Genomic DNA, 53,478 nt, shown 5'->3' with positions numbered 1-53,478 from the left:
GTCCTCTGGATTAAGGCATATGCCACATCCTGTAGGACAGCATCCCAACTTCATAGGGTGTTGTCTCCCAGCTGGTACTGTAATTGAGCCTACAGGTAACCATTCCACCTTTCTATCGACCAGCTGCTCCTGGGTGCTGAGTCATGCAATAAGTCCAGTGAATTCTGAGAGTGAATTGCTTCTTTTAAATCTACATAAAGTTTGGAATCAGCTTTTCAAATTTCACATACACAAACCTTGTTGGGATTGCACTACATCTACTTGGGAGGATTGAAGTTTTTACGATAATGAGTTCTAAACATGAGCAAAGTGTACTTTTGTCTATTTAAATCTTAATACCTTTATAAAATTTTGAATAATTTTACCCATAAAGACCTTGCACAAGTTTTATTATATTTAATTCCAGATACCTTACTTTTTATGTTATTGCAAATGGTATCTTAAGATTTGTATATTAATCATACATCAAGCAACTTTATTAAGTTATCTAATTCTGACAAGTTATCTGTAGACTTTTGGTTTTTCCACATAGAAAATCAAACCATCTGGGAATAATAACATTTATTTCTTCTCTTTCAACTATTATAAATTGTATTTCTTTTCCTAGACCTTAACTAATTTTCTAGTATTAAACCAAACTTGCACTTAAACCAACTTTGTCAGAGTATTAATTTTGTATACATGGCTAAATTTAGTATACTCATGTTTTTGCTTGGAACTGTTTATTCATAAATGAGATTGGCCTGTACTGTACTTTTCCTTACTTATATTGCCATTGTCTGGTTTTTCTGTCATGGATAGATTCATTTTTTAAAATAAATTGGGAGGAACGAGGAACAGATGCCAATTAATTGAGGATTAAAGGTACAAGAAACTTGCTAGGGCAAATGGCTGTGAGAGAAAGTGGGGAAGAAGCAGGGAGATCCACCAGACTGTGATACAAGTCTGACCCTGAATAAAGGAGAGAAGGTTGGTTGGGAGCATCTTAGAGTGCAGTGGGATGATTTTTCCTTTTTGTTTGGCTGCACTGTGCACAGGATCTTACTTCTCAACCAGGAATCAAACCTGCAACCCCTACAGTGGAAGCATGGAGTCTTAACCACTGGACACAGGGAAGTCCCGATTTTTCCATCTTTAAACTCCCTCTCTAATATACAATCTACTTCTGTTCTTTAGTGGTTAGTCTAAAAATTTTAACCTGCATTTTTTTTTTGTGTGTGTGTGGCTGTTCTGGGTTTTTGTTGCAGCACACGGGCTTCTCTAGTTGTAGAGCACAGACTCTGTGGTTGCAGCGTGCGGGCTTAGCTGCCTCGTTGCATGTGGGGTCTTAGTTCCCCAACTAGGGATCGAACCTGTGTCTCCTGCATTGGAAAGTGGATTCTTAACCACTGGACGGACTACCAGGAAGTCCCTTTACCTGCATATTGGGCTTCCCTGGTGGCGCAGTGGTTGAGAGTCCACTTGTCGATGCAGGGGACACGGGTTCGTGCCCCGGTCCGCGAAGATCCCACATGCCGCGGAGCGGCTGGGCCCGTGAGCCATGGTGGCTGAGCCTGCGCGTCCGGAGCCTGTGCTCCGCAACAGGAGGGGCCACAGCAGTGAGAGGCCCGCGTACCGAAAAAAAAAAAAAAAAACCCTGCATATTTATTTATTTTATTGGCCGTGCCACATGTGGGAGCCTGGGGTCTTAACCACTGGACCACCAGGGAAGTCCCTGCATATTTATTTAACAGCTTTAATCAATATCTTTATTCTTCTTTCAAACAATACATAGAGCTTAGAGTTCTTTAACATTAATCATTCTCTTTGAATTCATATGCTTTTGTAACCCAATATTTTAATTATATTGTTATTTCATTAATTTCACAAATCAGATATTTTGTTATTTTAAATGGTTGATATTTGTATGGATTTACCCATATGTTTAGTATTTTCTTTGCTCACTCTTTCTTGTGTCTCAGATCTTCCACCTGGGATTATTTTCCTTCTACCCTGAAGTACATCCTTTAGAAGTTCCTTTCATGAGGATTTGTGGTAGACAGAATTCTAAGTTGGCTCCCAAGATCCCTACCCACTTGTGAACACATTCTCTATAATCTCCTCCCCCTGGGTGTGAGCAGATCTCATGAACATGATAGAATTTTACTTCTGTGATTATGTTATATATTGGGTTAATGGGATTTGCTGATGTAATTAAAGTCTATAACCATTTGGCTTTGTGTGCATGTGACTGAACAATATTTATTCGTCTACCATACTTTTCTTCACATCTTTAAATTACATCTTTCTACATCTGAGTTCCTCAAAGCTTTCCACAGTCTGTGTCATTCATTAATTTATTCATTAAATGATCTTAAATTTAATGAATTTAATTTATTAAATGAATAAATTAATGGAGTGTCAACGGATCCAGGCATTGTTCTACAGTAATGAGTGAAATAGATAAACATCCATGAATTCAAGAAGTGTATATCCTAGTGGAGTAAGAGAGATAATAAACAAAAATATATGGTAAAATTACATAGCACTCATATGAGTGCTATGGACACAAGTGAAGCAAGAAAGGAAAGAAGGAGTGCCATGATGATGGGCCCAGTTTGAAATTTTAAATAGGTTGGCGAGTTAAAGACTCAAGTAACCAATTGGCTTTGAGATAATCAAAGGGGAGGTTATTTTGGGTGGATCTGGCCTAATCAGGTGTGCCCTTTAAAAGGGTTCAGGCCTTCTTAGAAGTCAGAGAGATTCTCCTGTTGATCATGAAGAAGCAAACTGCCACATTGTGGAGAAGGCCACATGGACTCTAGTAGTTACGGCTTCGGTTCTACGGTTGCAAGGAGCTGAATTTTGCCAATAACCAGTGAGCTTAGAAGAGGACCTGGAGCCCAGATGAGATTGCAGCCCTGGATGACACCTTAATTTCGGCCTGGTGAGATCCTGAGCAAGGGACCCAGCTAACCTGTACCCAGATTCCTTACCCATAGAAACTGTGAGATAATACATGTTTTCTTTTAAGCCAATGAGTTTGTAATAATTTGTTATGCAGCAGTAGACTACTAATACAGGATTTAGTGATAGCAAACTTCTTCGGTGTTATTTGAAATGTCTTTATTGTACCTTCCTTGTTTTTAAACTTCAATAGAAGTACAGTTGATTTAAAATGTTTCAGGTGTAAAGCAAAGTGATTCAGTTACATATATATATATATATAATTTTAAAAATTCTTTACCATTATAGGTTATTATAAGATGTTGAATATAGTTCCCTGTGCTATACAGTAGGTCCTTATTGTTTATCTATTTAATTAAAAAAATTTTTATTTTATATTGGAGTAAAGTTGATTTACAATGTTGTGTTAGTTTCAGGTGTACAACAAAGTGATTCAGCTATACATATACATATATCCATTCTTTTTCAGATTCTTTTCCCATAACGTTTATTACAGAATATTAAGTAGAGTTCCCTGTGCTATACAGTAGGTCTTGGTTGATTATATATTTTATATACAGTAGTGTGTATACATTAATCCCAAACTCCTAATTTATCCCTCCCCCCAACCTTTCCCCTTTGGTAACCATAAATTTGTTTTTGAAGTCTGTGAGTCTGTTTCTGTTCTGTAAATAAGTTCATTTGTATCTTTTTGTTTTAGATTCCACATATAAGTGATATCATATGATATTTGTCTTCCTCTGTCTGACTTACTTCACTTAGTATGATAATCTCTAGATCCATCCATGTTGTTGTGAATGGCATTATTTCATCCTTCTTATGGCTGAGTAATATTCTGTGGTATATATATACCACATTTTCTTTATCTGTTAATCTGTCAATGGACACTTAGGTTGCTTCCATGTCTTGGCTATTGCAAATAGTGCTGCAGTGAACATTGGGGTGTGTGTATCTTTTCAAATTAGAGTTTTCGTCTTTTCCAGATATATGCCCAGGAGTGGGACTGCTGGATCATATGGTAACTCTGTTTTCAGTTCTTTAAGAAACCTCCATACTGTTCTCCATAGTGGCTACACCAGTTTTTATTCCCACCAACAGTGTAGGGGGGTTCCCTTTTCTCCACACCTTCCCCAGCATTTATTTTTTAATTATTTTGGCATGCCGTGTGGCTTGTGGAATCTTAGTTCCCCAGCCAGGGATCGAACCCATGCCCGCTGCAATGGAAGTGTGGAGTCCTAACCACTGGACTGCCAGGGACTTCCCCCCAGCATTTATCATTTGTAGACTTTTATTTTTTAATTTTTGGCTGCTTTGGGTCTTCATTGCTGTGCGTGGGCTTTCTCTAGTTGCAGGGAGTGGGGACTACTCTTTGTTGCAGTGCGCGGGCTTCTCATGGTGGTGGCTTCTCTTGTTGCAGAGCACGGGCTCTAGGCACGCAGGCTCAGTAGTTGTGGCGCACAGGCTTAGTTGTTCCGTGGCATGTGGGATCTTCCAGGGCTTGAACCCATGTCGCCTGCACTGGCAGGTGGATTCTTAACCACTGCGCCACCAGGGAAGCCAAATTATTTGTAGACTTTTTGATGATGGCCATTCTGACTGGTGTGAGGTGATACCTCATTGTAGTCTTGATTTGCATTTCTCTAATAATTAGTGATATTGTGTATCTTTTCATATGTCTGTTGGCTATGTCTTCTTTGGAGAAATGTCTACTTAGGTGTTCTGCCCATTTTTTGATTGGGTTGTTTGGTTTTTTTGATATTGAGCTATATAAGCTGTTTGTATATTTTGGGTATTAATCCATTGTTTGCAAATATTGTCTCCCATTCTGTAGGTTGTCTTTTAGTTTTGTTTATGGTTTCCTTTGCTGTGCAAAAACTTTTAAGTTTAATTAGGTCCCATTTGTTTACTTTTGCTTTTGTTTCCATTACCAGTTACTAGGAGACATATCCAAAAAAATATTGCTTCAATTTATGTGAAAGAGTGTTCTGCCTATGTTTCCCTCTAGGAGTTTTATAGTATCCAGTCTTACACCTAGGGTTTTGTTTTGTTTTGTTTTTGTTTTGCCACACCACTTGCAGGGTCTCAGTTCCTCAACCATGGATCATCGAACCCAGGTCCACGGCAATGAAAGCCCGGAATCCTAACCACTAAGCCACCAGGGAACTCCCTACATTTACGTCTTTAATCCATTTTGAGTTTATTTTGTATATGGTGTTAGAGAATGTTCTAATTTCATTCTTTTACATGTAGCTATCCAGGTTTCCAGCACCATGTATTGAAGAGACTGTCTTTTCTCCTTTGTATATTCTTGCCTCCTTTGTCATAGATTAATTGACCGTAAGTGTGTGGGTTTATTTCTGGGCTTTCTATCCTTTTCCATTTATCTATATTTCTGTTTTTGTGCCAGTGCCATACTGTTTTGATTACTGTATGTATGCAGTATAGTCTGAAGTCAGGGAGTATGATTCCTCCAGTTCCATTCTTTTTTCTCAAGATTGTTTTGGTTATTCAGCATCTTTTGTGTTTCCATACAAATTAAAAAAATTTTTGTTCCAGTTCTGTGAAAAATGCCATTGGTAATTTGGTAGGGATTGCACTGAATCTGTAGATTGACTTGGGTAGTATGGTCATTTTAACAATATTGATTCTTCCAATCCAAGAACATGGTATTTCTCTTCATGTGTTTGTGACATCTTTGATTTCTTTCATCAGTGTCTTATACTTTTTGGAGTACAGGTTTTTATCTCCTTAGGTATGTTTATTCCTAGGTATTTTATTCTTTTTGAAGCAATGGTAAATGGGGTTGTTTCCTTAATTTCTCTTTTTGATATTTTGTTGTTAGTGTATAGAAATGCAACAGATTTCTGTATATTAATTTTGTATGCTGCAACTTTACCGAATTCATTGATGAGCTCTAGTAGTTTTCTGGTGACATCTTGAGGAGTTTCTATGTATAGAATCATGTCATCTGCAAACAGTGACAGTTTAACTTATTTTCCAATTTGGATTCCTTTTATTTCTTTTTCTTCTCTGATTGCTGTGGCTAGGACACCCAAAACTATGTTTAATGAAAGTGGTAAGAGTGGGCATCCTTGTCTTGTTCCTGATCTTAGAGGGAATGCTTTCAGTTTTTCATCATTGAGTATGATGTCAGCTGTGAGTTTGTCATATATGACCTTTATTATGTTCAGGTATGTTCCCTCTGTGTCTATTTTCTGGAGAGATTTTAATCATAAATTGATGTTGAGTTTTGTCAGAAGCTTTTTCTGCATCTATTGAGATGATTATATGGTTTTTATTCTTCAGTTTGTTCATGTGGAGTATCACATTGATTGATCTGTGGGTACTGAAAAATCTTTTCATCCCTGGGATAAATCCCACTTGATCATGGTGTATAATCCTTTTAATGTATTGTTGGATTTGGTTTGCTATTATTTTGCTGATGGTTTTTGCATCTATGTTCATCAGTGATATTGGTCTGTAATTTTCTTTTTTTGTGTATGATATCTTTGTCTGGTTTTGGTATCAGGGTGATGGTGGCCTCATAGAATGAATTTGGAAGTGTTCCTTCCTCTGTAATTTTTTTTGGACTAGTTTCAGAAGGAGAGGTGTTAACTCTTCTCTAAATGTTTAGTAGGATTCGCCTGTGAAGCCATCTGGTCCTGGACTTTTGTTTTTGGGAGTTTTAAAATTACTGATTCAGTTTCAGTAGTGGTAATTGTTCTGTTCATATTTTCTCTTTCTTCCTGGTTCAGTCTTGGGAGAGTGTACCTTTCTAAGAATTTGTGTGTTTCTTCTAGGTTGTCCATTTTATTGGTGTATAGTTGCTCATAGTAGTGTATTATGGTCCTTTGTATTTCTGTGGTGTTGGTTGTAACTTCTCTTTCTTCATTTCTGATTTTATTGATTTGGGCCCTCTCCCTTTTTTTCCCTGATGATCTGGCCAAAGGTCTGTCATTTTTGTTCATCTTTTCAAAGAACCAGGTTTTAGTTTCATTGATCTTTTCTATTTTTTAAGTCTCTATTTCATTTATTTCTGCTCTGATCTTTATGATTTATTTCCTTCTACTAACTTTGGCTTTTGTTTGTTCTTCTCTATCTAGTTGCTTTAGTTGTAAGGTAAGGTCGTTTATTTGAGATTTTTCTTGTTTCCTGAGGTAAGCCTGTAACACTATAAACTTCCCTCTTAGAACTGCTTTTGCTGTATCCCATAGGTTTTGGATAGTTGTATTTTCGTTTTCATTTGTCTCTAGGTATCTTTAAATTTCTTCTTTGATTTCTTCAGTGATCCATTTGTTGTTTAGTAGCATATTGTTTAGCCTCTATGTGTTTGTTGCAGTTTTTTATTGTATCACCTTCATATTTGAAGACAGTTATTTTCTCTTATCCTGTTGAAGATAATATTTTTTGTCTCTGGTTCTCATTGTTGCTTTTGAGAAATAAGATATTAATCTAACAGTTACTTTGTAGGGAATCTGCCTTTTCCCTCTTGCTCCTTTTAAGATTTTATCTTTGTTATTGTTTTTCTACAATTTCACAAGTATAATTCCAGATGTGCATTTCTTTTCAATTATTCTGGAGGGAATCCCTTGGATTTTCTGAATTTAAAAATTAATTAAATAATTTTTGGCTGTGTTGGGACTTCATTGCTGAGCGCAGGCTTTCTCTAGTTGTGGTGAGCAGGGGCTACTCTTTGTCGTGGTGTGCGGGCTTCTCATTGCAGTGGCTTCCCTTGTTGTGGAGCACGGGCTCTAGGTGCACAGGCTTCAGTAGTTGTGGCACACAGCCTCAGTAGTTTTAGCTTGCAGGTTCTAGAGCACAGGCTCAGTAGTTGTGGCGCATGGGCTTAGTTGCTCTGTGGCATGTGGGATCTTCCCAGACCAGGGATCGAACTCGTGTGCCCTGCATTGACAGGAGGATTCTTAACTACTGTGCCACCAGGGAAGTCCCCTTCCCTATATTTTAAATCCCCCTTTATGTTTTTAAAAACAAACTAAAGGGCTTCCCTGGTGGCGCAGTGGTTGAGAGTTCACCTGCCGATGCAGAGGACACGGGTTCATGCCCCGGTCTGGGAAGATCCCACATGCCGCAGAGTGGCTGGGCCTGTGAGCCATGGCTGCTGAGCCTGCGCGTCCGGAGCCTGTGCTTTGCAACCGGAGAGGCCACAACAGTGAGAGGTCCGCGTACCGCAAAAAAAACAAAAAACAACCTTTATTTACATACCTTAAAATTCGTCCATTAAAAAAAAATTAAACATATTCATTTTATATATGGTAACTGAAAATTCCCAAATCAGTAATCTTTGCAGGTTTGAATAGTTTATGGCAGCTTGTCTATTTGTGTGGGGTTTTTTTTGCGGTATGCGGGCCTCTCACTGTTGTGGCCTCTCCCGTTGTGGAGCACAGGCTCCAGACACGCAGGCTCAGCGGCCATGACTCACGGGCCCAGCCGCTCCGCAGCATGTGGGATCTTCCTGGGCCAGGGCACGAACCCGTGTCTCCTGCATTGGCAGGCAGATTCTCAACCACTGCGCCACCAGGGAAGCCCTCTTTGTATGTTTAATGGCTTTGTACCCTCATGGTTCTTGGAACTCTAGCTGTAGGAATTATTTGATGCCTGGGATTAAAGTATATTCCCCAGAGAGGGTTTACATTTCGTTTGGCCAGGTTTCTAGGAGAACTATGCCAATTTGGACCACTTTAAATTAAATTTTTGTCTTGGAATTTTTTTTTGGCCACTCACATGCTATACATTCTGTCCCCAAACTTGTGTGAGTACAAACTTATTGTTCTGAATTATGTGAGAATTTTCCCCCCACTACACCTTGAACCAAGGATGAGATAGATAGGCTTTTGTCCTTCCTGTTTCACTCTGTGGGGCACATTTTTTGTTCTCTTAAGTTTGCTCTCTGGGGGTGTTACTCTTTGACTACCCTGGTTTTATGTGTGTAGGGGATAGTTTTCCATTTCAACGTTCTCTGCTCAACCCCCGATTTTGTCTTCTGTCCCAGTTCATGGCCCTTTAAACCCTGGTTCCAGATGAGGAAATGGCTTAGCAAATGCTGGCTCTAATTATCACCTGTGCCTTGGGATTCATAACTTCACGTCATCTCTAGCTTCTGAGGAATTCCCTTAGTTTCTGACCAATAGGGGTGTGTGTGTGTGTGTGTGTGTGTGTAATGATCCAGCATTTATAGTTGCACTATATCAGGTGGAATTTCTGTGACATTTAGTCCTCTGTAGTGCCAGAAATGTGAGTGTCCAGTTTTTTTCTTCCTTTCTCCTTCCTTCTTTATTTCCTTCTTTTGCATTTGGATAATCAATTGTCCCAGCACCATTTGTTGAATAGTGTCTTTCCCTCACTGATTAATAATATAAATTTTCTCATATCAGAATTTCACGTGTATGTGTTTATTTTAGGTCTGGATTTGTTTCTGTTCTTAGCCAGTTTTTTTTTGCCCGCACGCATGGCTTGCGGGATCTTATTTCCCTGACCAGGGATTGAACCTGGGCCCTTAGCAGTGAAAGTGCAGAGTCCTAACAGCTGGGCTGCCAGGGAATTGGATTTGTTTCTGTTCTAATGGTCTGTTTCACTATCAATACCACATTGCCTTAATTATACAACTTTAAGCACAGCCACCCCCTCAACTGTGTTCTTTTTCTTTAGGAGTTTCTTGGCTATCTTTGGCCCTTTGTGCTTCTCTACAGATTTATTTGTTTTCAAGCTCCTAGAATATCCTGATAGGATATTGATTGGAATTATTTCAAATATATGTATTAATATGGGATAACTAACTTCTTTATGACATTAAATCTTCCTGTTCACGAATGTGCTATACTGCATTTATTTAGGATATCTTTATTGTCTGCAAATATGATTTTATAATTTTGGGTTGTGAACATATTTTGTTAGGTTTATTACTAGATGCATCAGTTTTCTTTAAACTATTGTATTATTTAACTTTTCATTGTTGGTTATAGAAATGAAACAGATTTTTTTATATTGATTTTTTTTTGTATCTAGCCACCTTGCTAAATATTTTAAATCAATTCTAATAATTTTCAGATTCTTTTGGCATTTTCTGTGTATCTCATCATATCATCTGTGAAAAATGACAGTTTAACTTCCTCCTTTCTAATCTTTATGTCTTTTATATCTTTTTCTTACCTTACTGTATTAGCTATGTCCTAAAATACAATGTTGTTTAGAATCAGAGATATTGGGCATCTTTGTATTCCTGATTTTAGACAGCTTAATGAGATCTTATATTTCAAGGGTCTGATCTGTTTTAACAAAAATGTCCCTACTTGTAGATATGTTTCTCTCATGGTTTTTAAAATAGAACTTGCATAGTCCTAAGTCCCCACTGTAAGAGTGATTTTTTTTTTTTTTTTTGCGTTACGCGGGCCTCTCACCGCCGTGGCCTCTCCGGTTGCGGAGCACAGGCTCTGGACGCGCAAGCTCGGCGGCCATGGCTCACGGGCCCACCCGCTCCACGGCATGTGGGATCTTCCCGGACCGGGGCATGAACCCGTGTCCCCTGCATCGGCAGGCGGACTCTCAACCACTGCGCCACCAGGGAAGCCCCAGAGATATTCTTTTTTTTTTTTTTTTTTTTGCGGTATGCGGGCCTCTCACTGTTGTGGCCTCTCCCGTTGCGGAGCACAGGCTCCGGACGCGCAGGCCTAGCGGCCATGGCTCACGGGCTTAGCTGCTCCGCGGCATGCGGGATCCTCCCGGACCAGGGCACGAACCCGTGTCTCCTGCATCGGCAGGCGGACTCCCAACCACTGCGCCACCAGGGAAGCCCTAGATGATTTTTAATACATAATTATTCTTATAGCTTACCTAAAATATCTTATTTCATTTATATTTACTTTAATTTCATCATATCAAGTTATTTTTCTTGCTGACAAATTTTCAACAGATGTAACAAGATTTCATTTAACTTTTATTAAATCTAGGTGCAGTGAAAGTACTATACATAATGCTGATGGCTCTAAAGACATGTCTGTATTAATTAGATCAACAAACTTAAACATTAATACCAGGTATTAATTTCATACTAAATATGTCCCAGTTCACGTGAACCTGAAACTCATTTAGCTTAATTTCTCTTGTATTTAGAATTGTTTGGTTTGTAAGCACTTACTTTTCTTTAAGCCAATTAAATAGGGCTCATTTACAGATTAACCTCAGCAATGTTATCCAAAGACAAAAACACATACAAACACACAAACAAATAGAAAGACATCATAGCTCTCATTTCAAAAGTTCAGCCCTGAGTCAGGTACAGCAATGTAAAACCCATCAGTTTACAAAAGAGGTTGCATTAAAGTTGGGTTTCTGGCAGATGGAACAAATCAAGCTCACTTGTCTAGATGGCTAAACCCTTTCTACTAATATTTATGGAAAACAAGTCAAGTTCTAAATTACTGTACCCTCTTTTTCAAAATTTGCATTTTAAAAAGATGGCAGAGATAAGGGTTTTTGAGAAAACCAGATAGGACATTTGTATCTAGGCAAGATACAAGCAAGTTTCTCCTAGGATGACTTTGTTTCCCCTTTGTTTAATATTTACAAGCCTCTTAAGATCACCCGTATTTATTAGAAAATCTATCAACTTGTTCCCCACTGTCAATGTTACCTGTGGCTCCTGTGGAGAAATCAGAATTGCAAGCCTCCAGTCCAAGGGAGTGTCCTGGCTTCTTACAAGATATTGGGACAAGGGAAATTGTCCTGCTGCAGAAGTGGCTCCCAGTCCAAATTGGGTGCCCTGTCAGGTCTTAGATGGTGATACTAAACCAGGTCCCTGTGCCCTGGGTGTTACCATAGAAACTTCTGTTTGATCCCCTTGGGTAGGGGAAACAGGAGGCAGTGAATATGTTGGTGGCATGGTCGGGGGGGGCAGTTGGAAGAACTGCTGGTGCAGCCTGCTTGGCCACTGGGGGAGCTGGATAGGCTGGACGGGGGTTTAAGTTTTTTTTTTTTTTTTAATTTTTAATTTTTTTTAAACATCTTTATTTGAGTATAACTGTTTTACAATAGTGTGTTAGTTTCTCCTTTACAACAAAGTGAATCAGTTATACATATACATATGTTCCCATATCTCTTCCCTCTTGCATCACCCTCCCTCCCACCCTCCCTATCCCACCCCTCTAGGTGGTCACAAAGCACAGAGGTGAACTCCCTGTGCTATGCGGCAGCTTCCCACTAGCTATCTAATTTACATTTGGTAGTGTGTATATGTCCCTGCCACTCTCTCACTTCATCACCACTTACCCTTCCCCCTCCCCATATCCTCAAGTCCATGCTCTAGTAGGTCTGTGTTTTATTCCCGTCCTACTACTAATCTCTTCATGACTTTTTTTTTTCTTAGATTCCATATATATGTGTTAGCATATGGTATTTGTTTTTCTCCTTCTGACTTACTTCACTCTGTATGACAGACTCCAGGTCTATCCACCTCATTACAAATAACTCAGTTTCATTTCTTTTTATGGCTGAGTAATATTCCATTGTATATATGTGCCACATCTCTTTATCCATTCATCTGTTGATGGACATTTAGGTTGCTTCCATGTCCTGGCTATTGTAAATAGAGCTGCAATAAACATTTTGGTACATGACTCTTTTTGAATTATGGTTTTCTCAGGGTATATGCCTAGTAGTGGGATTGTGGGGTCATATGGTAGTTCTATTTGTAGTTTTTTAAGGAACCTCCATACTGTTCTCCATAGTGGCTGTATCAATTTACATTCCCACCAGCAGTGCAAGAGTGTTCCCTTTTCTCCACACCCTCTCCAGCATTTATTGTTTCTAGAGTTTTTGATGATGGCCAATCTGACCAGTGTGAGATGATATCTCATTGTAGTTTTGATTTGCATTTCTCTAATGATTAATGATGTTGAGCATTCTTTCATGTGTTTGTTGGCAATCTGTATATCTTCTTTGGAGAAATGTCTATCTAGTTCTTCTGCCCATTTTTGGATTGGGTTGTTTGTTTTTTTGTTATTCAGCTGCATGAGTTGCTTATAAATTTTGGATATTAATCCTTTGTCAGTTGCTTCGTTTGCAAATATTTTCTCCCATTCTGAGGGTTGTCTTTTGGTCTTGTTTATGGTATCCTTTGCTGTGCAAAAGCTTTTAAGTTTCATTAGATCCCATTTGTTTATTTTTGTTTTTATTTCCATTTCTCTAGGAGATGGGTCAAAAAGGATCTTGCTGTGATTTATGTCATAGAGTGTTCTGCCCTAGAACAAAAAATTTCACAATTTGTATGGAAACACAAAAGACCCCGAATAGCCAAAGCAATATTGAGAATGAAAAATGGAGCTGGGGGTTTAAGTTTTGAAGTAACATTTCCCCACTCATTTTTTTCTCTTCCCTTGTAGAACCGGTTTCCCCTTGGGTTTTCTTTCAGACTGCTGCACCATAAGGTGGCAGCCCTCTGACTCCTTTTCCTCTTGATGCAATACCATAAATGCTCCTACATATGGAATCTCATCTCTTTTCCCTGCTCTTTTGCAGAACATTTCTAACTGCGAGATTGTATAATAATTGAGTGATCTATTCAGGGGCCATCGTTCTTCTGATCCTAACATATATTGGGTCCACACCCTATTACAATAGTACATCATGTCTTTCTTAGTCATAGGCTCAACGGCTGTTTTCACCATTTATATTCCCCAAAGGGCTCTCCTTTAGGAAAGATGGAGTATTTTCCACTTTTAAAAGTTTGATGACACCAAGACACAGAAGACGCCGACAAATTCCAACACAAAAGGCACAAACTCTAGCATCGATGCACACAAAACCAAGACAAAACCAACGAACTAGCTCCCAGATCGAGTAGACTTACCCTACAAAACCAATGAACTAGTTCCCAGGGAACCAGTTCCCAGAATCGGGCAGAGTCCAACAACAATTCCCCCCTCCAGCAGGGTACACCAACCAGATTGGCTTGTCCCGTAAAGGAAAAGCCCAGATTGAGGGGGGGATATGTTTCTGGCGTGCACGCTGGAGCGACTTACCCTCCAAATTGAATCGAGTCCATTGACTCGTAGCACCAAATTGAAGTTTGTCGGTTCCTTGCTTCAACTGCCAAGTGCTGGGATAGCCAGTGCCGGTTCAGGGAATTTTGAAGGGAAGATCCTCAGGACAAATGGTCCTGGCAGCTGCTAGGGCCTTGCCTCAATATTCCCTGACCGGGTCTAGCTAGACACGAGCAAGGCTCCTGGTTGGCTCGCTAAATTTGTTGCCGAGTCCAAGCTCGCTCTGCTCGCCACACGACAGGCCAATGAATCAGAGACGAGGTGTTGAGGTAAGGAATACGACTTTATTCGGAAAGCCGGCAGACCGAGAAGATGGCAGACTAGTGTCTCCGATAAACCATTTTATCTGGGTCTGGATGCCAGTTTTTAAAAATAGAATCAGAGAAGGAGAGGCGGTGAGGAAGTAAAGTAAAAGGGCCATCGGTCTTGCAAAACATCTCCTGGAATGACCAGCCTCAGTGAGGGGATGTGTTAGTTTCTTTTTTCTTGCAGCCATTCACAGGTGGGCAGGGTTTCCTGAGGCAGGTCATTACCTATGATTATAATAACAAAAGACACGAAAATCAAAGGTTAAAGTCAAAGAAACAGATACAATGTGGGTTCCGATTTAGCTCTTCCCTGTCACACACTTAAAAAATGAGATGAAGTGGGAGTCCCTCCTTTTTTTTTTTTTTTTTTTCTTTTTTTTGTGTGTGTGGTACGCGGGCCTCTCACTGTTGTGGCCTCTCCCGTTGCGGGGCACAGGCTCCGGACGCGCAGGGTCAGCGGCCCCACGGCATGTGGGATCTTCCCGGACCGGGGAACGAACCCGTGTCCCCTGCATCGGCAGGTGGACTCTCAACCACTGCGCCACCAAGGAAGCCCAGGATTCCCTCCGTTTAAAAAATGTTTTTAGAGCTACTAAAAAACTTGCATTTACACAATAGTTGATAAAAATATTCCTCTGGATTGTACAAGAAGGGAGACAGGGACCACTGATAGGACTGGGTGTTTGATATTCATCAGACTTGGCTTCTTTTTTACCTGCTTCATCAGAGGCTGGCCTCTCATTTTTATTTTCAACATTTTCTGCAGGTAAGTCTTCTTTAGTCTCTTGGTGAGCCACTTCAGCCTGTTTTCCCTTTGCTCCCTTTTCCCCTTTGTTTGCACTTTTTTGCCTGAAGATTTATCCCTTCCTTCCACCTTTTTGGCTTCGTTTCCACTTTTGCAGAAGCTGTTTTAGCCAACAACATCGCTGATCGCCTGCTGGGCTCCTTCTTCTCCCCCCCCTCGGCAGGGCTGACTTTCCTCTTGGGCACCTTGGCAGCGGGGCGGGCGCATGCTGGGTGCCTGCGGGGCACAGCATGCCACGAATCTTCGCGAAGCTGGGTTGCCTGGCCGTGATGCCAGAATCTTGGCTTTCTGTGCACCAATGCCTAAAAGAAATACGGAGACGAAGTTTTGGAGGAAGGAGAAAAAGTAGCTTTATTCTTTGCTAGGCAAAAGGGGGAACACAGCAGGCTAGAGTCTCAAGAACTGTGCACCCCCCCCCACCCCCCATAGGGAAAGGTTTTTATAGCTTGGGGCTCGTGGTTTGGGGTAGGTGATAAGGCTCAAAGTAATTAAGGTCTTGCATTTCTTTTCTTCTGAATATTCATGGTCAAAGCTGGCATGAGACAGCTCAGCAACCGGGTCTGGTGTCCCTGAAGTTATCAGCTGTGACCTTTCTGAAATGAAGAGTGCTGCAAGGGTGTGTAGGAGAAGAAATGCCAGGTGCAAAGGGTAATTCATATGGGGTCAGAGAGTAATAAGGACAAGTCTAGCTACACGTATTTATAAGTAGTAACAGCTAAAGAATAACAAAGATTGCTTAACACTTTCAGGCCTGGTTATGCTGTTTCCCCAACCTGTTCATTGCTTACTTATTTTCCTTGTTTATCCAAAAAGTCTCATTTCTGTTTTTACTGCAACAAATACGCCACTGCTAGTTCATTCCCTCCACATCAATGAAGGAAGGGAAATGGGCCTTGCATTCTTGTCTGGATGAGGATAAACTTCAGTTTTGCTCCATTTGACAAGCACCAGCTGTCCAGCCCAGAGGCCCATCTATCTCCTACTTCAGCCGCTGCCACTCCTGCCACCCATGTTTCCTTTTTTTTAAATTAAAACATGCCAAAGTCCATTATGTAAATTTGCATAAGGGCATGAATTCCCATACGATGGATAATACTGAATAGCAGCAAATTTTAATTTTTTCCTCAAGCAACCTGACGAAAGATGGTTTACTAGTATTGTTTTAATTAACAGCTTAGCACTCAAAAGCGTAGCCACCCTCTGGGGGAGCCCTTTGCCCAACGCAAAGGAATCCTCGGGCTCCTCTCGGTGCTGTCTACCCTCTGCCTGCAGAGGTCGCTGGCCACCGCTCGCCTCTCTCCTGTGGTCCTAATCGGCTGCCCGTGTACAGTGCGCACGCGCATATTTCTCTCCAGGTGTCCAGCTTTGTGCCTGATCGAAGTCTTCTCGGCCGCGCTCAGCGCTCAGTATTTAACCCGGACTGGTGTTCGGGGAAGGGTAGCGTGTTCCCCCGACCCAGAGCGCCTCTGGGCCTCAGCGGCTAGAGGGCCTGGGACGGGCCTACAGGGGTCGGGCGGCACGGTGGGCAGCCCATGCGGGCGGGCCCCCGCTAGGGCTTGGGCGTCGGTCTTCGGTGGGCCCCGGAGCCGGGCGCGGAGTCCCTGACCGGACAGGTACGGAGGCGGCGACCCTGGAAACTGCCTCCTCCCCCCACCGTGTTCGCCAGGCTCCTGGCTGTGCTCTGGGGGCTCGGCGCTCGCCTAGGGCGCGGCCGGGAGCTGGGTGTGCGGGACGGGGCGGGGATCGGTAGGGGTGGGCCGCGGCGGGGGTGGGCGCCCCCTGGGTCTGGGCTGGTCCGACCCACCAGAGCTCTTCAGCCTGCCCGTGTGGTGTTCTCCCGGGGTCGAGTGATTTCGTCTCCGAATTCCTACAGAACTGCAAGGATTCCCCTCCTTTCCTGGGAGCATCCAAGGCACCCCTGAACCCATTCCAAGCTACAGGTTTCCTGTGGGGCACACGGTTGAGAAGTTGTGTCAAACAGAAAAACAAACAAAAAACAAAGCGGACTCAAGCTGGGGGCCTGGATATGCGTTTGGTGTGTCAGTTTCCCATTCCTGGCGTCCGCCTTAACTGGCAGGCTCACCCTTGAGCAGTCATCTTGCGCATCCCCACAACTAAATCACACAGATGACGAACTCCACTATTTTTAAGAGGCGGTGATTTAGAAACTTACCCTCACTTATTACAAGTGTGGAGAGCAACAAGCCCATCTTGACCACTTACTTGGTCCAGTATGCTTAAGATACTGAGAGTCAAGGAGCTATGAGGCGGAGATTGAAGATCTTTAGCTAATGTACGGGCGAAGCCCAAGGCCCGGGGAAGTTAGCGATAGTAGTTAAGTATAACTTTTTTTTTCAAAGACATTTTGTGCTCAAATATGTTCAGAAACTTCATGGTTAAAGTTTTCTCTACTACAGAATATTTTGGAACTTTCAGTATGCTACTGATATTGTTATCACGAATTTCCCACTGGAAGTATAGTATGGAGAGTTTCCCAAATTTGAACGGAAAAATACTGTTTTTCTTGGGTGTTACCTCTGTTTAACATATGGAACAGCTTGGGAAATGGAGTTCCAGAATTAGAAACTCAAGGTTTGGAAGGGGCAGTGTAGGTCAGTGCTTTTTGAACTTTAATGCTGCATACACAAAATCTGTTAAAGTACAGATTTTGGTTAGTTCTGTATTTTTAACAAGTTCCCGGGTGATGCTGATGCTGCTGGTCCATGGACCACACACACTTCGAGTAGCAAGGATTTTCACTGGATTGATAGAGACCATGTTCTGTTCCCTGCTCTCCAGAGCAAGCTGTGCTGCCTTGAATGATCACTTCCCCTGTCCAGACCTATAAAATAGACTGGACTAGAAGATCTCTCAGGTTTCCTTCAGACCTAAAATGTGATTCTAGTCCAGTTACCCTTGTGACAGTTGAATTACATCTAAAATAGCCTTGCCCTATGGCCAGTTTGGGCTTGAACAGTTCTAGTAATGGGGAATTTACTGCATGTAAGACATCCCATTTCATCGTGGGATAGCTCAATAAGGAAATTTTTCATATTGCTAAAATACATCTCTGTAACTTCCATCCTGTTGGTCCTAGGTTATCTCTTAGAATCAAACAGAAAAAAAAGTATAACCCCTCTTTAAAAGGTGACTCTTGGGGGCCTGTGCTCCGCAGCGGGAGAGGCCACAGCAGTAAGAGGCCCACGTACCGCAAAAAAAGATGACTCTTGGGAATTCCCTGGCGGTCCAGTGGTTAGGACTTGGTGCTTTCACTGCCAGGCCCTGGGTTCAATCCCAGGTCAGGGAACTAAGATCCCACAAGCTGCGTGGCATGGCGGAAAAAAAAAAAAAAGACTCTTAAAAGTGTGAGATGACAGTGTTTCTACCAAGTTTTCCCCAAACTGAATTATCCTTTATGTTTCCATGACGTTGCTTCAAATCCCTGTCTCTTAAATTTAGTCCTTCTGTGTGGAGTGTGGTGGGGCTGTAGCTGGACTTTGAAGGATGGGTGGGGCTTGCAAAACCCGGGAAAGCATCCTAAGCAGCTGACAGTGGTCCAGAGATGACACTGCATATGTCAGATCCAGAATTGTTTGATTCAAGTAAAAAAATGGTATGTCAGTGAAAGATTTTGGGCAAAGCAATGTTTTAGAGTGTGTAGTTGCCTTACTGTGGTGTATAATGTGGTTGGAAATGGGGAAGGAGAGAGGCAGAGAGCCAGATATGCTTAACATATCAGTAAAGAGGGCTTAGGTTGATGATAATAGTAATGCCTTCTATTTATGTATAACATTTTACAGATTACAGAACCTTTCACAGACAACCTTTCCTGTGAGGTAGGCAGAGCAGCTGTTACCCAGTTTTATAGATGAGTCACCAAAGAGTAAATGATTTGCCTTGATTCTCAAAGCTGTTACATGGCAGACCAAAGTGATGACAGTGGTAATGGAGGAGAAGGGAAGAATGCAGGAGGCAATACTGAGGAAGAATTGATAAGTTGGGCCTGAATCAACATAAGGGTACAAAGGAAAAGAAGTTGTTAGGGAGGAGTCAAAATAGTTGGGAAAATCATAATACATGATCGACAACTGCCATAGGTTGTACTTGCTCAGATCTGTCATTCTTAGTGGCTGTTTGGAGTTATAGGTTGGGAGGGATTGTGGCAGAGGATTCCTAGGTTGTTCAGCCTGTCTATTGGTACTGGGTGGTGTGTGGGCCTTGGGTTAGCTGTCCCATACCAAGGGAATTGAGGACTGGATCCTCAGTGTCCCCTGAGAAGGTAAATGCTGAGCAATTGAGTGATTCAAATCTATCTTAGGGTCCTTGCCATCCTGGAGTTTCTGAATTTGGTTTTATATAATTTTTCTTTTGAAGTTCCAGCTAGTATTAGTTGTACTTGGCTGATGGACAAATTGGCTATCCAATCTGACCTCCCCAAGCTCCCACATATCCACTGAGGGTTTCACTGAAGCAGAGACTGGACCCTTGTCACTACCGAAGCCACGCTAAAGCTATTTTCCCAGAAGATCTGCACTTCCCCTAGAGCCTAGAGGTCTCAGTCTCTCTCTCCCTCTCTCTCCCTCTCCCTCTCTCTCCCTCTCCCTCTCTTTATTTCTGTCTCTCTCTGGTCCTTTTACCCTGGAAGCATATGAGGTTGAGATTTATTGTTACTACCAAATTCCATAGGACCTGGAGCTGTCCCTGCACTTCTGGTTTCTTAGGCTCTTATCTGGTGAGCAAAGAGCTACATCTCTTGGGGTGTATGTGTGCCTGACTGTTGTACTTCCCCCATGGTGTCTCTGGGAAACCTGTCAGAACCAACTTATATCCCTAGAGCCTGGTGTTGGTATGGGCTTCTATTCAGCATTGAAAGTCTTCTGTGTTCAGTGCTTAGGATACTGAGATGAATTAAAATTCTGTGCCCTGGAGGAATTCACGATGGGATAAGGGAGACTATATTGTGAGTAAAATGCGATCTTGTAATAGAGATATTTCCAAAGTGTTGTGTGAGGGCAGAGGAGGGAATGACTAGCTCCCCATGGAGACATCAGGGGAGTATTCAGGAAAGAGGTGATAAGTAAGTTGAGCCTTGAAGACGAAGAGAGAGACTTGGTGACGTTTGCAGCATTTGCAGAGGCATAAGATAGATAGATCCAAGTGGCTGGAATCTAAGAGAACTTTGGGATCAAAGGAGAGGTGATTGATGAGATTAGATTCATAATGAGGCCAGGTTTTTAATGGCCTGAAGGTCTAAGATTCAATTTTGTGGGAGGAAAGCCACTGGAGGTTTTTAGGCAGGGAGGTGATGTGGTTATATTTTGGAAAGCTAATTGTGGAAATAGACTGAAAGGGGAGAATCTGGATCCAGGACATCAGGAGACTCTTGTAGTAACCTGGGCTTGGCTTCAGGTTGAATTAAGGATTAGTGGGGATGGGAAGGAGGGGATAAATTGGAGATTGTAGAGACAGAGTTCACCTGACGTAATGACTAATTAATTGGTTGTTGAGAACAAGAGAGAGGGAGTTGTTGAGGATGACTCAGTTTTCTATTTTGGATTGATGGTGGTACCAGTAGTAAAGGGGGAATATAGACGAGGAACATTTGCTGGGGGAAGCTTCCGTGTGTTTTGGGTCCTGTTGAGTTGGGGCGTCTGTGGCGCTTAGCAGGTAGGTGGAAATGTGGGTTTGGAGTTGAGAAGAGAGTCTGTGTCTAGGGGTGGTAGATGTAAGTGGTAGTTGGTGCTGTTGGAATGGATGAGCTTGGCCATGCTTATAGAATGCTGAAGATAACAGAGGAGATGACAAGGATTGGTGGGCAAGGTGAGAGACAACGTTGTCCAGGGAGCTACAGAGGAAAAAGTTGCAGGAAGAGAATCAGCAGCCTCTTGCTACAGTGAGGTCAAGTAGTTTGAGCTTGGAAAATGTACTTTGAGATTGGGCAGTTAGGAGATTGTGGTCACCAAGGCTCTTTTATTTTTTTAGTGTGAGCAGCTGGATTGAAGAGTGGATGGGAAGTGAGGATAGGGAGGATGTACTCACTCTGAGTAGTTTGGGAAGGAAGGAAGGAAGGAAGGAAGATGGTGGCAGCTTGTGGAGGAGTAGCAGACACTAGAGACATTTTCCTAGAATGGAAGTCTTGAGCATGGGTTATCTGATGATGTGTAAGAGCCAGTAGAGAGGTTGCATTTGAAGGCACAAAGGAAATGATGATTGCAGAAGAGGGTGGAGGGTTGTCTCTGAAAAGGAGACATCATTTCTTTTGAAGAGGAGTGACAGAAGAAAGGAAAAGAATGTAGGAAGGAAGAGGCAATGATGGATACACCTGAATTTGCAAAGGAATTCTTATCTAATAGGTTCAACTTCCAAGTTTATCTGCTGAGGGGTGGGGGTCCTGGTGTGGGCTTGGATAGGAACAGGGACTTGAAAATGGTAAGGGAAACTTGAAACTGTCCAGAGAGGAAAGGGAAAGAGAGCAGAGTTGAGATATGTTCCAAGAACATTGAGTACCCTCTGAATTTGAATCCTGCACTGTAGGCCTCTCCTCTTCTTCATAATAATTATGGCTGACTTTTACTGAGTGCTTCATACCAGGCACTCTTCTAAGTGCTTTTCAGGCATTCTCTCGTGGTTCTGACAACAACCCTGTTAGAAAGGTATTGTTAGTATCTGTGTTTTACAGAAGGAGAAACTGAGGCATGGAGTATTACTTACACTTAGTAGAACTTATGTCTGATGAATCTCTTACCTCTGCAGAAATGGCATTCCTTCCTTGAGGCATCAGAGAAAGGCAGAAATTTAATCCCAACTCCCAGTTTCTGGTCCTTGAGGGGCTGGAGTTTAGGGCTGCTAAGGAGAGCCAGTCTGTGGGTATGATAGTGGCCTGGGTGAGCAGGGTGGTGGGGTCACTGTTGCTGCTGTATTTTTACAACTACGTACAGAATTCTGAAATCCTTGTGTGATTTCCCGGCAACCTGCCTAGAAAGACAGGTGACTGATAATGATTTGTTAGGTACTGCAGGCTGAGACCATGTCAATTGAGATGGTGAATAAGAAAAGAGATCTTTTCTCAGTCAACCAGAAAAAGAATTTTTACTGCCAGTTATGGGACTAGGCAGACCTATGACCTTACGTAATAGCATAGATTATTAACACTCACCTTTGGTGTTTTCCCTGTTGGTGTGATAGATAGAATTTGTAGGTAAGGTGCACACCTGACTTGAGTGAAAGGGGAGAATGATGAGGTGGCATGGGTGGAAGAGAAATGGACTTACCTTTTCCTGCTGCAGCCACTGGAGCATCATTTCTGTGTCCTTCCTCTTGATGTTGCCATGGATACGCCTTTGCGTGGTGACTTGAGGAGATTGATTTCCATTATGATCAGATGATGACGTGGATTTTAAAAGAGAAAGGGCAGAATGCTCTGCTTTTGGGGAGTGGCTGGTGAGCTGCCCAAAAGGCAGAGCCCAGCACAGCCGAGGTGGCTGTGGCTTTGTTGGCTGCTTTGGCTTTTGCTGAAGTTGTGAAATGGTGCATCTCTCTCTTTAGAGCGCAGGCTCAGGGTTCCCTGTCTGCAGGGTCCTAGTGCCAGGTACTTGCTGGTTGATCATGGGGAGAAAGCAACAGGAACTTCGAGTAGGCTATTAAGTAGGACCGCTGCTAGCTCTGGGAGGGTTGCAATTCTTTCTATTTTCAAAGAACATTTATTTATTTATTGGCTGCTTTGGGTCTTTGTTGCTGCCCGTGGGCTATCTCTAGTTGCAGTGAGTGGGGGCTACTGTTCGTTGTGCGAGCTTCTCATTGCGGTGGTTTCTCTTGTTGCGGAGCACAGGCTCTAGGTGTGCAGGCTTCAGTAGTTGTGGCACCGGGCTTAGTTGCTCCACGGCATGTGGGATCTTCCCAGACCAGGGATCAAACCTGTGTCCCCAGCGTTGGCAGGCAGATTCTTAACCACTGCGCCACCAGGGAAGTCCCGGCTTGCAATTCTTGAGTACCAGGCTGCAATCAAGTGCTTGTTACCTTCCTGCAGAAGCGTGTTCATTTAGGATGTGAGGCATATTGTGTAGCTTTCCTTCCTGGCTCTTGGAGGTCTGGGCCCTTTGGAGGTGGGCCTGGTAGTCACTGGGTATTCCAAGGGGAGGGGGATATCCTGGGAGGGCGTAGACCTGTATTCAGTTTGAGAGTAGGCTACAGAAATTTCTGGGGATAATGAAGAGCTAGAGAGGTAAAAAAAAAAAAAAAAAAAGTCTATTTAGGGTCTAGGTCCTATCTGTGTGAGATCTGCAAGGCAGATACTGGAGTAGGACCTAGGAACAAAAGGCTCTGTTTATCTTCTTTATGGGTTCCTGTGCATATCTGGCCTTCCAAGCTTCCAGTACCTGAGCTTCTATTCCCTTCTCCTTTCCTGACTCCCGAGGGACTTATATCCACACATATCCCTCCCCTACTAGTGCTTTTAGAGATGTACAACTTCACCGTAGTTATAAGAAAATCTGTATCTTGCTGATTACCTTTATGTTTCATTTTATCTCTTTGCAACCAAATCGAAATACCCTGTGCCTAATGCAGTTCAGTTCAATGTGTGGACCCTGCTGTCAGACTGCCTGGATTTCAAACCTCTACAAGTGGGATCGGAGAAAGCAAACAGTTGGGTTAGCCCAGGATCAAGGTTTGGTAAGGTGAGACAAGAGGAGATCAGGGGCGTAAAGGATGCTGGGGTACCAGTAAAAGCAAGGTAGATATGGTGCAGGCTGGGTGCCAAAGAGACTTTTCCTCCTTACTAGTTCCTCCTCAATTCCTAATAATCCACTTCTTTTCCTGTCATCTCTGAAATGTTCTCCGAGACCACTGGTAATCTATTTATCAGACACAGATTTCTTTCCCTCCTCTCTTTCCATTTTCCTAGACTTTTTATTAGTATTTAATATCATTGGGGAGGAAAATGGATTAGAAATCCAGGGAGTATCTGTCTTCTGGCTGAGGTAGCATGTAACTCCGAGTTGTCCTGTGTGACATGGGGTGGGGCCCAATGGTGCTGTTGAAGGATCTTCTACCTGTACAGCTAGTCAAATGTGCCCCCCTTCCTACTCACGTGTGCCCCGCTGGCTATGAGACTTAGGTGAGTTGTTTGACTTCTGAGACTCAATTCCGTCACCCGTAGAATGGAAATAGTGGAATCCGTGTTGCCTGCATCACAGGTTCGTTTTGGAAGGAGATCGTGAAATACACGTGTTAGTGGTCACAGTTAAATTTGCCTCTGAGAAGGCCCTATGACTTATTTTCTCTCTCTTAACATACTCAGTTTCCCGTCCCAATTCTGTTGTTATCAATCATCACTCTGCCATTATTCCTGCTTGAAAACTCCCAAGTTTATTCATTCCTTTTCTTATCCATGCATTCATTCATCCATCCATTTATTCATGCAAGGTTTGAGTTCCTACTGTATGCAGTTGTCATTGATGTACCCTCTCGGTAATGATGAAGACAATATCTACAATTTGTTGAACACACATTCTGTGCTCAGCACTGTACTAAATGCTTTACCTCAGTCTTATTTAATCCTCACAACATCCCTGTGAGGTAGGCATTATTTCCCCCTTTTTTCAGTTGAGGTAACCAGGGCTCTGAAAATATCTTACCCAGAGTCATACACATGAGGAAATAGGAGAACCAAAGCTGTACCCAGGTCTGTCCATCTCCAGAGCCCATACAGGCCTGCCTGCTGCTTCTTTCCCCATGTCTGATCTATCATAGGTCCTTCTCGGGGCTTTTTTGTACTGTCTCTGAATTGGTCCGTTTCCTCTTCCCTCTCTTTTTCTCTCATGAGCCTGACTCAGACCCCCTCACCCCTTGCTCATTACTGCCATAGCCTCCTTGCTGTTTTCCCTGTCTTTATCAAGTTGCTCTTGCCTCCACTCCATTCTGCTCTCTGCCACCTGTTTGATCTTCCTAAAATAGTTTTCATTATGCCCGTCTCCTGCTCAGGAAGAGACTGGCTTCCTGTTGTTATTGGATCCAGTTCATCTGTCTCTACGTGATGTTAAATTCCCTGACTATCCATATTTACCTTCTAATACATCTCAATGTTAGTGTTAATTCATTCAATAAATATTTGACTTCATGAGCTAAGAGTGATGGGATCATAAAGAGGAAAAGTTGAGGAGTCTGCTTTAAAAGGCTTATAGTTTGATAGGAGAACTCATCAGAATTCACTAATTCAGCCAAGCTAGTCATCTTTAACTTTCCCCAGTCAAGCAGAATTATTTGTGTCTCTACTCATACTGTACTCACAAATTACAATGTTTGTAGGCTTTTCCTCTCCACATATCCAAACAAAAACCTCATGATTCAAGGGATAATCAAGTATCCCTTTTCTTTTTAGCTTACTTTTTCCCTCTCTGTAATTCCTTATAATATTTATCATCTAGACATTTTATTTTAATACCTATACAGCTTCTGCTGTATAGGTATTATATATAGGTATTATTAGGTATTATATATAGGTATTATGTATAGGTATTGTATTTTTTACAGAGCACTTTTATGTGCTTTATCTTATTTGAGCATTAATGTAGATATGGTAGGTGATAGTCCCATTTTATAGAAGAAACAGCATCTAAGAAGTTAGGTGACTATATACACTGTAGTCACCATATATATATACACTATATACATATATATACACTATATATGTGTGGCTAGTGAGCTGTGATGTTGTTCTTGGATGTGCGCTCTTTTGAATGTTTGAAGGTAGTGTGGTCCAGAGGAAGAGCATGGCTTTGGAAGCCTAGAAATATGTGTGGTATCAATGAGGAGAGAATCCACAGGGCCCCCTTCTGATGCCCCCACTTGGCTTCATAAGAGAGCTCTGCCAGTGCAGAGGGTTCTGGTTCAGGCTTTGGTTCCAGTTACGGCTCCACTCCTTGTCTCCTCTGTGACTTCGGGAAGTTGCTCAGTTCTCTAAGCCCTGTTTCCTTGTCAGCATTGTTGCTGGCTTGCCTCTTATGGGGTTATTTTGATGTCCAAATATGGATAACTAACTAATTAGCTAACTTTGCTGAGTACTTACTAAATACCAGGCAATGTCCTAAGTGTTTTACATGGTTTATCTCAGCTAATCCTCACAACAGCTCTCAGAGATGTTCTTTGTTCCTAATTGACAGATGAGGAAGTTGAGGCACAGAGATGTTAAGTAACTGGACCAAGTTTATGTAGCTACCAAGTGGTGAAGCCAGGGATTGAATGTAAGCAGCCTGAGTCTAGAACCGGTATTCTTAACCATGGTACTATACAATTGTTTTTTAAGGTGTTCTGTAGACTGTAAAGTGTTCTGAACATACAGAAGTCCAGGCTGCAAGGAGCTGCATGGCCCTGCCCACCTGTGTAATGGTGAATAGGGAAAGGAGGGGGCAACATGGAGATTTTGCAGAGGAGGAGAGAAATGGTTTCCTAGGGAGTCTGGCCAGGATTGGAGATGTGGAGAGGTGTTTGGGGGCCATATATCTGGCTGTTGGCTATCATTCTCCTGTTAGGCTATCTGGCCTGCCTTAGAAAGAGGGAGGAATGGAGGAAGACCCTGTTCAGCCAGTGAAGCCCAGTGCAGACAAGACAGGTATCCCTCGGCCCAGGGGATGTACATCCACACTGTACCCGGTAGAGCCATAGATCAGACCCCAGGACAACCTTGTTAGCTACTTAGGGGCGGGGACTGTTGGTTTCTAGCCCATTAGATGGATAAATGAATGAAGTGGTTACATAACCCTCTTGAGACCTCTCACTAGAATGCATAATCTTATTAAATTAAACATTTAAAATTATAAAAGTAATATGGTTATTAAAGAAATATTGTGAAAAATAGAAAACAAACCATCTCATTGTTTCTCTTAAGGAGATGCCTAGGAGGCAAGGCCAAGAGTACAGGGGACAGGTGGCTGAGGTGAACTGGGAACTGCCCCCACTTGTAGGGGGCAAGTGGGACTCTCTTTTTCAGACCACCACCCTTACTAATCCGTTTGAACCTGATACTCTTAGGGTTCAGAGCCTGGCCCTTTATAACAACTAGAAGGGAGGAAGAATGACCATGGCAACCTTTGCCAGTGTTGTGGGAGCTGGGGTACTTGCTTTGCTGTGTGTGTGTGTGTGTGTGTGTATGTGTGTGTGTGTGTGTGAAGTTGCCTCCATTGCTGCCCTTCCTTTGCTGTGTATTGGGCAGGGGGCCTGGCTGCTCTGGCCCAGGGTGAGATTGAAATTCAGACCCTAATCACGTGGGTTTGGACCTGACTCCAGAGTTTAGAAAGGGGAGGGAGGAGGAAGAGCACCAGAAAGGGGTCGAGAGACCCTTATTTTGGCTGTGTGAATGTGTCACTTGATGCTTGTGGGTGTGCTGAGGCCTCACATCCTGGGGGTGGGAAGGGTGGCAGTGACGGTGAGGGGGTGCAGATTAGGAGGATCAGCAGGGCTGATCCCAACCGTAGGACAGCAGGGCTGTCCCAGCAGTAGGACAGTGTACTCTAGAGGTGAGTGTTGAGGGTCTTTGGCGTGGGTCTAGTCCCTTATATGCTGTCCCTCTTGACTGGCCCAGGTGAAGCAAGGGGGCACTAGGACCCAGAGGCTAGCTCGATTCCTGACAAGTCTAGAGCAGCACTAGCGCAGAGTGAGACTCATCAGCTGGCAAGCAGGATTCGGTGTCTCTGGGTTCAGGAATCCTCCAGCAGCAGAGGGGACTTGCTCCTCAGCCCCCATCTCTGTCCCCACCCCTACCCCAGGGAGGTCCATGGACTGGGGAGGGCCACGCTTGCTGGCTTCTGTGTTTGTCCATGAGGGCCTGGAGCCCTGACCCTCCTGCCTAGGTTTCTGCCTTTTCTCTCTGTCTTTGGCCAGCTGGGGGAGGGGGTAGAGGCCGGGTGAGCAACATGGCCCAGAGCAAGAGGCACGTGTACAGCCGGGTAAGTGGCCCTGATCTGGGATGGCCACGGGAGGGCTTCTGGAGAAGGCCTTGGGTGGCTGTGGACATTGCTGTGGGGGGTGGGGAGACAGGCGGGAGCTAGGCTGGGGCCACTCGCGGCCCTGACCGTGTGGGACTGCACAGGCTTCCCTTTCCAGAGTTGGGCCCTCTCTGGGTACTGGTGAGGCCTGACCTTTGACTCCAAGTGGACCTCAGGCCAGAGGTTCCTGAGGGGGCCAGACTATCTTGGGGATTACGAATGGGGTTGGTGGGTTGGAATGGCCTTTCAGTGAAGTCTTTCCTTAGAGCTGCTTTGTTGTTTGTCACTCGCTTTCTTGCTCTTCTGACTGAGATTGAATTTGTAGCCACTGTTGTGTCCACCTGATTCTGAGAGGCTTTATTAGGGTTAGGAGGTTGGAGAGCGTCTCTGAGTTTGGGGCCAGCCCTGATGTTACTGTCAGTTCCTTTTATTGTCAGGTTCGTGAGAGCCACTCGGCTGTCCCAGGTATGATTTGGCCTCTCGGAGCCCCTGGGAACGGTATCCTCACCTTCTTGGATGAGCTGTTTGGGGAAGAGAGTTAGGGAGTCACTGGCTCTGGCAGAGCTCTCTTATGAAGCCAAGTGGGGGCATCAGAAGGGGGCCCTGTGGATTCTTCAAGGCCATCCTGTCACTTCTTCATGCTTCCTTCTATGTTTGTTGCAAGGCCCCTGGTTCATAGAGCTGCTATTGCTAAAAATGGCTTAGGTGTGATTTTTTTCTAAGCCATGGGCCTGTTTGGAACCTAATTTCATGTTGTCCGGTCATCACGGTTATGTCAGAAGATGAAAGCTTCCCAAGGACAATGTTTAGTCTATCCCCTTGCCTTGTCCATTATCACCATGGATAGGGTGAAAAGCCATCCATTTGAACCACTGGGCAGAGTCTGGGGGACAGATGCGGGACAGATCTGAGGTACCCGATTTACCTGGCCTTTATTTTTCTTTTTATAGCGACATAACATGAGTGAGGGATCTCCAGAACTTGTGGGTAGAGAGTTGATAGGACAGGGCTCAGGCCAGGAAGAAGGGAGTAAATCGTTGGGTGGGCTTGGTGAGGCATCTAGGAGTGTGCTGGTGGGGGCGGGGGAAGTCAGGTCAGGATGGAGTGGTAGTGACTTAAGGGCTGGAAGGAGGCACAGTTGTGTGCCCTCAGGGAGGACAGGCAGCAGTAGGGAGGGAACAGGATTCTGTGGGGTCACTCACTGACTCACCTGTCTTCCCAGCTCAGGCTTTTGAGTCAGGCACTGAGTTATGGGGTGCCTGGTCTAAACTGAGTTATTTGTTTGTGCTTCATTCCCCTCCTAGGGGGCAGTGCTCCTTGAGAAAGCAGCCATGTGGGGTGACATTCACAGATCTAGCAATGAATTCTGATTTATTAAATTTAAATATAATTTCTTGAAAATTCTGGCAGATTCCAAAGGTGTTTGGAGAAGTTTTAGAACACAGCACTGACATTTTTCAAAAGAGAATTTGGTGGTGGTGGTGGGGGGGGGACACTTTACCTTGAGAATGGGGTTCAGGGAAGTGACTTTTGATCCTTTTTCAGGCCAGGATCCTGATTGGGGCCATTCTTATATATTAGGATGACACCGTTGACCTGAGGCTTTTAACTATGTATGTTTGCATGTGTCTTTCAGACTCCCAGCGGCAGCAGAATGAGTGCGGAGGCAAGTGCCCGGCCTCTGCGAGTGGGCTCCCGTGTGGAGGTGATTGGAAAAGGCTACCGTGGCACTGTGGCCTATGTTGGAGCCACGCTATTTGCCACTGGCAAATGGGTAGGTGTGATTCTGGATGAAGCAAAAGGCAAGAATGATGGAACTGTCCAAGGCAGGAAGTACTTCACTTGTGAGGAAGGGCATGGCATCTTTGTGCGCCAATCCCAGGTACTCATCTCCTGCTTCTGTGTGTGTGTGTGTGTGTGTGTGTGTGTGTGTGTGTACGTACATGCTCTGTTGCATGTGCGGCTGGTGTGTTGGTGCTCCCTTTTCCTGGGCATGAGCATAAGTCTCTGGTTGGTAGAGTAGGAGGTAATGGGGGAGGGAAGATTAAGAGCTATCCTTAAGGAAGCTGCCCTGTACCCCAGGTTTGCTTAAGGCCTGGGGAGGGGCCCATATTACATCCAGCCTTGATCTAGCTATATTGAGTCTATTCTGTGGCCTCAGATCCAGGTATTTGAAGATGGAGCAGATACTACTTCCCCAGAGACACCTGATTCTTCTGCCTCAAAGGTCCTCAGAAGAGGTAACAACCACCCACTTAAGTTGCTTCCTCACATCCAGGAGTCCCCAGGACTTCTCCCTAGAACAAGGGGCCACGGTGGACCCTGAGAGTTTCCATCACCACCATATTCCCTTGTTATATCTTGCCTAACCTGCCATGATGTTCTCTGCCTCTACCCCTCTACACAAACACACGCTTTGTTTCTGTTTGCATTCTACAGAGGGAACTGACTCAAATGCAAAGACCAGCAAACTGGTAAGTGGTTACGGGTGGGGATGGGAGTAGTGGAGGGAAGAGGGAAAGGAGAAAGAGAGGAGGGAGACTCAATACCAGGCAGGTAGAAGCAATAGATGAGTAAACTGAGTTAGCCTTCCAGTCTCCATCCTCCCTGAGAAGGAAGCTTTCTGGGTATGAGTTGCTGCTTTAGGTGTAAGGGTGGTATCAGGGAAAAAGCTATTAAGGCCCAGAAGTTCTGGATCAATTGGAACAGAGGCTGGGGGTGAAAGGGAGGACAGGTCTGACCCCAGTAGTGTTGTTGCCAACATCCTACCTTTTGGTATCCAAGACTGCCAACGTCTGATGGGTGTAGGGAAGGGGTAAGGTAAGAACTGGAGAAAGAAGGTGCTTTCTTTTTCACAAGTGAATGGAGAGGAGCTGGACCCTCTGCCACCTGTTTTAGGCTGTATGCCAGAGGGCCTGCTGGAGTCTCCCTCCGCTGCTCTGCGCAGGGTGTGTGAGGTGGGGCTTCATACTCTCCAGCTGCTCTGGGTCAGGGTGTGGACCTCTTGGAAGCTGATCCGTAAGGGAGCCCTCATCTCACTTACCCTGGATTTGACAGTGACCTGGCTCCCCCCATACCTGGGTATGCCTGAGTTGGTCTTAATACCTACACCCAAGATATCTGGCCAGCTAGCACAGTGTGATGTTTTACTCTGTTCTCTAACTCTTCCCTTTCCTACTCCTCATGCAGCGGGGCCTGAAGCCTAAGAAGGTGGTGTGTTTACTATTCGTGCCTGGGTGGGTGAGGGCCATGAGCCCCCTCCCCAGCTGTCCTGCATGTCCTTGGGCTGCATGCATGTGTGTGACCTTGGGGCTGGGATGGCCAGAGGAAATGGCAGCCTTGGCTTTCAGAGTTCCTTTGAGGGGTGCAAGGACATCGGGCTCAGGTAGTACTCATTAAGGATGATCCTCATTCCTTCCCACACTCCTGCCCATTGCCTCAGGACGTCTAGTCAGAAACTCCAGGCATTTGACTGTAAACAGTAGCACCATGGAATAGAGCATTTACTGGGTTACAGTGGATTCTCACTTAGCCTCAGCTTGGGGGCAGTGGGAGGAGAGACTGGGGGTCTGGAGGTGAGGAAAGTACCAAGTGAGGTGGTTAGGTAAGGAGGTGGGAGGTCAGGGAACAGAGCACAGGAAGAACAGTCCTGAGTTGAAAAGCCTGTGTTGTTCCTGTCTCTGGTGGGTGCTGCCATGAATGCCCACCCTCACTGTGCTCTGTCAGTCTTTCACTGCCTCTTCCTTCCTCTGCTGGTGTGCCTGAGGCCCACCTCCCACACCTCCCACACCCCTGAAACTCTTTTAGTCCTAAGTTGCTGCCATGACCACTTCCTCACACCAGCCCTTGCCTTTGGGCGATGCCCAAGCTGTCTCTGACCTGCATGTGCCTGTCAGACCTGTATGTGCTGTGTTGTGTGTATGATTCTGTGATTTCCTTGTCACCAGCCTGTTTCAGGCCCTTCTGACCTTGCATGGAGAGCTACTAGATTGGGGCAGTGGAGGGGAGAGTAAAACATCTTTTTTTTGACTTCTGGTTGTTGGTGGGTCCTCACTTTGGAGTTTTGCCTTGGAAGAGACAACATGATGGTACTTGCTTTGGGGTCCTGGCTTGGGAGGGAATGGGGATATAAAAAGGAAAATAATTCTCAGAAGGATGCTGGACCCATTCCAGACACTTGGCTTCTTCCCTTGATTATTGGCTCCAGGTTGGGGTTCCCATCTCACATCAGACCCCTGAATAGAGAAGAGGATGGACCTGCAGTCTGATATCTGTGGAGGAGTTCTGGCTGCACGCTGACTTGACCCTGAGAAGGGACCTGAGCTGTGCCCAAATCTTGGGGTTTTGGCGGCTGCCTAGGGAAATGTGGCAAAGCCTAGCCTAGGCTGCCTGTGCTGGGATATAGCACCTTCTTGGCTCAGGATGCAGAGTGTCAGTCAAGTAGTCAAGTCCTCCCCTAGGTCTTCCTCTCCGGTGCTTCTCTCACAGCACATCACTTAGCCCAGGGAACAGGGAGCTAGCACCAGAACAAAAGAAGAAACTTTGAGGAGGAGGGTGGAAGAGAGAACCCAGATGTCTCTGCAAGGTGCCCAGTCCTTTCTGGGAGCCCTTTAGAGACAGGTTTTAACCTGACTACAACAAGGGTAGAGTTGGGAGAGGAGCCAAACACTGTCATTAGAGCTGCTGCAGCCCAGATGGAATGTTCCCCAGGTTTCTTAGTGTGCCCTGCAGAGCTGATGCAGCAGGAGTGCTGTGGGTACATGTGCCTGATGAGCCACCATAAGGGTATTGTCCATGTGTATGAGACAGAAGTAGAGTTGATGGGGTTGTGGACAGAGGGGAGTGTGAGTATGAGAGAGGCCTGATGAAGCAGTGAGGCCCTGTGTCCCTGTGCAGTGATACCCTGGTCCCAGAGAGGTCATCCCAGAAATGGGAAGGCCCCTAGCCCAATTTTTTGGAGCAAATTCTTGGGGCTGGGGGAGAGGGCAGGAGAGGGAGGAGCCAGAACCTGTTCTTTGGAGGAGGAAGCAGGGCGGGTTCAGCAGAGGACTTTGTCCAATCATGAGGAGGAGGAGGAGCCATCAGAGCCTGGTGGTTGCTAGGTGACTGAGGAGCAGTGTCTCCACCCCTAGTGGAGCAGAGGAGGGTGGGTGCATGACGTCAGGTGGAGCTGCTGCTGCGGCCACTGAGGCTGCCATCAGCCTAAGCTGGCGAACTAGGCCGGGTACCTCTCCGGTGCCTGCCGGAGCCTGGCTGTCCCCACTGCGCACCTGTGGGGGCTTCTGCATCTGAGTTGCAGCCATTTGCCAGCTGGACAGCTGCTGGTCTGGGAAGCTGAGGCTGCATTGTTGGGATTTGATGCACTAATCTCCTGTCTCCGCCGCCTTTCCCTCTGTTCGGTCTCTTCCCCCCCTCCCTCCCTCCCTCCCTCCGTCTGTCCTTCCTCTGTGTTTGTCCATCTTCCTCTGTCCTTCCTTCTCTCCTCTCCTGGCTTTCTTTGGTTTTCTGCAATGATGAGACAGGCACCGACAGCCCGAAAGGTACTCTTGCTTGCTCTGGTCCTGCTGCTGGGTTGCCAGCGTGATGGTGGCAGCAGGCTGCTGGGGTGGGGGTGGGGGCTGATTGACTTTCTCTGTCTACCTGGTTGGGGGAAGAGGATGGTGATGAAGGTGGGGGGCAGGGAGGGGTGTGTGTCACTGCCATGCCCCACACCCTGGGCATTTGCTCCCTGACCTGCCTGCTTTTGGCTTTGAATCTGTGTTCTGGGCCTTGTACCCAGTGGCCTCACAGGCTTGGGCTTCAGGCAGATTTTGCTGCAAACTGGCTCTGGATGCATTTCCTATGCTGGGATAGAATGGCAGAATCTTGGGAAGCAGGTCCAGATGTCTTTGTGCCTCTAGCAGGCGTACCTCACCCAACCTTTGCTAGAATGACTCTTGGTTGTAATACCAGCATCCCTGCCCCACTGGGGTTTGTGTCAGGGGTCTTTCCCTAGAATAATTTTTTATACACAGCTATGGAGGCTTAGCCCAGGGTAGTAGAGGAGGGCGTTGGTCTCCTTGGGAGACCTAGAAGCAGGGCCCAGGCCAAATCTTGCCTTTGCCAGAACTATGAGACACTGGGTATCAGGAACATTATTTGGGAGTTGGAGTTAATCATCTGTATCACTTTGCAGTAATCTGAGGGGTTTCTGGATTTGGTTTAGGGCAATAGTTTCCCTATGCTGCTGTCCACCCTCCCCCTCTTTCCTTGCAGCTGGGTGGGGTTACTTTGCTGAGCTCTGGGCTTCTGGCTCATGCAGTATTCATGGTCCTGACACCTGAGCCCTCTGCCCTGGGGAAGGGAATTGCTACCGGAACTGGTCCCGGGAAAGGGGGTGGGGGTGGGGTATACAGTAGCGCTGTTCTGCCTTGGGGGCCTGATCTCCCTCTGCTGGGTTCCTATCGCTCACTTTGGGCCCATATCTTCATTCTTGTCACATGGTATTTCTAGGGAATCCTCTGTGGAGTCTAGCACTTGAAGGAAGGGGCTGACCTGGGAAAGTCCTTGGGAGTGGTGGGTGGGCGGGGCTCTGGGCTAGAGTGGGAGAGGTTGTTGCAGAATGACTGGTCTTCTCTACCAGCTGCTGTGTTTGGTCTCCTGTGGTTCAGCCTAGGAGACAGGGACTTCCAGGATTTCCAGGGTGTCTGAAAGGGTGAGGTCTTCAAGGGTAGGACAAAAGTGGGAGAAGGAACTAACAGGAAATAGGAGTTCTGAGTTCCTGGAGTAGGAACGAGGTGATTCACTGGATGAAGGGGATGGGATGGGGATGGGGGAGGAGTGGTGGGGCCGCTAACCGTAGCCTCATTTCTGTTGCTTCTGCTCTCATTGCTGTCCCTTTTGCTGTCTTTCTGCCATTATCCTTTCTTTCCTGACTACTTCTCCTCTGGCTCCTGTTGCCTGTCCAGACTACAACCCGGCGGCCCAAGGTGAGGAAAAACAGGCCTCTGTACAAGCTACTGCTGAGTGTACACACACTCATTTTAGGCATGTGCATGTGTGTGGGCATGTGTATGAGCAAGTATAAGTTGGTCACAGAGTATCCTGGGTTCTCTTAAGGGGAGTGAGGGGACTGAGGGTAATGACAGGCCCCTCCGGGGAAAGTGACTTCCGGCTCTTAGGAGGGTGTCTGAGCCGGTAGCTTGAGTGCAGAAGAGAAACGAGAGTGGTTGTGGTTAATGAAGGTATGCTTTCTTGAAGGGCATTTAGACCAGCTTTTTTTGTGTGTGTGTGTGTGTGTGTGTGTGTGTGTGTGTGTGTGTGTGTGTGTGTGTGTGTGTGTTGGGGGGGCGGGGATTGGAAGAAAGGTGAAAAAGAACTTGGCAGTGTAAATGTCAGGAGATAAGGAGGTGGGTGTATCTGTGAAAGAAAGGCTTTGGGCTTGTGGTCTCTGAGTGTCAGCCCATCAGGAGAGCTTCAGGGCTCAGTACTGCAGGGAGGAACACTGGGCAGGTCTCTCTGCTCCAGGGCCTCAGCTCCACAGGGGCCTGGGTAGCATCATCTGATTAGAGCCCCTCTGTCTTGGAGGGAGGGAGGTGACAGATGGGTTGGCTGTACTGACCTTGTTTCAGAGGGGAGCCAAGGATTACAACTTTCACCCTGGCTCTTTTACCTGCAGGGTCCCCTGAAGTAGATCAAGGGAAGGAGAATCAGCTTGATTTAAAGAGCTGGGGGGCCTAGTACCCCCACTTTTAGCCCAGCCTTCTCTGGGAACATGAAAGTTAGAGATCAATCTGTTCTTTTTCTCTGGGAATGACACTGAGGCACTTTTTCCCTCTGGGGGAGGAGGGCACAGGCCCAGAGCAACAATGGGATTGGGAGTATTAAGAAATTTCTAGAATGATCACAAGTGGGTCACAAAAGGAATGGTCTGGGGAGTAAGGGATTCTGCTCTAAGGGGTTGGTGCCAGAGCTTGGAGGAATGTGGGGTCAGTGCCAAGGGAGGAGCATTGTAATCTTATGTCTTTTTCTGTCCCTTTCTCTCCTGCCATCCTCTCACCCCCACCCTGCCCCGGTCCTTTGTCACTATCTCTGACTGTGTCATTTTCGTTCTGCCCATCACTGTTTCTCTGTTCTCATTGTGCTTTGATACTCTCTGCCTTTTTCCTTTTCTGTCACTTCCCTCACCATATTCTCATATTCGGTCTTACTCTCTTTCACCACCCCTGTCCCCTACACTTTTTCTTGTCTGCCCCTACCCTGTCTGAATAGCCCACCCGCCCAGCCAGCACTGGGGTAGCTGGGGCCAGTAGTTCCCTGGGCCCCTCTGGCTCAGCATCAGCAGGTGAGCTGAGCAGCAGTGAGCCCAGCACCCCAGCTCAGACTCCTCTGGCGGCACCCATGATCCCCACGCCAGCCCTCACCTCTCCTGGAGCAGCCGCACCGCTTCCTTCCCCGTCTAAGGTAAGGTCTGGGGTTGGAGTGAAGAAGAACCAAGACACGAAAGGGCCTATGACCCCTGGCAGGGTCTTCGAAGTTTCCCAGGGTTGGGGGAGACCCAGAACTTGGGTTAGAAGAGTGGGGGACACAGCATATCGGTATCCCATCACTGACTAAGCTGCCTTATACTCTCTGCCCTTCCACACTTTCCCCTTATGTATCAGGCTCTTCTCAGATGTTTGTATGCCACTTGCTTTGGCCCTGGGCCTGGAATGATGTCTGCACACATTCCTGTCCTTTCCATTCCAGCTCAGTCTTGATGGGGAACACGGGGGAGGCTGTGCATAGACTGAAGGATCTCTCCTTTGCAGGAGGAGGAGGGGCTGAGAGCCCAAGTGCGGGACCTGGAGGAGAAACTGGAGACCCTGCGACTGAAACGTGCAGAAGACAAGGCAAAGCTAAAAGAGCTGGAGAAACACAAGATTCAGCTGGAGCAGGTGCAGGAATGGAAAAGCAAAATGCAAGAGCAGCAGGCAGACCTGCAGCGGCGCCTCAAGGAGGCTCGGAAGGTGGGACCTGGGATGAAGAGGGTGTTTGGGGAGGCACGGGGCCCAAGGAAGTGTACTGGAAGCTGAAAGTGGAGCCTGGAGTATCCTGTGAGAAAGGGTGCATGAGGCAGCAGCTCTGTGCTTGTACCCCAACCAACCTCCACTCCTCTTCAGGAAGCCAAGGAGGCCCTAGAGGCAAAGGAACGCTACATGGAGGAGATGGCTGACACTGCCGATGCCATCGAGATGGCCACTCTGGATAAGGAGATGGCCGAAGAGCGGGCTGAGTCCCTACAGCAAGAGGTGGAGGCACTGAAGGAGCGTGTGGACGAGCTCACCACTGACTTGGAGATCCTCAAGGCTGAGATTGAAGAGAAGGGTAAGGGGCCAGGAGCTGCTGGGGGCCACATGGTGGGGTTGGAACTTTGTCTGAAAGTATTAATGGTTTTCCCCAGGCTCAGATGGCGCTGCGTCTAGTTATCAGCTCAAGCAGCTTGAGGAGCAGAACGCCCGACTAAAGGATGCCCTAGTGAGGTAGAGTCCTCTCGCTGTGCGGGTCGCTCTCCTGTGAGCGCCCATGGGATGTGTTAGAGCGCCCACCACCCGGTGACACTGACACACGCCCTCTCCCCATTTTCCCACAGAATGCGGGACCTTTCTTCCTCCGAGAAACAGGAGCACGTGAAACTCCAGAAGCTCATGGAAAAGAAGAACCAAGAGCTGGAAGTTGTGAGGCAACAGCGGGAGCGTCTGCAGGAGGAACTGAGCCAGGCAGAGAGCACCATCGATGAGCTCAAGGAGCAGGTCTGGGGAGCCCAGTGCCTTGCCCAGAGCATCTCCACTGACTCGCTTTTTGGTGCCTTCTGTTTCTAGGCACCTTTCAGCCCTTCTCCTTGTTCCCTCTCTGTGACACAGGTGGATGCTGCTCTGGGTGCTGAGGAGATGGTGGAGATGCTGACAGACCGGAACCTGAATCTGGAAGAGAAAGTGCGGGAATTGAGAGAAACTGTGGGGGACTTGGTAAGATAAGAGCAGACTCTGACTCATGACCCTGATGGAGGGTATTTGCAAGTGACTTGCTGAGAGAAGGGCTGACATGTGACCCCTGACCTTTGAGTAGGAGGCGTGGTGAGTGAACCCACCCTGGCCTGCTACCCTGACTCTGACTTTCCTTTGCCTCAACTCCCCTGTGGCCTCCCAGGAAGCAATGAATGAAATGAACGATGAGCTGCAGGAGAATGCACGTGAGACAGAACTGGAGCTGCGGGAGCAGCTGGATATGGCGGGTGCACGGGTGCGAGAGGCCCAGAAGCGTGTGGAGGCGGCCCAGGAGACAGTTGCAGACTATCAGCAAACCATCAAGAAGTATCGCCAGCTGACCGCCCACCTGCAGGTGCCTGCATACCCGCTACTCTCTGCCCACTGTCTCCCCAGGGCTCCCTGAGGACCCAGCTGTGCCTCATTGTCCATCCCTGTTCCCAGGATGTGAACCGGGAACTGACAAACCAGCAGGAAGCATCTGTGGAGAGGCAGCAGCAGCCACCCCCAGAGACTTTTGACTTCAAAATCAAGTTTGCTGAGACTAAGGCCCATGCCAAGGTCAGGAAAGTGGGTGGGTCGCAGAGGGCTGAGTGTTGGGGACCCCAGGCTGGGTGTGGCGGTGGACTGATCTGGTGTGGGGTTCTGGGCTTCAGCTTCCTGGACGGGGGGGTGCTTTGTGTGGTGGTTTGGAAGACTCCTGACCTGGGCCTGTCCTAGAAGCAGGGGACGTGGTGGAGCATGGCATGGTGGTTATGAGGCTCTGCAGCCTGGCTGAGAGCCCACCTCCTTGTCTACCTCACAGGCAATTGAGATGGAACTGAGGCAGATGGAGGTGGCACAGGCCAACCGGCACATGTCCCTGCTGACAGCCTTCATGCCTGACAGCTTCCTTCGGCCAGGTGGGGACCATGACTGCGTCCTGGTGCTGCTGCTCATGCCTCGTCTAATTTGCAAGGTATGGTCTGTCAGTCACGTGCCCAACAGGAATCTGTTGGACTTGCTGTGAGCCAGGCACTGAGGATGCCAAGTGAAGTTAACAGTCATTGTCCCTGCTCACAGAGTTTATGATGTAGTGGAGGAACACAGTCAACAAAGTCACAGATGGATGGATATATATTACAGATGGCATGTCGTGAAGGGGAGGTAGTGTTTTTTTGTTTTTTTTGCGGTACGTGGGCCTCTCACTGCTGTGGCCTCTCCCGTTGCGGAGCGCAGGCTCCGGACACGCAGACTCAGCGGCCATGGCTCACGGGCCCAGCCGCTCCGCGGCATGTGGGATCTTCCCAGACCAGGGCACGAACCCGTGTCCCCTGCATTGGCAGGCAGATTCTCAACCACTGCGCCACCAGGGAAGCCCGAGGTAGCGTTTTTGAGAGAGCACAGTTGGAGAGCTGATTTAGATAGAGGGATGTCACTGAAGGAATGACATTTGAGGTGAGACTTAGAAGATGACTAGGAGTTAGTGGGGAGGTAATTGTCAAGATAGCATTCTAAGTAGAAAGGTAGCAGGAGCAGCAGCTTTAAGGCGGGAAAGAGCTTGGTCCCACTGGTCCTGCCACCCTTTCATCCCCGCATCCCAAATCTTCATAACCACCAGTAATTACATCATTACCCTTTCCCCATGTGATAGTCCCTGTCCAGAGCTGTTTCTGCTTTCTCCCACATGTATCCATACCCCCTACATAGTTGCTCAGCTCTCTATATTCCTGAGTCTGTGTTCTCCATCCTCTGCTCTGAGCCCCAGGTCTCTGGTGCTTCTTCCCACAGGCAGAGCTAATCCGGAAGCAGGCCCAGGAGAAATTTGAACTAAGTGAGAACTGTTCAGAGCGGCCAGGACTTCGCGGAGCTGTGGGGGAGCAGCTCAGCTTTGCTGCTGGGCTGGTGTATTCGCTGAGTTTGCTGCAGGCCACACTCCACCGTTACGAGCAGTAAGTAACCCCTGACCTCTACTCCAGGGTCACAGGTCCGAGATTGGCTGGAACTGAGATTGCCTGGTAGACCCTGGCCTCACAGGGCCCTTCTCTGGTCTCTAGTGCCCTCTCTCAGTGCAATGTGGACGTGTATAAGAAGGTGGGCAGCCTCTACCCTGAGATGAGTGCCCACGAACGCTCCTTGGATTTTCTCATTGAGCTGCTGCACAAGGATCAGCTGGACGAGACTGTCAACGTAGAGCCTCTCACCAAAGCCATCAAGTACTACCAGGTCTGGAGCGAGAATTCAGCCTTGGCACAGGAGGGAGGGAGGGTTTCTTCTGCTGGAGGCTGTTGCCATTGTAGCCAGGGTTGTATGTCCCAGGCTGATGGCTTGAGGCTCGTAGATGGACTCACCTTAGGATGCAGCTCCTTGAGGGTTTTGGATGCTCATACCTCTGGAGTCCTGTGATGACAGGGTCAAATTGCAGTTTGGGAAGAGATCTCCATTCTTCCAAGGCCTAAAGACTGTCTGTTTCTTTGCCATCTCTCCTCAGCATCTGTACAGCATCCACCTCTCTGAACAACCGGAGGACAGTACCATACAGCTGGCTGACCACATTAAGGTGAGGTGTCTGGGCCAGTGGTTGAGCCCCTTATAGAGATCAGAAATGGAAGACATCAGATCACACCCTCAAGGGGTGTCACATAAGACTGGAACAGGGTCACTAAGGCTAGATCAGGGAAGCCAGAGGACCCACTTATGGATGGGGGCCAGCCGAGGGCGGAGACTTCTTAGAGATGGTGATGGGGCAGAAGGGCTCCTGTTGGGGGCTGACAACGACCTGCTTCTGTCCTCACAGTTCACCCAGAGTGCCCTGGACTGCATGAGTGTGGAGGTGGGACGGCTGCGGGCCTTTTTGCAGGTGAGAGCACAACTAGATCTATTTGAGCTCCTCTTCCTTTTTAGTCCCCGCCTCCTTGCCCCAGCCCTAATGCTGACTTGGCTCTCTGTCTGTTTCCTATTCCCTGAGTAGGGTGGGCAGGAGGCTTCAGATATTGCCCTCCTGCTCCGGGACCTGGAAACTTCGTGCAGTGATATCCGGCAGTTCTGCAAGAAGATCCGGAGGCGAATGCCAGGGACAGATGCTCCTGGGATCCCAGCTGCACTGGCCTTTGGACCACAGGTTTGGGCTGTGAAGGGGGATGGAAAGGAAGCCAAGCAGGACCAGGAGGGGCCCAGCATGTCAAGATCTGGATATGGTCAGGGGACAAGAATGGTTTTGAGGTAGCTGGGAGCTGTGGTGCTGGGCCCAGAGTGGGCTCCTGACTCTGGCCTGTTGCACAGGTATCCGACACACTCCTAGACTGCAGGAAACACCTGACGTGGGTGGTGGCTGTGCTGCAGGAGGTGGCCGCTGCAGCTGCCCAGCTCATTGCCCCGCTGGCAGAGAATGAAGGCCTGCCTGTGGCTGCCCTGGAGGAGCTGGCTTTCAAAGCAAGCGAGCAGGTGGGCTGGGAAGGCTGGGCAGAAGGTGGTAATGGGGGAGTCAGGTGGCCAGTGTGGGGTTTTCACTACTGCCCTTGGCACCTGCAGATCTACGGGACACCCTCCAGCAGCCCCTATGAGTGTCTGCGCCAGTCATGCAACATCTTGATCAGTACGATGAACAAATTGGCCACAGCCATGCAGGAGGGAGAGTATGATGCAGAACGGCCCCCTAGCAAGGTGGGTGGGGTAGCTCCTTGGAGGGGCTCCATGGGCCTGGAGGAACAGGACTTGGAGAGCTGCTGGTAATGTAGGAGGGAGGGCTGGGCGGCAGCAGGAAGGAATCTGGGGAGCACCATCCTGCTTAGAAGGCAAGGAGAAGATTTTCCCTTTGACTGGATCTCTGAAAGGAGTGCCTTGATGACCTCCTCTCCCTATCCCTGTCCTCTGCCTCCTGTCCCTACCCTTAGCCTCCCCCAGTTGAGCTGCGGGCTGCAGCCCTTCGTGCAGAGATCACAGATGCTGAAGGCCTGGGCTTGAAGCTTGAAGATCGAGAGACAGTTATTAAGGAGTTGAAGAAGTCACTGAAGATCAAGGTGTGGATAGGGAAGGCTCTGGACCTGGGGGGCCAGGAAATAGCATGGGGCACAGGGAAGCAGTGAGTGTTGGTGATCATAACTGAGGGGGGCTGGGGGTTTAGTGGGGAGAAGTGGCACCTGTGATCAGTGGGAGTTCTCGTGGGCCCTCAGGAAGCTTTCTATATCATGGTCTATCCCAGGTCTCTGGGGGGCCATGGGAGGGTGTAAGGGAACAAGACGCTCTCTGCCCTCGTCCAGGGAGAAGAGCTCAGTGAGGCCAATGTGCGGCTGAGCCTCCTGGAGAAGAAGCTGGACAGTGCAGCCAAGGATGCAGATGAGCGCATCGAGAAAGTCCAGACTCGGCTGGAGGAGACCCAGGCGCTGCTGCGGAAGAAGGAGAAGTCAGGCACCTTCCTAGGACCCTGTTCACTCCACCCCTCCCTCCTGCCAGCAGCTCCCTGCTGCCTAGCCCAGAGGGACAGACGCCATCTTCCTTCCCAACTGACATCCCCATCGTCTCATCCCAATCTGAGCCTCTTCTGCCCCTGGCTCCTCACCAGTAGGGCTACTCCAAGGACTCAGGACTGAGAAGGGGGTGTGGGGCAATGGGGAAGGGACACTGTCCAAGCCCAGATTCTCTTTCACAGAGAGTTTGAGGAGACGATGGATGCACTTCAGGCTGACATCGACCAGCTGGAGGCAGAGAAAGCAGAGTTAAAGCAGCGATTGAACAGCCAGTCCAAGCGCACGATTGAGGGGCTCCGGGGTCCCCCTCCCTCGGGTATTGCTACCCTGGTGTCTGGCATTGCTGGTGGTGAGTGCAGTGGAACAGGCAGCACTAGCCCAGAGGAGATTGGATGGCCCCCCTCCTGCCCTTGGCTTCAGTTTGACTTCTGCCTCTTTTCCCTCTTTTCCCCCTGGATATTCAACCAGGAACATGCTTGCCCAGTTTCACTCTTTTTTTTTTTTTTTTTTTTAATTTTATTTATTTATTTTTGGCTGCATTGGGTCTTCCTTGCTGCGTGGGCTTATTGTGGTGGCCTCTCTCGTGGAGCATAGGCTCTAGGCACGTGGGCTTCAGTAGTTGTGGCTCGCAAGCTCTAGAGCACAGGCTCAGTAGTTGTGGTGCACAGGCTTTGTTGCTCCGTGGCATGTGGGATCTTCCTGGACCAGGGCTCAAACCCGTATCCCCTGCACTGGCAGGTGGATTCTTAACCACTGTGCCACCAGGGAAGCCCTCTGGCAACTTTCACGAAGTTTTTACTTCTTGAAGATATGTGCAGAGTTCCGACCAAGGTGAGGCAGTGGGGCCTTACCAAGTTGTTGGTGAAGCTCAGAATTACAGTGACAGTTGGACTCTAGCAGATGTCCCTGTTGGGTCTACAGTCTGGCTTTTCTGTCCCAGCCCTGGATTGCAGAGGGTCATCAGCCTGCAGCAGGCTGGGCTAACTGCTGTGGTATGCACAGCAGTGGATGGTGCTTGCTCTTGACGACTCCTCTGCTTGGGCACTGCATTTTTTCTTCCCCACTGAGTTCACGTGGCTTCACCCTATAGAGTGTTTGTCTCTTCCATTGCTGAATTATCCCACTTTCACTTGGGGCTTGTGTTCTGACCTTTGCCTGGTCTCTGGACAGACCAGGCAAAGACTCTTTGCCTGGTTGGGGCTCCTTACCTGGAGTTGTTCTGGCTTCCAGGCCTAGTCTCCTTAGTTTCCTGACCAAGGAGGCGGCCACCACCATGCTAGTTCTCATCTACCATGTAGTTTGGTTTTTGTTCTCTTCAGTTTCTTACTTACCCTTCTCACGTCCAGAAGACAAACTCCTTGTAATGGAATTAAACCCTCAGGATCTCTAGATCTCCCCTGCTGTGCTTGCCATGTCAGCTGGCCTTACCTAGGGTCTTGTCCTCATCAAAGCCCCGTATCACTGGTGCTGCTTGACCCTGAAAGTGACCAAGTGTCTTCTTGACTTTAGACTCCTGTGGTGCAGACAGCTATGTTCCTTGGGAGAGGAGTCTCCAGAATTACCGCATTGCATTGTTTTAGCATAGGCTCTTTAAACAAATATTGGTTCGTAGTTTACGAAGCTTCACACCAAAAAAGGGTGACTTTTGTCTCAGAGCACTGGGGAACCTGAGGAACATAGAATGTGGCTACATCCTTAAGTTTTGCTGCTGGGGAGCACTAAGGGTGCAGGCATATCAGGGTTTCAGGAGCGTTTGTCTGCCCTTCTGGGAGCTGGAGTCTGAGGCAGGGAGGCGAGAGCGGCTTCAAGTGCCTCCTGCAGTGCACACTCTCGCTGCCACTCTTCCTCTCACGTTGCACCCTGTACCGTGGCCTGGCTCCCCTGTTCTGTCTTTCACGCATACTTGCTCCTTCCCCAAAAGTAGAGGCAGGGTCTTGTTAGAGAAGGTATGGTGATCAGGGAAAAATCTTTCAGCATGCCCAGGATTCCTCTGGTATGTCCCCCTCGCTCCCAAATCATCTAATTCCTCTCTCCTTTTTTCCTGCTCCCCCATGGGCTATCCTGAGCACAGAAGAACAGCAGCGAGGTAGAGACCCATCCTGGTGGGGGGTTAACAGGGCTGCTGGGAATTGGGGCTGGGGGAGCAGGGTGAGACGGCCCCCTTGGGAGCAATCAAGACTGGAAATAGGAGGGGATAAGGAAAGGGGATGAGTAGGGATGGAGCCCATCTTCAGCCTTCTGTACCTGGGGCTCATGACATTTGTTATGGTACCATAGGAAGTACCTCTGGGCAGGCTCTGGGATCTGTGCCAGGCCCAGGGCTAGTGAAGGACTCACCACTGCTGCTTCAGCAGATCTCTGCCATGAGGTTGCACATCTCCCAGCTCCAGCATGAGAACAGCATCCTCAAGGTAAGGAGGTCACAGGGAGGATGGGTAGAGGTGGAGTGTAACTGCCTCATTGATGATAGATGGCAGGGCCTTCTGTCACTTACTACCACTACCCTTCTTCCCCCTTCCCCCACAGGGAGCCCAGATGAAGGCATCCTTAGCAGCCCTGCCCCCTCTGCACGTGGCAAAGCTTTCTCTCCTACCCCGTGAGGGCCCTGGCAGTGATCTAGCTGCTGGAGTGCTGTATCGTAAGACTAACCAGCTGCTGGAGACATTGAATCAGTTGAGCACACACACCCATGTCGTGGACATCACCCGCACCAGCCCTGGTATGGACCAGCCAACTCCTGAGATGAAAAACACACCCCTTCCCCTTGCCTCAGGCAATTCCCATGCCCGAGAGGCTCTTCCTAGCACTGCCCTTTGGCCTCAGTGTTTGATTTGCTTGATTCACCTCTCTTACGTGTCTACTCCATGAGCAGGTCCAGTATCTGCACTAATGACCCTTAATCCAGTACAGCTGCCTGCCTGGGCCTTGGTGGGCCTCACTAGACTTCTCTCCCACAGCTGCCAAGAGCCCATCGGCCCAGCTCCTGGAGCAAGTGGCTCAGCTCAAGGCCCTAAGCGACACCATTGAGAAGCTCAAGGTTAGTTTAGACCCTGCCCTTTCTCACCCGACAGTGCCCGCTTCAGAGCATTCCGTGGTGGAGCCTCCAGCATGTTCATTTCCACAAGGACTCCCAGGGTTCCTGGGGGCCCAGCCCTGTGCTAGATGACACATGGGGAGGAGATGGAAGGGGAGGCAGGATTCCTGCCTTGGGAACCTGCCCTCACTCCCAAACAGATTCTCATCAACAGAAAACAGATTCTTATCAACAAAATGGGTTGAGCTAGGATCATCTTTATTTAAAAAAAAATTTTTTTTAACATCTTTATTGGAGTATAACTGTTTTACAATGGTGTGTTAGTTTCTGCTTTACAACAAAGTGAATCAGTTATACATATACTAGGATCATCTTTAGAGTGTGTGGTTTCAGGCACAACTTCTGTCAGAGCTGATATCACTGCAGAGTAGAATGGTTGGAAATTGCTTCCCAGAAGCTATAGAATCTGAGTTGAGCCTTAAAAGGGTAAGTATCTGTAAAGTAAGGATGTTGGGTAGAGATGAGATTGGAGGTGAGAGCAAAAGTATTGTGATAAAGAGGATTGGTCCCTGCTTCTTTGGTATTAGTGTTCCTTCCTGTGAAACCAGGGAGGTACTGGGCTAGACTGTGGGAGTCCCCTAAATGAATCCTCTTCCCCTCTGCCAGGATGAGGTCCTTAAGGAGACCGTATCTCAGCGCCCTGGAGCCACAGTCCCCACTGACTTTGCCACCTTCCCTTCATCAGCCTTCCTCAGGGTAAGAGGGAGCATAGGGAGGGGGAGGGGGAGTATGGAGGGCTCAGGTGGGTCCTTCCCCTCTCCTCCAGAATTTGAAGAGGCTTCTAGGGTCTCAGGTCGAACAACTGAACATCCTGAGAAATCTGGCCAAGTCTTACTTGCAAGTATCTTAAGAGTGCTTGTATTGCTGCCTGAAATTCCAATATGTTAGCAGTTAAACGTCTTCTATGACTTTTGACATCAGGAGGGGCTCAAAACTCCCTTGTCAGGCTGTGCACCTCAATTCTGATTTGGAAAATGTGGTCATTATAGCCTAGCAGCCTCAAAGCCTCAGTCACCCAGGGTCTCAGTGCTCAGGGACCCTGTCAGTGGCATACAGCTCAAATGAGCCCCTGACCTGGAGGCCTCTTCCCCTTCCCAACTCCCAGGCCAAGGAAGAGCAGCAGGACGACACTGTATACATGGGCAAAGTGACCTTCTCGTGTGCTGCTGGCCTTGGACAGCGACACCGGCTGGTGCTCACCCAGGAGCAGCTGCACCAGCTTCATGGTCGCCTCATCTCCTAAATGCTCCTTCCCTCGCTGTCCTCTTCTACACTCAGCCCTCCTGGTGCCGCTCTGCCTGATGCATAGCCACCAGGTAGCCCCCAGGTAGAACCGCCTGTGTAAAGCTGTTCCTGCCCCTTTCAGCTTCACTCCCACCTGTCAGTACCCTGCCCCTGCCCCTTGACCTGGTTCCCCTATTTCCATTCCCTGACCTCTGCTGGAACTTGCTGTTCAGTTGCTCCCTCCTTCCTGAGGAGCCTCAGGGGCCGTGGGGGGTAGGTAGGCTGAGGCCCCCACCACCAAAGGTCAAGTGAGGTCTCCCTGATTGAGGACTTCACCCCTTGATTAAAGTCACTTCTGCTTCAGTGTTCTCTGTGTGGTGTTGGGAGTGGGACTTGGGCCATTTGGCTCAGAGCAGGAGTGGAGGAGAAGGGATGCTGAGGAGGCTTTGGCTGGGTCACATTTGAAGGTCTCCCTCTGTAGCGACCAGTAGAATGCCGAGTTCCTCAAATTTGTGTGCAGTAAGTTTCTCAGAGCAAGGGGAAAAGGGCTAGACCACGGGCTCAGCTCCTGAGTTCATTTATGGAGTTAGGAGGCCAGGAGTATGTAGTCTCTGCCAGCAGGCCTGCCTCTGCTTTCTCTATCTTCCACTGCTCTTCAGGCTGGTGTTTGGAGCTGGGCTAATGGTATGATCACCACCCCAGACAACTTTCTGATGCACTGGCACAGTCTCCCCATAAGATCTGGGGCCTCTCAGAGGGAACATTTACTAAGCAAGGGAAGACCAAAGCAACAGACCGGTAAGAAAGGATAGAAGTTGCAAAAGCTGCTCCTGAGTCCCACTACAAATTAGTATCACCTGGGGAACTCCTTTGAAAAAAAAATTTGCACATTTCTGGGCCTTGGCCCAGACCTACTGAAATCACTTCTAGATTTGGGGCCCATTAGGCCAGTGAGCAGTGCCCCGGTATTTTAGAGCTTAGCCCCAGTTGAGTTCAGTTGGCTGACTCTTTGATACTGTCTCTCTCTCTTTTTTTTTTTTGTCTGCGCCGTTTACCCGTGCCCCCTGCAGTGGAAGTGTGGCGTCCTAACCACTGGACTGCCAGGGAATTCCCTTGATACTCTCTTTTATTCCCTCCTTGGGGAAATCCTGCCCAGGCTGCCAGAGGTCTCTGATCCAATTGGAGGGAGAGACCCCTAGTGCTTAGGAGCAGCTCCAGCTAGGTCAGCTCCTCTGCTTGTGGGAAGGGAGCGAACAGGACAAGGAGGTTCCAGGTTGGGAGCCCAGGGCACACGTTAGCACTGGGCGCATTCCCAATTGCTGCATCCTCTGGGAAGATCAGTGGATTATGGTGTCTTGATACCTGCTCTGCACGTTAGCCTTTTTCGACTGGGGTTCCAAGAGAAAATGATTTGTGTGACTTTCCTCAGTACTCTCAAGGATTACACATAGCTGATACCGTTCTAGATGCATAGGATACAATTCTTTATTTACCTAAGGGAAAGCTTAGGGTATTAGGGCTTAATTCTTCCAGAATCGGTTGAGGAGGGTGGCTGTGTCTTGATATCAGAGTCTTTACCTCACCTCTCCAATTTGGCCTTCTCTAGTGCTGAGGAAGTTGTGGAGCACACTGTTCTTTCCCTGGGATTGGATTGTGTTCCTGTCCTTTCTACCTGAGCTGCTGACCTCCCTTCCCATTGGTGGTTAAGATACCAAGGGCCAAGACTGGGCAACTCCCGGGGGTACGAAAAGAGGACAGGGCTTTCTTGTTCTGTCCTTTTGCCTTGGTAGTGGTTTCTCACCATTACTGCTTTCCGAATACCATACTTTTATTCAATTGCCTGTTGGTATCTGTCTCAAAGTCAGCATGCCTAAAATGGAAAACATCTTTTCCATGACCTGTCTTTGACAAGCCACAAACCAGGGTATCTGATGGCTTTTCCACTCTCCTTAGCTAATTTAGTTACCCAGTCGTGTTCAGTTTTTCCTTCATTACTGTCTCTCACATCTGTTCACTTTTTCCCACTCCCTCCACTGCTAACTGTTTATAATTTCTTGCTCTGGGTATTTCAGCAGTCTTTGAAATGGTCATCCTACCTCCGTTGCCTCTCTCACCCAATTCTCATGGATGCCCGAGAGACCTGTCCAAAATGCACACTGGGCTGTGTCATTCTCTGTTTAAATTCTGAAATGGTTCTTTAAAATAGAATTTAAAAGTTAAACAAAATCCTGAAATGGTTCCTCCAAGTGTCTAGAATTTAAAATTTAAATTAACTAGAATGGTGCACGAGGCCATCCATGATTTGGATCCTGCCCACCTCTCCAGCCTCTCTTGTGCCTTATGGTCTAGGCTCAGTGAACCCCTGCAATTTCTTTGCCACCATGTGATTGCTCAGGCCTCTTCCCACTGCCAAGAATGCCAGTTACCTCCTTCCTTCCTTTCTATCTCTCTGCCCCCACCCCACCCCATCTTAGCTGACAGCCTGTTCATTTATTAAGACAGTTCTGGAACTGCTACCTTAGGAAATCTCCAATCCCTGTAACCTCTTAGGTGCTCCTCTTCTGGAGCAGCAAAGAATATGAACCTTTTTTTTTTCAGGTGTGCTTGGATTTAGTTGCTTTGTGACCTTGGCGAGGTTTCTAATGTCTGGTCTGCTTTCTCAGCTGCAGAATAGGAATAACGATACCTTACAGGGCTGTGGTAAAGGCTAAATGAGAGAACGCATGCAAGCCTTGCCCACAGCAGCCTTTCTTCTCTTCTTCAGTACACGCCCCTATGGCAGTGCTTTATACCAGTAATTGCCTCTTTCCGTTGTAATTGTGAGTTCACCCATCTGTCTCCTTCTTTAGACAGACTGAGAGTTCCTTTAAGGTGTCTTTCATCTCTGCCTCCCCCCAAACACAGGAGAAGGGCACACGTTTGGGGAGCAGCACTATGAGTTTCATTTTAGAAATGAGTTTGAGGTGCCTGTGAGAGTGTCCAGTGGAGATGTCTATTGGCAATTGGATCCAACTGGGCATAGAGCTCAGCAGAGAAGTTTGGATTGGAGATAAACTTTGGGGAATGAGTTGGGAGTGTGTCAGTGGTGGTTGAAGACATTATTGGGATGAGGTGTATTGTCTTAATTCAGGTTACTTAGAAAACTGAACCTGATGCAAAGCTGCAGTGCTAGTGCTTTATTGGTAGATACAATCCCCAAGCAGCAAGGGTGAGGAAAGCTAGGCAGGACAAGACAAGAAAACACAAGGGTTTTTTTTGTTTTTTTTTTTGCGGTACGCGGGCCTCTCACTGCTGTGGCCTCTCCCGTTGCGGAGCACAGGCTCCGGACACACAGGCTCAGCAGCCGTGGCTCACGGGCCCAGCCGCTCCGCAGCATGTGGGATCTTCCCGGACCAGGGCACGAACCCGTGTCCCCTGCATCGGCAGGCAGACTCTCAACCACTGTGCCACCAGGGAAGCCCACAAGGTTTGTTTTAATGGGTGGGCCACTGCTTCACAAATACACAACCGGCCACTTGTCCACGTGTGATGTCTCTGGATAAACTATACAGAAATGCTACGTTTGGGTTGATCGAGGGATGGAGAGAGCAAATTCACCTCCTCTCTCTTCTGTCTGCTGTCCTTTGTTGCTCCAAGTTTGCCCTATTGGGTGTTTGCTCCCCTTCACTTGTGGGATTGTGTTAGTTGACCACCAGAAAAGCCAGATCCCATGCCCTGCAGCATGGCACATCATCCAAGTCCTGAAGTGTGAGGTGAACAGAAGGTCACTGGCCTATAGGACTTGGTCAAGACACAGTAAGCAGCTAGAGGCCTGGGAATCGGGTGAGGCTGCAGATCACCTGAGGAGAGAGTATAGAGCAGGAGGAGGGTGGAGCCCTGGGCAGTTCTTAGAGTTAAAGAACCCGCAGCAGAGCCCCAGGGATCATCACTGGAGCAGAGGCCCCCAGAGGAAGTGTCACAGGGCCAAGGAAGAGAGAGATTTGGGGGAGGTAGTTGATAGTATCTTGTATTGCTCAGTGGTCAAATGGGCCTGAGTTCAGAAAGAAAGTGGCATCTGATTCTGAGCTGCCTGGTGAGCTGGTCAGAGCTCCCTCTATTGGTGGAATAGAGGGAAAAGAAACTGGGTTGTGGTGGTGAGAAAGGGGAGAGAGCAGCACGCATGCACTACTGTTTCCCGATATTCAGTGGTGGAAGTTGGGTGGCCAGGGGATGGCAGATAGCTGGCGCAAGCATCATTGCCTGTAGATGATAATGGGAGCTGCTCATGGAGCCCAGGAGATTTCTGGAAATGGATAGGATGTGGTGGCGGGGAGGGAGGCCTGGTGAGGCACTATGTGTACTAAGGATGGTGCATAGCGTGGGAACAGTCTCCTCTGATCCATCTACACCCAGAACTGCCAGTCGTGATACAAGAACACAGTCTCACTTTTGTCTCCTATGAGCCCCTCTCTTTTGGGGGTTCTTGGGCAGATTTCCAGGGTCAACATCACGTTCCCCAACCTGGAGACAACTTTGTGAAGTAAGTATAAGGCTTATGTCCCAGCTCTTACACTTATAAGCTGTATGAACTGAAGGGAAGTTGCTTAACTTCTCAACCTCAGTTTCTGTATCTATAATATGAGGCTAATAGCACCTTCCTCAGGTGATATTTTTTTCCTCAGGTAATCTTCAGGGAAAGGTTAAATGAGAAAGCATGTTTGACACAGGTACTCAATAAGAAATGATACTGGGGGAGGATGATATTGAACAAATGAAATAAAATGCAAGCAACCACATTCCCAAGACATTCACTTGTGACACAGATAATCATATTCTGGGCTCCAAAGGACAGGCAATCCTCAGTGCCCCAGTTTTTGGCTTATTTTCATGGGTGGTTATCCTGTTTTCTACCATCCAGGCATTGTTTCCTCCTACTGTTAGCAGGCCAAGGCTGGGGAAGAGTCAAATGTTTGTGGCACTCCTACCTCACCCCAATTTGAATTTACCTTCGTGGTTCCCATTTTCTGTGCTGTCGCGGAGTGGGAAGCAGGAGTGGGTACAATACAGAGACCCGAGTCTCTGCTGGCTTATCCTAGGAAATGTGCAAGGCCCCAGAGCCAATTCTGCCCTACTCAGCCTTGGAGCTGAAAGTGAGCCAGGAGCCTGTGTGCTCTACAGCTCCACGTGCCCAACTGGGGAAGCTTCATAGCACTAAATACCTTGAACCCTGTCAAGTAGGCCCAGAACAACTAGAGAACATGGAATCTGAGGGGGAGCAGCCTCTCCTGCCTCCCTGTGGTTGTTAAACTCCATGTAGCCCTCTCCTTCTCTATGTATATCGAGAAGCATGTCCATTCACCCAGGCTTCCTTCATCTCTACCACATGTGACAGTGGAAACAGGCAGTGTTGCTCCCAGGGAGAGACAGCCTCTGTTGCTGAGGTACTCAGGGGGGTAGCCTGGGATGTTTGGCCTCCATTTCCCTCCAGAAGGCTGGGGAGTTTGGGGGTGAGACCTGGACTCATCTCGCTCAAATAACTGGTGTCAGAGTAAATATATGTCTGTCACCCTGTGTTTTGTTACTTTTTATTGTGGGAAATTTTAACATACAAATGAAGAGAGTAGAGTAGAGTTTAATGAATCTCCATGTGCCCATATTCATTGTTTCATGATCCATCTTGTTTCCTCTGTGTAGCTCTTCTTCACTCTCCTCTACCCCCAGATTATTTTGAAGTAAATCCCAGACATTTCATCCAAAAGTATTTTAGTATCCCTAAAAGATAGAGCACTTAAGAAAACTACAATACCATTATTGCACCTAAAAAAAAAAATAATTCATCAAATATCCCATGTTCAAATTTCCCTGATTGTCTTATAAATGTTTTGTATTATAGTATGTGTATTCGGGTAAGGTTCAAGAAAAAGATATATACTACAAATAGTTGTCTTTTGAGTTCCATATTCTAAATTACCATTAGTGCACCAATACAACTATACTTTATATGCATATATCTTAAACTTCGTTTTCAGTGTCAGCAATTCAAATATAACTTTATGTTATCCTGAGAATACAAAGAACACAACGTGGAGGAAGATTGAGAACAGAGGTTCCCAGTATGTAGTCACTAGTGATTGTAGAGATTTTCCTTTTAGTGTTTTCTTTGTAAAACATGAATTTAAAGATGTCCTGCCATGGCTCTGCAAGAATAGATTTGCCAGAGGGGGAGTACAATGAAAAAAAAAAAGGACCCAGAGTCGTTAGGAGATAAAAGATGGAAGTCAAGGAGAGAGAATATATTTTGAAACTAATTGTAAGGATTTCCTTCATTCAGAGTGTAAGCGTCTGTCTTAGCTTGGGCTGCTGTAACAAAATACCATAAACTGGGTCACTTATCAACAACCAAAATTGATTTCTCAGTTCTGGAGGCTGGAAGTTTGAGATCAGGGTGTCAGCATGGTCAGGTTTTGGAGAGAGTGCTCTTTTGGTTGCAGGCAGCTGACTTCTTCATATCCTCACATGGCAGAAAGAGAATAAGCTAGTTCTCTGGCCTTTTATGAGGATATTAATCCCATTCATGAGGGCTCCACCTTTCTGACCTAATTACCTCCCAAAGCTTTTACTTGGAAAAATACATCACAT

At 47.2% G+C, this 53,478-nt stretch overlaps 1 protein-coding gene across 12 annotated transcripts; it reads left to right on the top strand.

The window, feature by feature from the left end:
* The first annotated feature begins 16,423 nt into the window (after nucleotides 1-16,423).
* Nucleotides 16,424-47,223, top strand: DCTN1 (dynactin subunit 1). 12 transcript variants are annotated; one of them, XM_067007339.1, is made up of 32 exons: nucleotides 27,746-28,054; nucleotides 29,730-29,975; nucleotides 30,255-30,333; nucleotides 30,533-30,567; nucleotides 31,283-31,303; nucleotides 33,616-33,633; nucleotides 35,041-35,061; nucleotides 36,344-36,535; nucleotides 36,883-37,080; nucleotides 37,234-37,438; nucleotides 37,515-37,593; nucleotides 37,704-37,863; nucleotides 37,975-38,079; nucleotides 38,261-38,452; nucleotides 38,542-38,658; nucleotides 38,903-39,055; nucleotides 39,868-40,028; nucleotides 40,134-40,302; nucleotides 40,568-40,636; nucleotides 40,874-40,936; nucleotides 41,048-41,197; nucleotides 41,359-41,520; nucleotides 41,608-41,739; nucleotides 41,970-42,095; nucleotides 42,336-42,478; nucleotides 42,725-42,891; nucleotides 44,614-44,628; nucleotides 44,820-44,953; nucleotides 45,069-45,261; nucleotides 45,500-45,579; nucleotides 46,243-46,332; nucleotides 46,742-47,223. In XM_067007339.1, the coding sequence occupies exons 1-32, from the start codon at nucleotides 28,022-28,024 to the stop codon at nucleotides 46,877-46,879; spliced, it is 3,846 nt and encodes a 1,281-aa protein (XP_066863440.1). In that variant the 5' UTR covers nucleotides 27,746-28,021; the 3' UTR covers nucleotides 46,880-47,223. The 12 variants fall into 12 exon arrangements, with proteins under 12 accessions (XP_066863449.1, XP_066863448.1, XP_058935850.1 ...); XM_067007344.1 differs by lacking the exons at nucleotides 27,746-28,054; nucleotides 44,614-44,628 and adding an exon at nucleotides 16,469-16,726; XM_067007340.1 differs by lacking the exon at nucleotides 31,283-31,303 and having other exon boundaries at nucleotides 27,822-28,054.
* Nucleotides 47,224-53,478: the final 6,255 nt, after the last annotated feature.

The sequence above is a fragment of the Kogia breviceps genome, chromosome 11, assembly GCF_026419965.1.
Source record: "Kogia breviceps isolate mKogBre1 chromosome 11, mKogBre1 haplotype 1, whole genome shotgun sequence".
Lineage (NCBI taxonomy): Eukaryota > Metazoa > Chordata > Mammalia > Artiodactyla > Physeteridae > Kogia > Kogia breviceps.
This window is presented reverse-complemented; position numbering and strand designations above follow the sequence as displayed.

What these genes read in the sequence shown, in the direction of transcription:
- DCTN1 (XM_067007339.1), top strand. Translation starts at nt 28,022, where the DNA reads ATGGCCCAGAGCAAGAGGCACGTGTACAGCCGG. An exon ending in GAGAAACTGTGGGGGACTTG is followed by an intron (nt 38,080 to 38,260) that starts GTAAGATAAGAG and finishes GTGGCCTCCCAG; the next exon opens with GAAGCAATGAATGAAATGAA. An exon ending in AGAAGTCACTGAAGATCAAG is followed by an intron (nt 42,096 to 42,335) that starts GTGTGGATAGGG and finishes GCCCTCGTCCAG; the next exon opens with GGAGAAGAGCTCAGTGAGGC.